At 33.2% G+C, this 72089-nt stretch overlaps 2 protein-coding genes across 3 annotated transcripts; both read right to left on the bottom strand.

Moving 5' to 3' along the window:
• Nucleotides 1-8908: 8908 nt before the first annotated feature.
• LOC110023082 (subtilisin-like protease SBT5.3) lies at nt 8909-22915 on the bottom strand. 2 transcript variants are annotated; one of them, XM_020722303.1, is made up of 11 exons: nt 22809-22915; nt 22637-22731; nt 22449-22546; nt 22198-22356; nt 21567-21678; nt 20445-20997; nt 20263-20357; nt 19621-19863; nt 19401-19515; nt 19138-19324; nt 8909-9695 (listed from the first exon to the last, which is right to left on the bottom strand). In XM_020722303.1, the coding sequence occupies exons 1-11, from the start codon at nt 22887-22889 to the stop codon at nt 9136-9138; spliced, it is 2298 nt and encodes a 765-aa protein (XP_020577962.1). In that variant the 5' UTR covers nt 22890-22915; the 3' UTR covers nt 8909-9135. The 2 variants fall into 2 exon arrangements, with proteins under 2 accessions (XP_020577962.1, XP_020577963.1); XM_020722304.1 differs by lacking the exons at nt 22449-22546; nt 22809-22915 and having other exon boundaries at nt 22198-22418; nt 22637-22710.
• Nucleotides 22916-26483: 3568 nt separating this feature from the next.
• Nucleotides 26484-56818, bottom strand: LOC110023083 (chlorophyll a-b binding protein of LHCII type 1). The gene is made up of 6 exons (XM_020722305.1): nt 56457-56818; nt 56181-56347; nt 52975-53121; nt 52200-52332; nt 29805-29888; nt 26484-26935 (listed from the first exon to the last, which is right to left on the bottom strand). The coding sequence occupies exons 1-6, from the start codon at nt 56595-56597 to the stop codon at nt 26633-26635; spliced, it is 975 nt and encodes a 324-aa protein (XP_020577964.1). The 5' UTR covers nt 56598-56818; the 3' UTR covers nt 26484-26632.
• Nucleotides 56819-72089: the final 15271 nt, after the last annotated feature.

Raw genomic sequence — 72089 nt, forward strand, 5'->3', positions numbered from 1 at the left:
TTAACAAGCAATCAAGAACATATTTACTATCGTTGTGACCTACAATGTAAAGTAAACACTGCTTACAAAGGTGAGAGATGGGGAAGAATGTTCTACAGAAGTCCCAGGAATAAAATAGAAGATGGCTGCAACTATTTTTAAGTGGGTTGATGAAGTGGAGCAAGCATCATCCAATATTATTGGAGTTTGATAATTGTTATACTAGTTGCTACTTTCATACAGTAATAGTAGATTTATTTGTTCATAATGTTTCATGTTCTTTGTTATGATCATGTAACTGGCTAAGAATCTGTTGTAACATAACGCTCATGTCTCAATTATCATTGGTTTTTTCTCATGATATATTTAGTCAATGAATTTTTGAAGTGCAAAGTTGCAGTAATTGGTAAGGGTGAAGGCTAGGGCGAATCTTAGCTTTGATCATATAACTATTGTAACATGCTTCTATGATTTAACTGCAGAATCAAGATGACATATGGCGGGGATTGTTGATTTAACTGCAGAATCAAGTTTAGTTGGTTCGATTTGATTCCAAAGTTGGAATTCAGTTTTCAATTTTTAAAACTTCAATATTTGGTTTTTGTTTTTTATTCAGTTTTAATTTTCATTTAGCCGAACAAACCGAAAAACTGAAATTTTTTTAAATTTTTATTATATTTTAATTTCATGTTGAATAAACTTTAAAAAATTAAAATATTATTACGTGTAATATTTGATTGAAATAAACATAGTATTCATGAAATCAAATCGATATTATGCGAACAAGAAATGTAATCCTTAATGTTTGTTGTAAGCCAAATTTCAATAAACTATGAAATTTAGGTTTTTTCATAATCGAACCCGTTTAAACCAAATTAAATTTCGGTTAGATCGGTTCAGTTTTATCTAAATTTATATTGAGTTGGTTTTGTGGATTATGGATTTCAGTTATAATCGATTTGACCAATTTTAAAATTGATTTATCCGAACGGACCGAATGTTAATAGCATAATGTCGCCTTACATTTCAAAAGAGCTCTTAAGGGTAGTGGGCAGCCCAGGACTTAAATACTGTTTTTCAGCCCTACACCTAGTCGACGTGGGACTTTTTGTCCGTGACAATAAGCTCGTCATTATACAATAATAAAAAAACAATTGGAAATGCGGTTATAGATGCAGCACTAGCAGAATAAAATAAACAGTTTGAGACATTTGTAGAGAACACAGTCATGAAACGCAACTAATATCGCATCATTTCGAAGTCAAGGTGAATGGTTTCTTGATGGAATGATCAGATAATTGGATCAATGAAGCTCCATCCATTGGCGTCCCGATTGAAGATGTGACGCAGGAGGGATTCAAAGGGCTGGATGACAGAGTGATCCATAGGTAATTCTCTCCGGCCGAGGCGTGACGCCGGCTTCGTTAGACTTTACGACGCTTGATGGCGAGGACGATGCCGGCCTCCGAGTTTATCAGGCAGCACATATTATTACTGAGGTATTGTTGCCACAGCAGACGACAGGCCAAGAGACTAGCCAAATTGGAGACCTCCACGTGGAATATATTCTAGCATGGCTCTACTGTAGGAAAAAATATTACATCAGTACAACACGCACGTAGAAGTAACATGCGTAGTCAATGAAATCACGCCACGACACCTCGCGCGACAGGAAAAAAAAACAATATTCCCCCCTGTGTTATGAATATTCCCCCATGTGTTATTCATGTGTTATTGCATATTATTCATGTATTATTGCGTGTTATTCATGTGTTATTGTGTGTTATTCATGTGTTATTGATGTGTTATTGTGTTATTATAACACCAAAAATATTCTCAGGACACAATAACACATGAATAATACGGGGGAGAATATTCCCTGGTGTTATTGCGCCGCTTTTTTCTATGTCGGGATGGGTGTTGTGACGTGATTTCAATGACTACGTACGTTACTCTACGTGTGTAATATTGATTTAATATTTTTTGCTACTGTAGCTATTCATATATTTCCTTCCTAAAAGTCACATCATGTTGGCCTTTGATATTTTAATATTACAATGCAAGAATCAATACGATGTGATTGATATATGTGTGTGTGTGCGCGCGCGCATGCCGGCACATAGTTTCACCATTAAAATTTGAAAAATTAGACTATATATATCCAATAATAAGTTAATATTTCTTATTTTTAATATATATATATATATACATAACAAGTATGTTATTTTTGATTTAGAAAGATGTTTGCACTTTCATATTATCAACTTTTAAGCTTTAATGAAGCTCCCTCCCTCTCCCCCTCCCTCCTTCTCCCTCTCCCTCTCCCCCTTCCCCCTTCCCCCTTCTCCCGCGTGCTCGATATATATCCAATAATAAGTTAATATTTCTTATTTTTTTTAAAAAAATATATATACATAACAAGTATGTTATTCTTGATTTAGAAAGATATTTTGCACTTTCATATTATCAACTTTTAAGCATTAATGAAGCTCTCTCGCTCTCCCTCTCCCCCCTTCTCCCGCATGCTCGGGTGCAAACATTACACGCGTATATGTGATCTAATGGGATAAGGCACTTTTTATGATTTTAATGTGCATATGCCTAAAAAAATTTAATATTTTTACCGTGTCATAAATTATGACTTATTGGTGAAACTCTTGACACAAAGTTAGATATAACATAAAAAAAAGTATATTAGAAACTTGTTAGAATTTTATTCAAATTTATTTGAGCCAAGACAAAGCATGATTAAAAAGAGATTCAATTTTCTTTTCAATCATGATTCAAATAAGATTTAAATATTTATTTGAACAAGCTCCAAACACAATTCAAGGCATAAAACACATCTTATAATAACCATGAGTTTATATGTCTATAATAGCTTTTTAAAGACTAATCAACTATTGCATTCTTGTGCAATATAAAGTTATAAAAAGATAATAGCGAATGATTGATCATGTACAGAAGTATTTCTTGAAACAAAGATTGATAAGAATCAATTAGTTTCAAATTGGATGTGTTGCATTACTACTTTGACAATGAATTGTTCCTAATTTTAAGTCATTTAATCGAGCTAATAATAAATTATTATTTGATTATTTTTTTTTCTTAAATGATAAATCTATATTAATTGAACATTTTTTCTCACATATGTGATCAATTGTTTTCCAAAAAAATAATAATTACAAATTGTTATATACATGAGAATATTACAACGTCGACCAATTTGTTATATTTTACTACTATAGATGATAATACAAACATGTTACATATAAAAGTAAATGTTATAGAGATATATGCTATAAATGATGGTGGCTCTATGATGCTTTAATATTAAAGTATTCATTTTATAATCCCAACTTAGAATTTGCATGAAACTAATAAATGGGTAAGGTATTTTTAATATCCATATAACTTATACCTAAAAGTAATAAATCAATATTAACTCCAATGTATATGAGTCAATTCTAGAAAGTATCTCTAATTTAATGATGGCTAATATAATGGTCTTATGCTCAAATTTAATTTTTATTAATTTGAAAGCCCAATCACTAACTTAGCAAAAAAAAGTTAAATGGGATATTATATTTAACTATGTATGATGTGTCTATTACGCTTTAAGAAAATGCTCATAGAACTTATGAGATAAAAGTCAAAATCAAGTTTAGCCCATATTAGTTGAAATGAATCAAATTAAACTTGCACTTAGGATGTTAGATCTAAGATCACCAACAAGCTTGTTCATGGCTTATTGGATGTATAATCAAGGAGAAACTCATTAAAATTATTCCTAATAGAAAGCCAAATGTGGTCATGTCAGATATAAAGCGAGATAATGATCTTTGTGAATTAAAGCATAAAGATATCATGAGTAAGCGATCACTCATATATGCGGATCTTTTGAAGCGCTATTTTATAAGTTGCAAAACTAGAATAAAAAAAAATAATCTAGGGATAATTTATGGTCTTCAAATTAAGAATATAGATGTGTATTTCCCTTTGGGTGTTTTGTATTTGATATTTTAAAATTGCATGTCTCCTCATGTAAAATATTGATCATACATTTATGAATATGCACTATAAAGATACTTTTTCATGGTTATCACACAAGAAAATAATGAGCTATGATTGTATTTCATTAATATAGAAATTTAATAATCTTCATAGAAAATTTAGTTTTCAATTTAACTAAATATAATAAAATCATCAATATGTTATTATCTATTTTTAGAGGTATATCATAATGCTTGTTTCATCATAATGTAATGTTTTTCTTTATATTATGAATTGGAAGTGAAATAAGGTGGTTTAGTGAGTCTCGGTTGACAAATTTATTTCTTTGATTATTATAATTTCCTAACAATTTTTATCAGTTGTTATCACATTGATGATTTCTTAAATTTTCATTTTTATTCTAGTTAATATTTAAGTTGTTTTTCTAACTATGATTGAAGATGCTTTAATAGGAGTAGTTGGATATGTTTTTAGTGGCATTCATTGAATTCACAATTATAAGACTACTTTTTTTATGTTTATATCATGAGGATTTTCTTATATAAATTTTTCGTTTCTACTCTTTTTGTTTTCTTCCTAGTTGTTGTTCGCTTTCGATCTTATCTTTCTTTCTTTGCTTTTATAAGCGAGTGCGACCTAAAAAGAGACAAATGTTCAAGAAGGCCGTTTTGGCTAGAAAAAAAAAGGGGTGTGAACAAGGGAATCTCAATTAACCATATTATATTGTCAATATGTAATATACTAGTCACATGAGGATATGAATGTCCTAATGTTATTTATGAGTTACAAGCTAACTTGGATTTGTCCAGACACCAACACTTGCGCACTAAATTGTCATGTTTGTCACTTTAAAGCTAAAGAAGGCAAGTTAAAATCTTGCTTACTCAACAAATGAGGTAGACAACTTCTATTTAGTAAAAATGTGATAATTTAGTAAATAATTTTAAATAAATAATTGTAGCATAATCTTTGATGACTATATATAAAGATGACTATATATATATATATATATATTGTGAATTAAGTTTTGAGTGTTAAGAAAATATTGAAATGCACCATTATTCCCATATAACTCCCAATTGTATATGACATCAATGCTACTTTAAAGATTAACTTCTAACTTCGAAAAGGTTAAATTTTCATCTTAGGGTTTATTGGGGAAGCTGCAACTTGTTAAAAAATTGATGTGCAGCGGTTGTGTTAAGAAGATACAACACGGAAGCTGCTGCGAGAAAGTTGTATATCTGTTTGTTTTGTGTATGTGTGTTGCAGTTGTTTATGATAAAAAGACATTTTTGACCCCGTACTATTGCATTATTTATAACAAAATCAATCCTTATTGCACATCTCAAACATGAAAACGGATATTCAGTTTTAATATTACATAATGTATTTTCTATCCGAGAAAGAGGGCAACCCACCCAAACTAAACAAATTGAGAAATGGAGCATACACAAAGGCCACAAACTTGAAAGTGCTTTCCAACCTCCAAAATCAATAGAGATAAGCATATGCTATGTCTATTCATTCCAGAGACCAAAAAATCATAGTCCATTCATTCCGAAGCCCACAAATGTCAAGTCCATCCATTCGACGGGCCACAAACCGAAAAAGAAAATCATAAAACACATTGAACCAAAAATTGAGTAGAGCAAAGAGCACAAACAACAAAAAAAGGTGGTTGAGAATACCAAAATCCGAAATCCCATCCTCATAATAGTAGAATATCGATTTCACAATAGAGCAAAGCCACAAGTCGCAAAAAGAAATCCACACATTCTAAATGAACCTCAAGTCACAAAAAGAAACGACATATGATACCATAGGAGGACGGAGTGCAGAAAAAGGATTGATGCAGCCGACCCCACTTAGTGGGATAAAGGCTTGTTGTTGTGAGTATTATGCTATTGATGTTATTCTTGCTCGGAGGTTTAGTCTCATCATTTTTTTTCAATCCTTATCGTAGCAAACATAGTGCTACTTCCTTGCTACACATTCAATTATCTAGTCAGTTCAAGTGGTGCAGGCCCAAGAAGCCCATTAGTTGTTATCAGTCTACATGTTTTGCTCGTTCTTGTTCATCTCCTGGATCTTTGATGGTTTTAGTTCTCACTAGAACTGTTAAAGTATAATCTCTCCAAGCTGGGGCATGTTGTGAAAATTTTCGTGGTCTTCTACTTTGTATCCGTAGGCACTTGTCATAGTATAAGATACTTCATTTTGACGCAGCTCTCGTAACATGTAACTGAGCGTGTATGACTTAGCAAAAGTTACTATACTGACAAGACAAGTTAACGGTATTTTCATTTTTTTCTTCTGATCGTTTCATGTTCTACTAATATTTTGGATGCTTGGAAGAGAGATTTCCTAATTTGCAATTTTTTTTTTCATTGTCTGTATACACAAATACTCAATTTAATCTCATATATATGAATTTCCTTGTACGATGAAGGTGAAGTTTAATTGATAAAGTTCAACTATCCAAATGATTGGTGGATATGAGCGTAGGTTGGTAACATATTTTTCATTTAGTATATGTTCAAATAATTGAAACTTATGGATCTAAACACCTGTGGGATTTGCATATCTTATAATTATCATTTCTCAAAAAAGCAATCGAACACTTGATTTGTTAGGCTGCAGTGCAGACAAATGGGGGATCAAATTATTAAAAGGTGTGAACGCTTGTGAACGCTTTATGGTGAACGCTTTATGTATCTCGGGTCTATTGTTCAATGTGATGGTGATATAGATGAGAATCTTATTAGTAGAATTCAAGTAGTTTGGTTGAAGTGGAGAAATGCTTCAGGCCTATTGTGTGGCATAAACTGAAAGGAAAATTTTATATGGTGGTGAGAGCTGCAATGCTCTATGGCGTTGAAGGTTGGCCTTTAAAAGAGAAGCATAAAACTAAGTTAAGTGTTGTCGAGATGAGAATGCTTGGGTGGATGAGTGGCTTTACACTTAGAGAAAATGTTAAATAATATATTCGTGGTAGGGTTGGTGTAGCTCCAGTGGCGGACAAAACTAGAGAGAGCGGTCTTAGATGGTTTAGTCACATCAGACGTCGACCATTTGATGATCCGATTAAGAGAGTAGATGTTTTAGATTCGACTTATGTTAAGAATGACAAAGGTAGACTTAGAAAAACTTGGGCATATTGTATAAAAAAATGAACTTAATTTATTAGAATTAAATGAAAATATGACACTCAATGGGACGCAATGGAAAAAAAAAGATTCATGTTGCCGACCCCACTTAGTCGGATAAAGGTTTGTTGTTGTTGTTTTTTTTTATTTTTTTATTTTTTGAATTGAATGATCAATCCCCAATTCATGAAAGAAATCTAAACTAAATTTAAATTCATTCTGTGCAATTCAAACGTTATTTGAACCTTGTTTCAAACGTTTATTTTGAAGCTATTGTGCAAACCATAGTCTTGAAATAGAAACTAAATTTAAATTCATTCTGTGCAATTCAAACGTTTTTACATGAATGAATTTTTAGATTCGTTTTTACAATAAATTTACGCGTCTGACTTGTTGTGCTATTGTGAAACATGAATTTTTACAGAATGAATTTATTTTGAAGCTATTCCAATTCAAACGTTTTTACAATGGAAAATTGTAAGCCATTGTTTCAAACATTTATTTTGAAGCTATTGTGCAAACCATAGCCTTGAAATAGAGGTTTGATCTACGCTTCAACAAAATGAACTTCAAACCTTGTTTGAGCTCAAATTTATAGATCAATGCAGGTTTGGTGTAGGTTAGAATAATGTTTAAACCTCACATTATATGTTAGAACTGCCATTTTCTACGTGTGATTTTTATGTACTCATTCAAAGTTTACTTCAAAATTATTTTTCAAATCAAATCTCCTTTTATCTAGGGGGTTGGAAGAAGCCAAGAACTTAATTTGAAGTGACATACTCGAAATATATTCGATGAACTATCCCGTAGGTGCCGAATGGGATTGCAAGAGATGATACACTAAGAAAAGAAGCAATCCAATAAATCTAATTTTCCAACCTGGCTGCTAATAAGTGCTGCATCTGACGATACCTAGTTAGGGTCCGTTTGGGGCAACTTGTGCGTTTCAGGATAAGTTGCTTATCCTAAAACGCGGCCCGCGGGGCAAGGCGCAAGGGTCGACCCGCAGCTTGCGTTTAGTGTAAAAACCCAAACGCAGTTTCGGATAAACTGACGAAACGCGCGAACCAAACGATACGTCTGCACAATGGAATTGCGATCTAACTGTTCCCTGAAAATCAATAAAAATAACAATAAATGATATATATTTCATAAAATGATAGGAAAAAAAAAAGTGAAAATCAGTGCTATCCAAATAAACAATACCACACAATTCTCAAGAAGTGAATCTATGCAAGTAAAAAGTGAATTTATGCAAGTAAAACAAACATCACTGAAACTCTCGTCAATATGTAACACTTCGTGTTAGAAATATAAACATTAAACTTTAGGTGTTACATATGTAAATGCTTAAAATTTCTGCGGCATCTATTTAAAATTTCCTAAGAATTCTTACCGTGTGAAAAATTGGCCTATGTTATAAAATAAAAACCGGACAACAATCCTCAATTTATTAAAAGAAAAGGATTTGACAATGGCTTACAATTTTCATGCTGTAAATTAAGGGTTTGTCTGGCGTAGCTGCAGCTTATTGAATAATTTGATGATAAGCTGATTAAAAATAATTTGCTGATAAGTTAGGTGCGGTGACTATTATAAATTTTTATTTTTTTGGAAAAGTCAGACCGTTGCTAGAAAGCTGTCATTGTACCTAGACTGATGCGGTGTGAAAACGTTGTTTTTTAGTATTTTGAAAATGCATAAGCTGCCAAAACGCAGTTTACACAAACAAGTCAGACGCGTTTTCAAAACACCGTCGCACCAAATAAGCTGCCTCAAACAGACCCTAAATATCCACAATCTATTAAAAGAAAAGGATTTGACAGCAGCGTACAATTTTCATGCTGTCAAAATAAAAGAAATTATTAAATTTTACAACAATTAAATATTACAAATTCCTCACCAATTTCAAACAAATCATTATGTATTCCAATCTCCTGTTGCTTCTAAACCGATATCTGACCTTTCCTGTTTACCGAACTATTTATTTTCAAATCATGCCTACACTGGAAGAAGCAATTCCAACTACCAGTGGACTGGTGACCCTAACATCTTTTGATTGCCATGCTAAAGAACCAAAAACATAATCCTTCGAAGGTTTATCCACTCTGAAGTTTACTTTAAAGCTCATCTTCTGCCCATAGCTTGTAAAAACAAGAAACTTTGGGATCACTTCTACATTAATTCCTTTAGGAGGATAAACCGCTGCTCGATAAACACTGTTTGATTTTCCCACATTTGTTACAGTTCTGATGATTGACATGTTATCTTTGAGGTTTGACACTGTGATCGAGGGGTAATTCAGATTTGAAGCAGGAGGAGCAGGCTTCAAGCACAGACTGCTGTCTCCAGTTATTTGCTGTAGTGATTCGGTATCATAGCCAATGGAGCATAGGAAGTTCTTGTAATCTGAAGGTTGAGTATCATATATGAGGCCTGGATTTAGCATTCTTGTTGGTTCTGGGAAGCCAGCACCATAGTCGAAGGGGTTTGCCTTTTTTCCATTCGGGTCTGCAGTAATGGCTTTGCGATTCTTGTTCAGTATGGTTGCTGCATTATGGTCCTCTTGGTTAGTCTCATGTGGGTAAGATGAGAATGCTAAAATAAAATTAGGAATTGCTGTCAAATTGACATTTATATGTTGGTATAGTCATAATAGTTAAATGTGTATTATTTAATTGAAATTAAAACAAACAATACATACCATTCAAAATCATTTTTTGACATTTCAAAATAAGATACAAAAATGAATATTCGTTATAATTATGGGATTATAATATGTTTAATGTGTATTATACTCTAAATGAGCGTGTATATATGTTATAAATATTATATGTGAATCTACATAAAAGAGAATATTTATTAAACCTTTTTGATATAACAGTTGACAGGCTCATTAAATGTTGCTATTAATTTTATGACTTATCATCCAAAAAAAATAGAACTGTTGCATGCCAGAAAAATCATGGTGAGAGTGATTATATTTCAACTCATATAAATATCTCGTATCAACAAAGAAAAGGGGAGCTCACACTTAAGGCATATAATTATCATGTTTCAAAAACAAATAAAAGAAACCATAAGGCCTAGCATAGTTGAAAACTATTCTATTGGTATGAGTCTTTCATTTGAATGATGTGTTCTCTTTCTAATTAGAAATGGATTCTCATGTAAAAGTGGAGACCTTTTGAGTATCTCTAATGACGGTGGTCATAGGCACCATCCAAGAATGATTGCGGGAGACTGGCATCAATGGACAAAGACAAACATGAGTTGGTACCAAGTAGCTACAGGCGTCTAAGGTTGGCTGCAATAGATGCCAACTGCTGTTGTTGCTCCATAACATGCATTGTATCATAGGCGATGCAAACATCAAATGTTAGCATTAGTTGGGACGATTCAGATGATGTTAAATTTTGAGCATTTGCGTCAGTTAACAAAGGTCAAAGATGATCCTGGTTCATTAAGTGTAAGATGGTAGTTGGTGTGGTCCTCTTTATGAAATAGATGATAGGATGACCCAAGTAGCTACAGGCGTCTAAGGTTGGCTGCAATAGATGCCAACTGCTGTTGTTGCTCCATAACATGCATTGTATCATAGGCGATGCAAACATCAAATGTTAGCATTAGTTGGGAGGATTCAAATGATGTTAAGTTTTGAGCATTTGCGTCAGTTAACAAAGGTCAACGACGATCCTAGTTCATTAAGTGTAAGATGGTAGTTGGTATGGTCCTCTTTATGAAATAGATGATAGGATGACTAGGAAAATAAGAGTAGTCTTGGCTGATAAAACACCTAAGATTTGCAATTGGAAGGTCTATAAAGCCTTAAAATTCTCCTGCATATCCAAGATTTATGTTTGTTAAAAATTTTTCATGAGTATACATAAATATGACCAATTTCTAAAACTAATGGCGTTTTTTGGCCCTTTATTCCATATATTGAATTGTTTCCTACTCATTCCAAGAAGTGACCAGAAATTTTGATCCTTGGGACAATTCAGTAGGTCGAATTGGGCAAAAATAGACAGCCTTGAAGGATTAGAAATCCCATGGTAAGTTCAATAGAAAGATCTGGGTAGGTGTAAGACTTGATTTAAACATCAATAAAAAAGTTGATGATAGGGGACGTAGATTTTTTCATCTTGGTGAGAAGTCCAGCGGCATGGATTGTTTGCAAAACAATGGCTTGTGATAGTTTTAATTTTGGGAAGGCTTAGATTTAAATTATGGGATATCAAAACCGGCGAAGGAATTAATCCACCTTTTTTTCAAGAGATTTTTTTTTTGTTGTTGTTGGTATAGTGATCTATCTAACCATATAAATGGGCAGTGTTTTCCAACATGTGGAGTAGACAATGAAATTTGGAATTTTGGAGTCCATTTGTCATCATTTTTGTTTTATATTTTTATTTTCATTTCACTTTTGTTTTTTAAAATATATTTGGTTAGTATAATTTTTATATGTTTTTATTTTTTGTTTTAAAGAGCGATTTTAGCTGCCCCTACTACGTGAAAGAGACCACCTGGATTTGCAAACTAACTATTGACAAGTTCTTCAATTGCTACAACACCAATCACAAGATTAATGATTGCCCTTTAAGACCCAAACTTCGCCTACAACAAACCAAGAGAATAATTTCAACCAACATTCGAATAGGTGGCATAAATTTAATAAAGGTGGACACTGGAAGTAAAATGACAGATGACAAGCAGGTCAATACTACTTTCAGCCACAGTAGCTACTGCATCTAGTGATGGTGTCTCAGCGATATCAACATCCTCCTGGATTATAGTACTAGCATCCGCCATCGAAGCAGCAACACCCATCAATGGTACATTACCAATCTCAGTGACCTCAGGCTTTGGAGCAGCTTAAGCAGACGATTCCATCTCGAGCATTTGTTATGATGCTGTGAGAAGCTCATGAAGATCTTGAAGTGGTGATATACATTATTTATATTTATTTAAGCAATTGATAATAATATTATTTAACTTTGGGGCATCACATTCATTCATATCAGACAAATTTACATTTAATATATCGATCTACTCATTACATTGCATTTATCAATTATTATGTCATCTGACTCATGTTTCGCTCTTAGTGTGTTCATGATTTTAACATTATTATTAACAAAATACATGTGTGCTTCACTTATAATATTGTCTCTAATTGAGTCTGATGTGATATTGGGTATGACTTTGGAGACGAAATTATTTTAAAGGGGAAGTATGTAAGATATGAAACTTCCATTTTCTTCCTTCCAGAGAGTGTCACCTATTTTCTTCCAAATTTGCAGGATTTTCGAAATCTTCCCCTCCTTGTTTCTTCCCGCAATCACCTTCGCTGTTAGCCCTCCTAATCGTGTAAGTTGGGTGATATCATTATTATTTTTTTCTCTGCTTGTTGCCGCATTGCCCTTTCTTTCCTGCTATGCTTATTGTTGTAATGCCAGATAAAGTGCCTTCTCTTTTGCTGTTTACATCGTTTTCTTTTTTATTTAAGGAGGGCAAAGCTAGGGCATGACAAGACAGCTGCCAAAAGCCCTCGAGGAAGCCACTTCTCTTTACCTCTTCTCTGCCTCGTTTTTACCCTCACCCTCTTGTTCTCGTGGTTGCTATCTCCGACCCCCTTTGCTTCTTGCTTGAGTGATTAAGATTCCAATTATGTATATATATATATATATATCGAAAGGGTGGTATTTGAAAATACCGCTTTCCATATATGTTATCCATCCTCGTAAGAATCAAACTTGGGTCAAAGGGGAATTACGTCTGACAGCACAACTGTGTACCAGCTTGCCACCCAAGGGCGCAAGTATATATGTGTGTGTGTGTGTCTCTCTCTCTATATATGTATGTATATATATCTTTCTTTTTGTTAAATCTTATTTTTTGTATTTGATTTTTGTGTTAACTCTTTTGGAGTTAAAATTAGTTAGGTCCCTATCTTCTTTCAAAATTATAATAATAGCAATTTGACTAATAATAATAATAAATAATTATTTTAATGCCAATATTTGTATAGTTGTTAACATTTGTAAGTCTAAATTGTGTAGGACCTACTAGCTGAGCCGGTTGAGTTGCTAAAACTTTTTAGACTTTTATTGCCCATGAGATAAGTAACTGTTATTTATTTGGGGATAAATGTACTCTTCATTGTTAGGGGCATTATCTTTTCTATTTGTATTAGATTCCTAGTTAATTGTTGGTTTGCCCGTCATGCCCATCAAATTCTATTAATATATTTGCAGTAGATTTTACTTTTTGTTTATAATTAATATCATGAGTAATTAATCACTTTTACTGATAAACTCTTGTTTTAATACATTTTTCTTGTATTTTCAATATTAATTATTCTACTTGTAGCTTGATGTATTAAATCCCATTGTTGCAAATTCATAATTGTATATAAATATTGGTGGATATGTATATGTATAAATATGTGTGTGTCTATATATATATATATATAATATAACGTCGGTGGCGATTTGCTCTGCTAGGGTTTCGCCCGAACCCTGATTTGATTCATTCAACCTTCAATCCATCCTATGGTGCCCGAAAACGAAGTTCCCGCACTTGACGACGACGACGAAGGACTTCAATCTCCTTTGTGATCGTCGTCTTCTCTTTCGTGCCCAACGAAGAAGGGCTTCGACATCTGCTTCTGCGGTTTCATTGTCTCCTCCTTCGCGTCATCCAGCTTCTACGGTTCTTTTCTGCGCGGATTCCCTCGTCAAACTGAGGTTTCTTGTCCGTCTTCTGCGCATTTCATCTGTGATTCCTTTCTTCTGCGCAGCTTGCCCCGACCTCTTCGACTTGTCTTTTTTGCCATTTGCTCTTTTTGGCCATTTGCTCGACTTGCATGGCTTTTCTTTGCTGAGATGGAGCTTTCTTTTTCGGTTGAACCTGACAAAACCTCCTTTGCCCACGTGTTAGGTAATCCTCAGGGGGAGACGACGGTTGTCTTCCCTTCAAGTTATAAGAAATATCATGATGATATAAGTGACTTCTCTTTTATTAAGAATGCAAGCAGGAAAAATGGAAAAGAAGTCTTTTTTTTCTCTGCGTCAGAAATTTCAACGCTGACTGACAAATTCAAATTTGTTCTTATTGGGAAATTTCAGTGGGGACACCCAGCTATGGAAGTTAGGAAAAGTTTTGATGACTTCAAATTGACAGGAAAGTGAAAAGTGGTGCTCATGGATGAGAGATATGTATTAATTCAGTTAATCGTGTCCGAGGACTACACTTAGAATTTTCTCCAAAAAATATCTTAACATCGCTGGTAAGTCAATGAAGCTACTCAAGTGGTGAGATAAGTAACTGTTATTTATTTGGGGATAAATGTACTCTTCATTGTTAGGGGCATTATCTTTTCTATTTGTATTAGATTCCTAGTTAATTGTTGGTTTGCCCGTCATGCCCATCAAATTCTATTAATATATTTGCAGTAGATTTTACTTTTTGTTTATAATTAATATCATGAGTAATTAATCACTTTTACTGATAAACTCTTGTTTTAATACATTTTTCTTGTATTTTCAATATTAATTATTCTACTTGTAGCTTGATGTATTAAATCCCATTGTTGCAAATTCATAATTGTATATAAATATTGGTGGATATGTATATGTATAAATATGTGTGTGTCTATATATATATATATATAATATAACGTCGGTGGCGATTTGCTCTGCTAGGGTTTCGCCCGAACCCTGATTTGATTCATTCAACCTTCAATCCATCCTATGGTGCCCGAAAACGAAGTTCCCGCACTTGACGACGACGACGAAGGACTTCAATCTCCTTTGTGATCGTCGTCTTCTCTTTCGTGCCCAACGAAGAAGGGCTTCGACATCTGCTTCTGCGGTTTCATTGTCTCCTCCTTCGCGTCATCCAGCTTCTACGGTTCTTTTCTGCGCGGATTCCCTCGTCAAACTGAGGTTTCTTGTCCGTCTTCTGCGCATTTCATTTCATCTGTGATTCCTTTCTTCTGCGCAGCTTGCCCCGACCTCTTCGACTTGTCTTTTTTGCCATTTGCTCAACTTGCATGGCTTCTCTTTGCTGAGATGGAGCTTTCTTTTTCGGTTGAATCTGACAAAACCTCCTTTGCCCACGTGTTAGGTAATCCTCAGGGGGAGACGACGGTTGTCTTCCCTTCAAGTTATAAGAAATGTCATGATGGTATAGGTGACTTCTCTTTTATTAAGAATGCAAGCAGGAAAAATGAGAAAAGAACGCTCTTTTTCTTTGCGTCAGAAATTTCAACGCTGACTGACAAATTCAAGTTTGTTCTTATTGGAAAATTTCAGTGGGGACACCCACCTATGGAAGTTGTTAGGAAAAGTTTTGATGACCTCAAATTGACAGGAAAGTGAAAAGTGGTGCTCATGGATGAGAGATATGTATTAATTCAGTTAATCGTGCCCAAGGACTACACTTAGATTTTCTCCAAAAAATATCTTAACATCGCTGGTAAGTCAATGAAGCTACTCAAGTGGTCTCCTTATTTTGACCCCAATCATGAACATCCTACTGTACCGGTATGGTTTAGTCTACTTGGTCTCAAGCTGCAATTTTTCCATCATTAGGTTGTTTACTCTATTGGTGTCATACTTGGGGACTCTATGAAGCTAGATCTATCTACTTTCAACCTTACTAGGCCTTCTGTGGCCAAAATACTTGTGGAAAGTGATATTACTTTGTCTGATGTTACTGAAGTCTGGTTGGGCACAACGCATAATGGATATTGGCAACAAATCGTCATGAAGCATAGACCTCCTTATTGTTTTCATTGTAAGATATTTGGGCATACCATTAATAAATGTCATTAGATTCATCCTAATTTGAAATCTAAAAATCAAGTGAATAAGGATGCCACCCCCACCTGAAGAAAACCCCACCACAGGACAGGATTTGGTGTCTGATTCTATTGCCTATGTGGACCCTCCCCTTGAAAATACTGTTTCTGCGATCGATGACAAGCTGGATGGCCTTGTTGAGCAACCCACACTTTCAAACCCTACTGAAAATAAGAATGGACCCCCTACGTACACGAACTTATAATCAAGAGAACCTTGCAGCTCCCATCTTCAGGAAGTATCAGGAGTAGAGACGACAACTCATATCTCACATACACTTGTGGCACAACTGTTGGCAATCTTTCTACTGTAGCACTACCACCTCATCCGAATGAGCAACAATCTTCGGATGAGGAATGACAGGTCTACACTTCCAGGAGGAAGAAGAAGAATGGTGATCTACTTGAGCTAAGGAATCTAATGGAAGATACTCTGATTACTTCGGGCAGTGGTACACAACTCACCAATCTGTTAGTTGGTTCCTTTTCGAGAACTAGAAGCAGAGACAAAACTAAAATGGGTCGACCTGGTTGATCTTTTATGTACCATCTACTTTTGGGTTTTTAATTTTCTTCTTTTTTTTATGTGTTGTACTATATAGGTTGGGTGCCTATTTGGGTCCTATAGATTGGGTGTCTATTTGGGCCCACTCATACAACCTATCTGTACTCTTTCTACTTAATATAGTTGCCCTTGGGCAATTATATTAAAGAGAAATGTGTACAAATAGGTTGTTTGAGTGGGCCCAAATAGACACCCAACCCACACGGTACAACACACACACACAAAATTCGGAAAAGAAATGATATATATAAGATCAATCGGGACAACCCAATTTAGTTCTGCCTGTGTCTAATTCTCGGAATGGAATCTGCTAACAAATTGGTGAGGTGTGTACCATTACCCGAAGTAACCAAAGTATCATCCATTAGATTCCTTAGCTCAAGTAGATCTCCATTCTTTTTCTTCCTCATGGAAGTGTAAACCTATCATTCCTCATCCGAAGATTGTTGCTTATTCGGAGTAGGAGGTAGAGCTGTAGTAGAAGGATTGCCAACAATTGTACCCACAATAGGTTCTACTTACTGAAGATGGGGAGCTGCAATATTCTCCTGATTATCAATCCGAACACTATCCTTTGTAAGTAAGGATCCTTCAGTACTGTTTTCAATAGGGTTTGAAAGTATAGGTTTCCCAACAGAGCCATCCAACATTACATCAATCGCAGAAACAACATATAGGTTGCCCAACAGAGCCATCCAACATTACATCAATCACAAAAACAACACATATCAATCGCAGAAACAATATTGTTAGGGGGGTCACAGGGGCAATTAAATCAGACATCAAATCTTGTCCTATGGTAGTGTCCAGGACAATGAGATTAAACCCATCCTTATTCACATGATCTCTAGATTTCAAATTAGAATGAAGCTTATGACATTTATCAAGGGTGTGCCCAAATATCTTACAATGAGAACAATAAGGAGGTTTATGTTCCATGATGATTTGTTGCCAATATCCATTATGAGTTGTGCCCAACCAGACTTCAGTAACATTAAGTAATATCTCTTTTCACAAGTATTCTAGCCACAAAATGTCTGGTTAGGTTGAAAGTGGGTATATATAGTAATATCTCTTTTCACAAGTATTCTGGCCACAAAATGTCTGGCTATGTTGAAAGTGGGTATATATATATACATTGCAGTTATATATTATCAGGTTGTGTTAAAATATTGTTAAGTTATATATGTATAAACATATATAATATTGTTGACTATAAATATCTATTTAGAAGTGCATGATTTAAGTCACTCTTATTTATGGTTATAAGTATTTGATACTCTTGTTGCAAATTTTGTTCTGTATAAAATAAATCATCTTTCTTTATTGTTCATACAACATGTCTCATTTCTTATATTGTTTATGATTTAATAAATATTAAAAACTTACTGAGTTTGATTTGTCAAACTCATTTTATTGTTCATACAACATGTCTCATTTCTTATATTATTTATGCTTTAATAAATATTAAAAACTTATGAATTTTTATATAGCTTGTTGCACTCATTACTCGGAGGACAGTCTCCATCAGAACAAACTTTCCAACTTTAGATTTATTTTTAGGTGTTTTTAGTTTCACAATAGTTTTTGTATTTTTATCTTTTATTTTTGAGTTTGGATAGCTATCTTCCTATTGTTAGTTTAGTTTTATTTTCAGTCACTTTTTTGTTGTCCCTTCACTTGTATTTTTTTGTATTTTTATCTTTTATTTTTGAGTTTGGATGGCTATCTTCCTATTTTTAGTTTAGTTTTATTTTCAGTCACTTTTTTGTCGTCCCTTCACTTATATCAGTTATTAAACTTATTTATGTAATGAAATAAAATTTATATTTGTTTGATTGTTTCATTACTGCTTGCATACATTATCTTCTTATGAGAATACGAAATATGTTCAAATTCTTTCATCATATCTTATGTTGTCAGGGTGTACTGTCTTTCAATCCTGTAGTGTGATACATATCTAGACATGTAACCTTCGATGAAAATAACTTCCCTCACTCAAGCTATCTCCTCAACATCTAGGCAAGAAATTGAGTTAAGATCATCAACTTGTTAAATCTATTTTAAACTCTTACCCAAACAAATATGGGTGTATATGCTATAATAGGTTTAATGACTCATATTTCATTAAACAATAATCAAAATAGAACAAAAATACATAAAGCGGACTATAAATTGTTGGGTTAGGGCAATGATGATGATATTGATGTTGATGTTGATATATATTTTTTTCATGCAACATGAACAAGTCTGCTTAGTTACATTTGCCAAGCCAAGTTTAATTTTTTATTGCGAGACTATTTTGAAAATCCGGTTATTTTTGACCCTCAACCTATGAGCTTAAACTTGTAGCACTGTATGTTGCAGAGTTATGACTCATCGTTCTTCTAAACTTGTGAATAAAGCTAAATAAATCCTAATTTTGTAAGTTCTTTGAAGTTCCTGAGATTATATATATGCCTTAAATTGAACTTAAATTGAATTAAATTGAACTTCCAAAACGGCATCAAGTCACATTATATAAAAAAGATCATTTAATAAAAAATGAATATAGCACTCACCTGTTGTCATAACTGCAGACTTAATTGCAGCTGGAGACCAATTCGGATACACAGACTTGATCAAAGCAACCAATCCGGTTACATGGGGACATGACATGGAAGTTCCAGAAATGATATTAAACATCATGTTTTTGGCTGCAGGAGACCAGGCTGCTAGGATATTGAGTCCAGGAGCCATGATATCAGGCTACAGAATACTCAATATTATAAGATAAATTGAATCTTTTAAGAAAAGAAGGCACATAATTTCATGATTCGCTTGCCTTTAAAATCTCTGGTGTAAGAGAGTTGGGACCTTTCGAAGAGAATGCGGCAACTTGAGGTGCCGATTGTGATTTCAGTACTGTCTTTGTTGGAGAAATAAGTGTGGTCGGTCTCCTGAAATGATTTCAGAGCAGATCAGCTTTAAGATTGTTTATATAAGAAATGGAATAGAAAAATGATTCTCATTTGAATTCATTGCTGAAGCTTGATGAAGTCAACCTTGTTTGATTAAGATAAGACAGTACTTTATCACCAGTTTCAATTCCAATACTTGCTGCAGGAACGACGAAGGGAATGGCAACATTATCTTCTCTTTCATCAATCAGAATCATTCCCACACCACCAGCGTTCTTCACCACCAAACTCTTCTCCAGTCTTGATTCAGAATAGCTGCTAGAATGCCGGCAAACCACAACCTTTCCTCTGGTCTTTGTTCTATTCAAGGAGCTCTCCAAGCAGTAACTGTAAGTAATAAGTTTGAGTGGGAGTATTGATTCAAAGAAACCATTAGTTAAGCTTGATACATCAAAATTCAAATTTGCACTTTTTTTTTTATTCAGAAAAAAATAAAGCATTACTTATTTAAGCTTTTAACCTGTTTTTGCTGTAGAATGGTTTGGAGAAAATTTGACATTTTAAACAGAGTTTTGAAAATGTTTCATAAAATAGGATTCCGGTAACAACTCCTAATCTCCTTTATGAAATGGAAGCCCTCTCATATCAAGCTGTCAATGCAAACAACTAATGGTGTTTTTAATCTCTTTAATCTATTCTAGATGGAACTAAACGCAATATTCTTATATATCTTAATAAGAAAAAAAATGAACACCAATATTCATTGAAAACTTCTGAATCTTTCACCTTGATTGATATGGAGTGAAGTATCCATCATTTGCTTCCGAGGCATCAACAGTTAGAACTGAAGAATTCATCTGGTGAGTATTGAGACTGACTCCCTAAAAATTATACGGAAAAGTTTTAGTACAAACTAGGCAATCTAAAACATCTAATAAATTAATTAAACCAAGCCAGTTGCATATTACCATCAAGTTCTCTCCATTCCCAAGTCTGATATTAGATACAAATTCTCTATCAGTCGAGCTCGCAGCCACTGTGAACATCCATGGAGCCAAATTGGTTGCAGAACCTCTAGTGCCAGCATTTCCAACAGAAGAAACTACTATTATTCCTCTTCTCATAGCATGAAATGAACCAATGGAGATGGCATCGTTGAAGTAATCTCCCTGAGGCGACTCAGGACCAAGAGATAATGAAATTATGTTGACGCGGTCCTCAATTGCGTCATCAAATGCTGCTAATAAGTCTGAATCATAGCATCCAGACTCCCAGCAAGCCTTGTAGATTGCAATCCTGGCATTTGGTGCTCCACCTCTTGCTGTTCCTATGCCTAGTCCATCGTAGTTCATATCATAGACGAACCGCCCAGCCGCCGTCGAAGCTGTGTGGCTTCCATGTCCTAAACTATCTCTAGGAGATTTGAATTCCCTAGTTTCAGTTGGTTGCACTTGTGCTTCTTCAGCCATTCTTTTCTCAGCCTCATAGCCACCCATATAGTACCTTGCACCTATCACTTTTCTGTCATATAATTAGAATTCTTATGCAGATAATTCAATGGAGAGTGAGATTAACTAGGTCATGTTTAGTTGGTTTTTTCCTCTTTGCTTTTAAATATTATATATGTTTTGCTGCAACTGTTTATCTTAACTTCTTATATATAATTCCAACCAATTATATGAACAAATACAGCTGAATAAAATGAGTCTTGGACTTTTTCATTTTGTAAGAAAGGGGCGAGAAGCTGCTGCCAGAAAACTAATTTTAGAAAGATTTACATGCATTCCGCTCAACTCTTATCTATTTATATATTTAGCACCCATACTTCAATTCTTACATATATCTTATATCATATATCATACATCATACATCATATTTAACACCCTAAATTTCAAAAAGTGAAATATAACTTTTCATGCGTATATAGGGTGGTCTGTGTGTGTATATATACATATTGACTTAAAAGTTATATTTCACATTTTAAAAGTTAAAATAGTGACAGTTTTGGTGTAATATGAAAGATTTGGAACAAAATGGAACTAAAAAAGGTTGAACAAAATGAATTACAAGTCATCCGTATTTTAACTGACCTGTTACATGAGGAATTTGAGAATGATTCCCCTGCTTGACATTTCCCTCTCCATCTTGAAGGCACTGGTGGCATCCCTTCGTCACTGAAACTTGGAGACTCTGGCCATATTCCTGTAATTTTAAGAATAACCGCTTGTTCAAGTCTGTTGTTTTGTAAATAAAAATTACACGCAATAGATCTATACATGGTTAAAACTAAAGAGGGTGATGAAATATATTTTGTTATTAGCAAAAACTCAAAAAGAATTGATACTTAGTGTGTTTTGCGCAGATGTTTGAAGAAGCGATTGTGAAGCTGTTACTGCAGAAAAATCTGTTTTTCACAAAGCTGCTCTGGTTATTACTAAAAGTTTCATTTTTTTTGGCAAAGTCAGAGCCCAACTTTCTAGCAGTCCTCTTATTTAGCCAGATCCGATAGCAAAACACAGCTTTTACTTGGATTATTTTGAAAAAAAAAAGGTAAAACTAGAAAAAAAGTGTAGTGCGACACCTCACCACCACCCCAAATGCACCTTTCATAATTCATCAAGTATTTCAGAAATTATTCTACAAATTCTGCCTAATCATGCATAGATATATCTCCACCAAATGATATCAATTTTATTAATATTCTTCTAATGATGAGCCTACCTGTATCTATGAAACCAATTATCACATTTTCCTGGTTTTTAGTAGAGAAGCCTGAAATCTCTTTAGCAGAATCCATTTCCAGTCCCATGAAGTCCCACGAATGAGTGGTGTGCAGAATTCTTTTCCGGTTTGGGAACACTGAAACAACTCCAGGCATCTCTAAATGAAGCAGAATGAACTTCTAATTGATTAAAACTGGCCGAAATTGAACAATATAGTTTCTGTAAAAAATGTGAGAAATTATTCAATACCACTCATTTTCAATGCCTGTTCTTCAGTTAACTTTGCAGCGAATCCACTAAAACCATTGTTATAACTGTAAACATGAGAAGACTGCGCTTTGTCGAAGCTGTTGGATTAAAATGCAAATTCCCAGCAGAAAAATCTTAAGAAATTTGTGAAAGAAGCAATCTGGGCAATAATATAGATATGAAATTACCTTCCTTCGTGGATTTCGGTGAGAATTTCATAGTTTTTTGTTAAGAACTCGTCAGAAGTGTAGTTCATTTTGTCTCCCATATATACCACATAGACCTGACAAAAGTTGGACAAATCTCACCTGAAGAAAAGTAAAAGAAGAATCAAAACAAACAATGAAAATTCATACTCACCTGACAAGAAAAACCAATTTTTATTTGTGCAAATGTAAGTGATATGAAGAAGATACTGATTATGATTCCAAAATTAGCCATGTTTGGGAGAGAGAGAGGGAGTGAGAGAGACGTGGAAGGAACTTAAAAAAGAGGGGTAGTTACGATTAGTTTTATAGTTTTTGCTAACTAAAAATGTTAAGGAAAAAGGAAAACGTGAATGTGAAGAGAACTTAAAAAACGGAGAACCGCAATGTTAATTTTTATGTTGGTTTTTAAGCAATCTTGCCACTAAAATGGTGAAAGGGATGAGAAAAACGTGAAGTGGAAGTGTTGAGTGACGATGAATTTTTGCACAAGTTATTAACTCGTCCCATCAAATAATTCCACAAGAGGAGCTTGACAACTCTCTCCGGGTACTTGCTAGTCGTCTAGGACCTCCAAGAAGGAACTCCTCATGGGTATTTGACTTTTTTTACAGAAGTAGTTGTGGGAGATTTTTTTTGTTGTGTGTGCCATGTAGAGTTTGGGAAGACTTCTATCTAAGCGGTTAGGCATGATATTTGAAGGATAATATACTATCCCGAAGGTCAAAAATGTTACCTTTGAATGAGACTAATTGCCCCGATAAGGAAGATCTCTTTGACTCGTTGGTCTACGGAACTAGGGTTTTCCCCTATCTTACTAAGGGTTAGAGTTTTTTTTATTATGGGGTCTGGTTTTCTCTATGAGGGGGGTCCCTCATAGTTAATTACAACTCTTGGCTCCACTCTCCTATGGTGGAGGAGTGCTTCATCTTTACATGAGGAAGGTTCGTCGGAAGTTTGTCAATGCATCACCAGAGCGCCACTGGAGTTTGCCAGAATATGGGCTTCTCTTATACTGTTATGAGAGCTTCATCATACTTGAAGAAACACGTTTGCAACCATCACGGTGGTGTGAATCCCTAAATCCATTAGTTGCCCCTAAGGTTAGTCTGGTCTAGCCGTGTGGGTTCAATCACCCACGCGAGGTGGATGTGTCGGCTGACATGTCAACCGGCCGAGCCGCCTATGTGATGGATCGTTAATTTTTTCTTAAAGGAAGCCCTTTGTTAGGAATCACTTGTGTTAGCCATTCTTATTCGGAGCCAAGTGATTTCCCTATTGTGAGCCTTAGGTCTTAATCCCGTAGGGTCAAAATCCCATTTTCCTACGGCTTTGGCGCTCCCAACTTTCCTTTGAGAAGTTGGTTGAGATCGATCTTAGTGGATGGAAAAAGCTTTATGACTAGTCCATTCTAAAACATAGTGGGTGTTCGTAGAGCGCGAAAAGCTTTGTAGCTAGTCCGCCCTACGAACGGTGGAGAGTTTCCCATATGAAAAATCAGATGGGGAAGTCCTACACGTTTCCACGCCAAAACCGAAGGTGGCGATCTCACAAATCCAAGTACTTGGGTGAAACATTTTAGATTGTGAGTTTTACACAAATTTAGTAACTTGTTATAGGCGTTCCTCTTCGAAATGCCTATGACATTCCGAATGAGTAGATCAAACATGGTTAATAGATCTACTCCTTATTTGACACTTCACACGGGCACAGGTGTAGCAGCCCCTGCACATGTTTAACTGTATTTTTGCCATACAACACATCACTTCCATGGGACGCCGCAGCATTTACACAAGGATCTAAGAAATTTATGTCATGATTTTTAAACAAAATTTACACTGGTTGTCGATTATCTAACACAACCTTCCATTTTTCGCATCCGAGGTTTGAGACTCGACAACAGTGTTTACCAAGGAATTTGCAATCCATAAAAAAATTTATTTACACAATCATTTTACTAGTTTATATAAACATATATTGAATTATAAAACTTGATTAGTTTTTCTAATTGTCGATAAAATTATAAAACTTGATTAGCTTTTCTAATTGTTGATAGAGATTTGAAAATATATTTGTTCTTGATTGGAAAAACTAGTGATTTTAATATAAGAAATTATAGGAAATTAGTATAGGTAAATCATAAATCCATGGTGCTTTCCCCTATCATTAAGTTCAACTATTATAGTACTTATTTTTTACCACCTTCTTTTAATAAATCAATTAAAGTTGTTGACTAAAATTAGGGTATTATTAAATTAGTAATAAACTTATCAAAAAATTTAATTGTGATCTATGTGAAAAAGATAATTTCCCTTGATTGGCAAACTAATGCTTTTAATATAATTCTCCTTGATTGGCATGCTACTTAAAAATTATATTTAGTTAAAATATAATTGCCCTTGATTGGCAAACTAGTGATTTTAATATAAAGAATTATAGGAAATTAGTATAGATAAATCATAAATCCATGGTGCTTTCTCCTATTACTAAGTTTAACTAATAATGAATTTAGTTTTGAGGAGCTTGTTTTAATTAAATCAATTAAAGTTGTTAAGTAAAAAATTAGGATAGTATTAAACTAAATAAAATGATCATATATTTACAAAAAAACATTTAATTATGAGTTTCTTCATATCTTTTTCTAAAATATTAGTGGAAGTTTAAACATTTTAATGCATTTTTTTTGTCATAAATAAAAATCTCTTCTTTGAAAAAAAAGACTTTTTTTTTTGCCCACTCAATTGCGTGCCACACAACCTAAAGCAACCTATAAACATTCATTGTGCTCAAGAACTTCAGCAATGCTTCTAAAAGTGTGGAGTATACGTCTCCTTTCCCATGCTTTCGGCGCCATGTGTGATGTTTTCAGAGTTAAACTTGCAGTATTGCAGGAAAAGGAAATAAGAAAATCCTGCAAGAGCTGCCATTTATCAAGCTATACATGTTGTGGAAAAAATCAAACTGCATGCTTAATTTTAAATTATAATTAAATATAGGATTGGTGTTCATTAGAACATGTTACCAGAATTAAACATAAATTAATTATTATTATTATTATTATTATTATAGTTAATTAAAATAAATAAATAAGTTTGAAATCTTGTCCTTTGTGCAAGTAGAGGAGAATAAGATTTCAAATAATCTTCAATGATGTCACAAAAATGATAAAAAAGAAATTTTTTTTTTAAAATAAAAAATTTTAAAAGTAGATGAGAAGAGGCTAGGGGCAGCCATAGAATCATTCGTCTAATTTTTCTGTGCGGACTCCTGGCGTAGCTCTACGTGTGGCGGAGATTATTCCTGAGTTATTTTCAGATTATTTTTGAGTTATTTTTAAGAATCCCGAAATAACCCAAAAATAACCCACGGTCTTTATTTTTGAGTTACTTTCAGGAAATAACCTGAAAATAACTCATGAATAATCTTCGCCGCACGCAGAACTACGTCAGGAATTCGGACAGAAAATGCGCTCGAATCATTCACACTTATTTGGTTCACCCCGTCTTTCCGAGTTGTGTCAACCGCACAAATATTTCTCCGCCAATTTAAAACGTGAGATCTTCGCGGCTTCGGCCCTACCACCTAGCATTCCATTGTTCCGGAAAAATGAACATATTGGGAGTTGCTTTTAAGCTGACTTTTCTCAAACATAAAGCATTGTCAAACAAACCACAAATCACACAATTAGCTAGCCATTTATTATATTACAAGACATTGAAATTATTATATTTCATGACTACTTGGTAAAAACCTTCTCTTAATCACTTTATGATTTGTTTCCCAATAAATGATTAAGACTTCGTTAAGAAAGAAAAAAATCATCATAACTATCAAAAAAGTGTGTGTGTATATATATATATATAGTCTAAAAGTGATTTAATAATCACATATTTTACATACAATAGAGATATACAACTGATTTAAGACTGCTTTCCAAATATAGAAAGTCTGCATAACAATCCTTGAGAATTGTTGAGCTTAAAATCGCTTTAAGAGAGATATAGCATTGTTGTGAAGAGGGTCTGATATGAAATCAAGTAAATTCTGGAGAGGGCCTTTTCCGGTCAGAGCTGCTTGAAGAAAGAAACCTAACCAAGCAACCATTGCCAAGCGGCCATTTTTAATCTCCTTCACCTTAAGCTCTTCAAAAGCCGATGGATCGTTCGAAAGGCCGAGTGGATCGAAGAGTAAACCTCCAGGATAGTTTTTGTTCCCTGGGAGATAGATGCCCAGTGGTTCCAATGCTTCTATCCCACAATATCTAGCATACTCTGGCCCAACCTAGTAAATATACAAAGAAAACATTTCATGAAAGTTTATCAGTAATTAGTGAAAAGAAAATCATTATCATCATCTTTAGCCTTATTCCAACTATTTGTGAGCAACTTATGAATCCTCGTTGCGTAATCATTCTTGTTAAGTGTTGAATGAGATGTTAAACTTATTCCATGTAAATCTTTTTGAACAACTTTTTATATTGTGTTATCTGGTATCTATCATCTTTTTCTTCCTAATATTTCAACACAGATTGAATATACCCTTTAGATGAGTAATTTTCTATCCTTCATTGGATATGTACAAACCATTTGTCTAATTTTCAAAATAGCTCATCTTCAATAATGCTATTCAAATTATCAATCTAATATAATCCTCAGTTTAGCCTCTTTTTTTTTTTTTTTTGCAAAATAACGATAAAATTGTCACTTTCACAGGCGCTACGCAACTATCAATGATTTCTTAACATCCCAATACACAATTTATACATTTTAGCAGGCCAAATTATAATGTCACAATCTTTGATGTTATAATCTCCATGTTATCCTTTCATCATGCAATACTTGCAAATCGCTTAAAACTTTTTAAACTACCAACCATTTTCTCTAAAAATAGAATCTCATTTATATCATTATTTAAAATAATAGATCAAATAACATATCTTCTAATAATTGATCATTACTTATTAATATCACGCCCACTAAACATCCGTATATGAAATACCCAGTCTTTTTTATTAATATTATGTCCTGTTCAGTCATTGCTCTACTAATTATAAATTATTCTAAAAATCTTCTTCATTTTTCTAAATTTGTTATAGATATTCTAACTTTAGCTTTGATAAATTTGTTATAGAAGTTTTAGATTTTAGAAAAGAATTGTACATTCATTAGAATATTTGGTGGAATGAGAAGGTATGAATGATTGTTAGGAAAAGAATATGGCATTAATTGGTGTAGGAAATTATTGGAAAATGGCAATTTACATTTATAATCTTCAGCATATAAATTTTTTTATCATTCTAGAGTGATTAAGTGAATAAAGAATTTGTGTAACCTTGCTATAATTATACTAGAAGGATATGTCTCTTCATGCTTATGATTAATTGAAATTTTGTTTGTCGATTTGCCCTTATTTCATTCATTGTTAGACTGTTGGTTAATTTATTTTATGTGAATATCAATGTATTTAAATGTTAGTTTATCCCAAATACTATTATATTCGACCTTTTGACGACACAGTTGTGTTGCTTCTGCCTCTCGTTCGGAACAATTGTGCAACTAGGTCAAAATTTTTTTATTGTGAACAATGATGGTTTTGTTGTTGACTTGGTGACCTTTGGATGACATTTATCATTGTTTACTCTTCTTTGTTGTGAATGCAACCAGGTCAACTATTTCTGCCTTATATAAAGCATATATAATTTTCTATAATTCCTTAGTGATTCAGTGATTGAGGAATTTGTATAGGATTATTATAATCATAGTGAAAGAATGTCTCTTCATGCTTATGCTTATGGTTAATTGTGTTTTTTTTTTTTTTTGTTGGGTTCTCCTTTTTTAATTCACTGTTGAACTGTTCATTAATTTATTTTATGTAAACTCTATGTAACTGAATGTAACTCCTACCGGAATACCAAAGTTTAAAACCTAAACTACTAATCCCCTTAGTCTTTTTTCCAACCCATTTAGTTTCTTGAATACATAAGATATTTATCTTTCTATGGACCATAATATCAACTAATTCTATTAATTTATTTATGAGAATACATATACTCAATCATATCCTAATATTAATTTCATAGACTAACTTCTTTACCAGCATTCGTCCATAATGTGGGAACTATTGCTTATTTGACACTACACTCGAGTGTCAGTGTAGCGGCCCTTGCACACTTTTCAATGTATACAAGCCATACAACGCCACTTCCAGGATACGCCCTAGCATTTACACAATGATTTAAGAGATTCATAACATGCTTTTTTGACAAATTTTATGTTGGTTGTCAGCTATCTAATGCAACCCTCCACTTTTCACATCCGGGACTTGGGAACCGAAAATGACAGTGTTGAAAGAAAAAATTTGAACACTTTGTAACAAAAAAAAAAAATAAAACAACAAATTATCAAGACAATCTATAATCCAACAAAATCCCAAACTTTTGATATTCTTCCTAAGGCCCTTCGTCAAATTAAAAGAACGTGTGTGCAAATCATGTAGCAAATTTCTAGGAATCATCACCCCAATTATTAAGGAAACAAAGATAGCAGAATGGTGCCCATATTTCCAGGATCCATTCCAGAAAATGGCCCACAGTCCTGGGATTCTTCTCGCATGTGGTGGCAAGGCAATGCTCTCCTAGCTGGAGATTTGAACAACAAATGCAACACGCATATGTCCAACCACCCGTAAGCACTCCACAGTTGTCCAGAAAACTTTCAACCTATTTTTGCTCCCTTCCACGACGGAAAACCATATGACTGTTGCTGTGGCTACACCAAAATTTCCAGTTTAAGATATTCCAATTCCAATTAAAATTGGGATTCTTCTATTAGCCATTACACAATTCATATTAAGAATAAATACAGGATTCGTATCTTTGATTGCAAAAAATTGAGTCTTGTATTCCATGTAAATTTTGTGCTATTCATTTCAAAGCACAAAAAAATAAAGTATTTATTTCCTCTTTTTTATTGCTTCAATCAATTATTTATTTGTCATGTTATGAAAAATATTGATGACGATTTGAAAAATAATGAAAGTACATGAAAATTAGTACCTAAATCCACAAAAGTTTGACAATGGTCTAAATTAAAATTTATGCCCCCAACTGACTACATCAGAACTTCAATACAGAAAAAAGATGTGATCTTACCATTAAAAGAGCTTGACAGATAGCTATGACGATTACTCCTTGACTACCAGCAATATGAAATCCCAGATAATCAAGAGTGTCACCCTGTAAAAAACAATGAGCAATTAATATACATATTACTGCATGAAATACCCGAAATTGCATTTGAGCAAGTTATTAGGATACTGACCAAGAATATATTACAACTAGATGCAACACAACCGGATTGTGATGGTAGATTAATTAAAAAAGTTGCAAAAAGAGGAGAACAAATAATGCATCTTCCCACATCCCTATTGAAAGGTAGCGGATAAAAAAAACCAGAACAGCAATACTTGGAAGCTGTGAGACAGAAATTAATTAAAGTGGTATAACGCATATATAAAAAAAATAAGAAGGGAGAGAGGGAGTCAAATGGGAGCCAGACTGCGCCAACAGAGAATTAGAAAAAAAAGTAAGATAGGGAATCAGTGAGGGAAAAAAAAGAGATGGCAGCAAGGCACGCGAAGGAGGGGCTCGTATCACTTGCAAGCAGCCATCAACAATGATGTGAAAACCAAAGAGCGCACAACTGCCCAAGCTAAGTGGCAGAATAGAAGGACAATAAACATTTGTAGGAGCAGCTTGTGCTGACGATGAGTGAGTCCATGTGCAAGAGCATTCCTTACTGCTCGAGCAAGCAATGTACCGGGCAAGAAGGAGATGGATGAGCTTAGGGTTAGTAGGATTTAGTAAATATGGATTTATTAAATCCACCCCATCATTGGATTTATTAAATATGAACATAGGCTACGTTTGGGGCAGCATTTTAGCTGCGGCGAGGCAGGAAAACGCAGAAGCTGGCGTTTGAAAAAAAAGTTGCGGTGGTTTCTTGACTAATTTGAGTAAACCGCGGGCTGCAAGTTCAACCCCGCGGCCCGCGTCTCGTAGGTGTGATAATACCTCGGTTGTCCCACACCGCATTTCGTTCACATGATATCTTCGCTGTTTAATCCTCCACCCTAACCTTTCCTCCTCTCCTCCCTATTGCACTTTGACCACGAGCTTGATTCATCCCTAGCCCCTCTTCCTCTCCCCCCCAACTGTGTTCGGCGGTTTCCAATGGCATTTCTCTTTTCTTGCCTTCCTACCTTCTCTCTGAATACTCGGTTCCAGTGACAATCTCCCATTGGTAATCTCTACCCTACACTATTGGCATTGAAATTAGCTTCTAGTTTGAAGATTTGTCATTTGTGTATTGCTCCTTGCGATCCATTTTTTGCGGTTTATTTTTTTTTTTTTTGTTGTGGCTCGTGCAGCCTTCTTGCGATTTCTTGACCTTCGCTCGGAAGAATTTTTGTTGGGATAATTACATATAGTTGTGTGTGTTTACAAATCAATTTCATACATTTGAGTTGGACTCTCCCTTCTATTTCTTTTTTGGGAATAATTACATACAAAGCATAAGAAACATTGTTATTTACAGATCAATTCCAATATGTAATATTTTGAACTATGAATTCGATGCATTTACGTGTGCCACAATCATTAGGCGTGAATTTGATAAAAATAAAAAATATGGGTTAGGGTGAAGGGATTTGTTGGAGGACAGATTATCTCCTGATATAAACCAACTGTATTTTAAAAATAATATTATCATAATATTAATTGTTATTTTAATAATTATATTTTTAATTTTGATTATCGTGTTACTCACTGTTTTGTGAGGTGTCTTTTTTTATTTTGTAGCATTCCAACTGGATATTTACTTTCAAGTATGAAATGTGCTAACAAGATTAGTTTTAAGATAGCAGCCACAGTAATTATTTTTCATTTTTGTTTAAATGATTTTTAATTTTATTAAATCAAAAGCAAGAAATAAAAATATAAAAAATTAATAATAATATAATTAAGATTATATTAAATGAATAAAATATGTTAGGAATTAACTTGAACAAATAAAAGCTAATGTTAATTTATACATATAAATAAAATAGTAATTAGGATTAAGTTTATGAATAGGTTAAAAAATAATGGATCATATAAAATTTTAAAAGTACAATATCAAATGTCGGAAGTTAATAACAATACTATGTTAAGAAATAGATTAGGTGATTTAAAAAAATAATAATACATATAATTAAATAAGAGAATGTTAATGCAAATTATAGAGGAATCAAAACAATTATCATATCTTATATATTAGTCAAGGTCTAAGAAGTAAAAAGGCTGAAAATCAAATCATTGGGCAGCATTGAAGTGTGTACTCTGACTTCTAAATTATAGTAAGTCTTTTAAATTTTTAAATCAATTACATGTAAAATTAATGAAAATTGTTTAAATTATAAGATTTTACCCTAACTCATCTGTTCTTTTATAAGCATTGGTCATATCAATATAAATATCATAAAATTTTTGCCGTCGTTAACTTCTATAAAGTATGCATTATTCATAATATATATTAAGTGATATGAATTATGTAAAATGATTGTATGTGCATACTAACTGATAAAGTTTGCCCCTTATGATAAAAACTGGAGATGCTAATATATCATTGCACGTAAACAAAAAAAGGCACATTGAAGTATTTCAAATATATATTTTAGACGGCACTTCAGTGACAGATATTCACATAAAATAATGCTAAAAGGATAAAGCATTGTACAATATAATAGAACATTTTAAAAACCTCTTGAATGTCATATTCTTATACATAAATTATTATACTGATGTACCATATTTGATAAGCTTGTATGTTGTTTTTATTTTCATGTTATTAAAATTTTGGATGTATCGAGTATTCAGTGAGTTGTTGATCACAAACATTGAAAATTAACATTTTTCATGAAAAAGTCAAATGATAGAAAGCAAGAGATAGAAGAAAAGCTATTTATAAAAGGCATGACCAAGTTTAAAGGAATATAAACTTTTAAACTTATTTATATTTTAATCGTTAATAAATTTTTCAATTATTTGGATAATTAATTATGTCACAGTCTAGCCAAGGCTTGTAATTAATCAAGACGGGATTTTTCAATTATTTGGATAATTAATTATGTCACAGCCTAGCCAAACAAACGATCGGATTGTGATAATCATGTGTTTCTATTTTTATTTTTTATAACTAACCATTTATATTTAAAATGAAATGAAAGATCCACTAAATAAAGAAATAAAGTAATACAATTAAATTTATCTTATTTCTGGTTATTTGCATCTTCTATAAACATTTGATTTATTATTCAACTTTTAATAAAATGATTAACCTTGAAATATTAATTTAAAACAATAATGAGCTACAAAAACCAGTGAGTACATCTATTTCTAAACTACAGTAACGTAACGAAAGAGGAATGATATGCATAATAGTCAGAAATACTATACATTAATATAAATATATTAGACAATTTAATTTTTCAGATACGATAGTTCACAATAATTGATAACATTCAGTATGTTTTGCTATATCAGTAACATGTCTATATCATTTTATATATGTACAACTGTCACTGTCTTAAATTTTATCAATTAAGACATATCAAAATCAATATCCTTCTTCAATCACATATACGACTACCTTAACTTTCCTTCACTAGAATTATAAAAGGGTGGATTCCATCATTGCCAAGTATACACATGCAACCAATCAGAATAATCAATCTCTTTCTTATTTTTATATCATCCAATGCATAATATAAGACAAATTATGTAATAGATGGACATATACAGATATTAGTAACATACAAATCGATATGATCAAATGAACTTTAAAAGTAGATAAATCACTTTGATTTTAATCATATAGTATAAAATTTATCTAAATAATTAACAGAACGTATCAAATTTAGAAGAAACCAAATGCAGCTATAATTTGAAAGTACAAGTACTCACTTCGATTTCAACAGATTTATTCTTCAATTTTTCTTTGACATCGACTCTTCTAAATTGATGCTAGCAAGAAACATATGCATTCATTTTACTAAAATTTAATGATATTATCAAAGCATTAAAGTTTCAATCATTTTACTTTTCAAATCAATTTCTAATTAACTATATTATGATATTCCATATATATAAAAAAGGGCAATTACATAGAGATCACTCGAAACTTGTTATTTACAAATCAACCACCCCCCTTTCATCCAATTTACAAATTCTAACTAAAATATCAAAATTCATGGTAAAACCCTAACTCATAATTTTCACTTTTATCAAATTCTCAATAGTTTGATCGTGGCACATGGCACGTGTAAGTACATCGGTTCAATAGTTTAAGAAAAATATCTGGGTGGTTAATTTGTAAATATCAATGTTTAAGGTGATTTGTGTGTAATTATCCCAATAAAAACTACTTAAAACTTACCTTAACATGAGCTTGAATTTTCTTCTGTTCTACCCAAGGCTTTGATTTGCCTAAACCACAAAAATGCTTGTTCGAGATATCACTCGTCTTTTTCATCGAATGCACAAAGCTTACTCTCCTCGATTCAAACCAAATATCACCTCTTATCTTCTTTTTATTTAATAAAGGTTAATGTTAACACTTAATATATTTTCAATTAATTAATTAATCTATAAAAAATAAAACTCTTAACCTTTTCTTTACATACACTCGATTTAGACTCCTACCCGCTACAGCCACCTCTATCAGATATCTACCTCTTTTGTTCGAACCCACATAGAACTTACGCTAGACTTGCTCTCCTTTCTTTTCTTCCTTCGACCGCAAGTAACATCAAACACACTCGAGCCACTCACGATGTCACGACCCGGGTCGGGGTTTGGAATTAGCCAATACGGCAACGGCCGGTCGGATTGTGGAAATCAATTATCTGCTATTCTATTTCTATCGGTAATAATTTAATATTAAAATATTCATGAAAGAGTCACTAATGAAAACAATTTAATTAACAAGTAAAAATTTGTACATTTCCGATTGTTGTTTTCGTCTCTTATACACATTTGCTCATCTTCTCATTCCGCTAAGTGGGATCGACTACATGAGCCTTTTTTCTCCATTGTGTCCTATTTAGTGTCATATTTTCATTTAATCCAAATAAATTAAGATCATTTTAATACAATAAGCCCAAGTCTTCCGAGGTCTACCTTTCTTTCTTAACACAAGTCGAATCTAAAACATCTACTCTCCTAATTGGATCATCAAATGGTCGACGTTTAATGTGACCAAACCATCTAACACGACTCTCTCTAATTTTGTCTGTCACTGGAGCAACACCAACCTTATCACAGATATATTCATTTCTCATTTTGTCTCTAAGTGTAAAGCCACTCATCCACCTAATCGTTCTCATCTAGAAAACACTTAACTTAGTATTATGATTCTCTTTTAAAGGCAAACATTCCACGCCACGGAGCATTGCAAGTCTCACAATCTTATAAAATTTTCCTTTAAGTCTAAGCAGAACTTTTTTTTTCACACAATTAGGGCTGTAAACGAGCTCAGGCTCAGCTCGTGTTCGGCTCGTTCGAATTTGGCTCATATTCGAAATCGACTCGTGTTCGAAATGGCTCGTGAACAGTGTGTTCGTGTTTGACTCGAATAACATTTTCATGTTCGTGTTCGGCTCGTGTTCGGCTCGAAATTGACTCGTTAGAATATAAAATTATTTTAATAAATATTTTTTAAAAAAAAATAATGTTGTCTAAAAATTTTTCAAGAATAAATTTCATACAAAAATTCACAGATTTATTAACTAAATAATATAACCAATTATTATAATTTGGTATTAATTATTATAACATTTTCATGTTACCATTAATTTTTAATTTGGTATTTTAACTGAATAATAGAACCAATTATTATAACATTAAATTTTCATTCATTTTCTTAAAACTTAAAAATCAACATTATGCATCACATTTCTCAATAACTTAAAAGAAAAAAATCAAAAACAATAATTATTTTTGGTTAAATAATAGAACCAATTGTTATAACATTAAATTTTGCTCCATTTTCTTAAAACTTAAAAATCAACATTATGCATCTCAATAACAACTTAAAGAAAAAAATCAAAAACAATAATTATTTTTGGTTAAATAATAGAACCAATTGTTATAACATTAAATTTTGCTTCATTCTCTTAAAACTTAAAAATCAACATTATGCATCTCATTTCTCAATAACAACTTAAAAGAAAAAAATCAAAAACAATAATCATTAAATTTTTTTCCAATACTGTTTATTAAAAAAAAATCAAAAACAATAATTATTTTTGGGTAAAACTGTAAACTCTATATCCTCTTTATTGTCCCCTATTTACATGACAAGATCTCCATATTTTTCTCTCGAAAGAGATGATGATGATCGAGACATCGTCGTGATAACTTCTAACACCAAGCGGTATCTCCAGCAGCTCATAAAAATCCATACCTGCAACCAAAAATGCATAAAAGCTCATAAAGCTTATATTTTTTTTCTGTATATGAAACAATTAAAATCTTACCAGCAATATTTCAGATACTGGAGATTTGAAAACCCTTTAAGTAGAATTTAACTGAACTCGAATATTGACTTCCTGAGAAGTTATACCACTTGGGTAAAAATGTAAGTCATTTCAAATTCTTAAAGGAGAACATTTCTTTTACAAGACAAAATGAATTTATGCAATAAACAACACTATAGCTCTGAAATATATACCTGAAATATTCACTTAGGCAAAGCGGAGAAAACAACACTATAGCTCTGAAAATATATACCTGAAATGAATTTATGCAATAAACAGTACTATAGCTCTGAAATATATACCTGAAATATTCACTTAGGCAAAGCGGAGGAAACAACACTATAGTTCTAAAAATATATACATGAAATGAATTTATGCAATAAACAGCACTATAGCAATAAACAGTATTATAGTTCTGAAATATATACCATTAGGAATCATATGCATATGTTACATCATTACAAAGCCCTCCACCATTTTTCTAAAGAATGAAATATACCACTGATGCAAAAATTGATATTTATATTTATGTACAAGAGCTGTACTTCATTAACAATGGCTCTAACACACGAAAGACTTCAGAGAACCAGTAGACTTCAGAGAACCAGTTTAAAGCTAGGCTTGTTCTGCTTGCAGATCAAAGGTGCAAACTTTATTAAGCGATACATACAAAAATATATGAAATCAATTCCCTTACATGATACAGATGGAAACATAGTGTTTTGGATATGAAGCAATTATAATTTTACCAACATTAATCTTCAGACTCACAAACAATTAATGCCAGAAAAAACTTCAAATTTCTATGAGTTTAAACAAAATAATTAATGTCAGGAAAAACGTAAAAAATTTCAATTCTCAAGTATTCAATTACCTAGCAGACACAATACCTCAGATCATAAAGTGTGAAAATATCCATTAAGAGCATTCTTGAACGCTGAGTATATAGTCTGCCTCAGTGCAGGGCACTTACCTGCAGCACTACTCATCTGAAAAATAATATTCAATTAAAAATTGAGAAGATGTTTAAGCAAGAATCATAAATCAATTCATAATCATCTTCTCTTCAACACACCACATAAACCAATATAATCAATTCTGAACATCTCCAGAATTAGAAAAGAATGATTTTTGAGAAAACAATAGTAGCAAAAAAGATCTATGATTCACTGCAGATTTCCATGATTTTTTAAAAAACAATATCAGACATTTAATTACATAGCAAACTTCAGATTTTCATGAGTTTAAACAAAACAATTTTGCTTCTGTATATGAAGCAATTATAATCTTACCAGCATTTTTGAACATCTCCAGAATTACATGACAGAAAGAAACATTTTTTAACATCTCCAGAATTACATGACAGACTTGCAAACCCATTTGTGAATTATACTCCAGAATTGCACGACAAACATCTCCAGAAAAAAATATTTTTGAACATCTCTAGAATTGAATGACAGAAATAAGCATTTTTGAAATAGACTTGCAAACCATTTGTGAATTAATCTTCAGAATTGCATGATAGACATCTCCAGAAAAAAGCATTTTTAAACAGCTCCAGAATTGTATGACAAAAAAAAACATTTTTGAACATCTCCAGAATTGCATAAATGGTTGCAAACTTGTGGTCTTCCAAAATTAAGAGTATGAATAATCATCTAAGGCATCATTTCATATTCTTATCTTAAAATGGTTGCAAACTTGTGTTGTCTTCCAAAATTAAGAGTAAGAATAATTATCTAAGGCATCATTTTATATTCTTATCCTAAAATGGTTGCAAACTTGTGTTGTCTTCCAAAATTAAGAGTAAGAATAATCATCTTAGGTAACTTTGAAATGAAAAAAACATATACATGAATAAATATCTTCCATTGTATCTTTTCCATGTCAGACAAATTTTTGTATGATAAGAAAATATACTTAATTAAAAAAATATTGTAACTTGCATAAATTGTTGTCTCATCACAAAACACAAGCATAATATGGTGCATAAAATGTAACAATTGGATACATTCAGGCCACATCAAAACCCTCTCAAAGCATAAGCATAATATGGGGCAAGTGACATAAATTGTAACAATATGGGGCAGCAGACAGATGATTCCAGACCACATCATTTCCTCCCTCCCCTCAATTTACTCGGGTAAAGCCACTTTAATTTGCTCCTCTTCAATTAATTCTTACTGGTAGGAAAAATATATAAATATTAGTTTTAAGATGAAAAACTACATAAATTATAGAAGCTAATTCTTGAGAGAAATTACCATAAGTGTTTTCAAACGACTCGTGGAAGATTTAATCCAACTAGACAAGCATATTAATGCATTCACTGTCTTTGTCGAGAATGAACTTCTATAATCATTTAGAACTCTACCACCAGTACTAAATGCAGATTTTTGAAGCAACTGTTGTTATTGGAATGGATAATATATCCCTAGCCATTTTCGATAAGCAAGGATACTTGAGAGTGTTCAGCTTCCACCACTCAAGAATATCAAAATGTTCATTATTAGCTAAAAAAAGACCCTCCTCGAGATAAACTTGCAAATCTAATTTTGATGGTTGAATAGAACCAGATGAAACAACAAAATCAGTAAACGCAAGCATGCAACCAAAACTTTGTGAATTAACTAAATTGTTTGGCAACTCCGAAAAACTATTGCCACTTGCAGAACTGGAACTAGTAATATCGTTTGCATATGTATTATAAATTTCCAACATAGCATCTTCAACTTGTTTAATTTTGGAGTCTTAGTATTGTATTACTATAAATTTGGATGAGTCTTAGTCAAGATGTATACATCTATTGAATTAAACTTCAAAATTAAACAAGTTGAAGATGTTATGTTGAAAATTTATAATACATATGCAAACGATATTGCTAGTTTAAGTTCTGCAAGTGGCAATAGTTTTTTGGAGTTGTCAAACGATTTAGTTAATTCACAAAGTTTTGATTGCATGCTTGCGTGTACTGATTTTGTTGTTTCATCTGGTTCTATTCAACCATCAAAATCAGATTTACAAGTTTATCTCGAGGAGGGTCTTTTTTGGTTAATAATGAACATTTTGATATTCTTGAGTGGTGGAAGTTGAACACTCTCAAATATCTTTGTTTATCGAAAATGGCTAGGAATATATTATTCATTCCAATAACAACAACTTCAAAAATCTGCATTTAGTACTGGTGGTAGAGTTCTAAATGATTATAGAAGTTCATTCTCGACAAAGACAGTGAATGCATTAATATGCTTGTCTAGTTGGATTAAATCTTCCACGAGTCGTTTGAAAACACTTATGGTAATTTCTCTCAAGAATTAGCTTCTATAATTTATGTAGTTTTTCATCTTAAAACTAATATTTATATATGTTTCCTATCAGCAAGAATTAATTGAAGAGAAGCAACTTGAAGTGGCTTTACCCGAGTAAATTGAGGGGAGGGAGGAAATGATGTGGTCTGGAATCATCTGCTGCCCCATATTATGTCTATGCTTTGAGAGGGTTTTGATGCGATCTAAAGGTATCCAATTGTTACATTTTATGCACCATATTATGCTTGTGCTTTGTGATAAGACAACAATTTATGCAAGTGACAATGTTTTTTTAATTAAGTATATCTTTTTATCATACAAAAATTTGTCTGGCATGGAAAAGATACAATGGAAGATGTTTATTCATGTAGATTTTTTTTCATTTCAAAGTTACCTAAGATGATTATTTTTATTCTTAATTTTGGAAGGCAACACAAGTTTGCAATCATTTTAAGATAAGAATATGACATGATGCCTTAGATGATTATTCATACTCTTAATTTTAGAAGGCAACACAAGTTTGCAACCATTTATGCAATTCTGAAGATGTTCAAAAATATTTTTTTCTGTCATGCAGTTCTGGAGATATTCAAAAATGTTTTTTTCTAGAGATGTTTATCATGCAATTCTGGAGATTAATTCACAAATGGGTTTGCAAGTCTATTTCAAAAATGCTTATTTCTGTAATTCAATTCTGGAGAAGTTCAAAAATATTTTTTTTTCTGGAGATGTCTGTCATGCAATTCTAGAGATTAATTCACAAATGGGTTTGCAAGTTTGTCATGCAATTCTGAAGATGTTCAAAAATGCTAGTAAGATTATAATTGCTTCATATACAGAAGCAAAATTGTTTTGTTTAAACTCATGAAAATCTGAAGTTTGTTACGTATTTTAAATGTCTGATATTGTTTTCTAAAAAATCATGGAAATCTACAGTGCATCATAGATCTTTTTTACTGGTATTAATTTCTCAAAAATCATTACTTTCTAATTCTAGAGATGTTCAGAATTGATTAAATTGGTTTATGTGGTATGTTGAAGAGAAGATGATTATGAATTGATTTATGATTCTTGCTTAAACTTCTTCTCAATTTGTAATTGAATATTATTTTCAGATGAGTAGTGCTGCAGGTAAGTGCCCTGCACCGGGGCAGGCTATATACTCAGCGTTAAAGAATGCTCTAAAATGGATATTTTCACACTTTGCGATCTGAGGTATTGTGTCTGCTAGGTAATTGAATGCTTGAGAATGGAAATTTGTTACGTTTTTCCTGGCATTAATTGTTTTATTTAAACTCATGGAAATCTAAAGTTTTACTTGACATTAATTGTTTGTGAGTCTGAAGATTAATGTTGGTAAGATTATAATTGTTTCATATACAAAACACTATATTTCTTTCTGTATCATGTGAGGGAATTGATTTCATATATTTTTGTATGTATCGCTTAATAAAGTTTGCACCTTTGATCTGCAAGCAGAACAAGCCTAGCTTTAAATTGATTCTCTGAAGTCTTTCGAGTGCTAGAGCCATTATTAATGAAATACAGTTGTTGTACATAAATATAAATATTAGTTTTTGCATCAGTGGTATATTTCATACTTTAGAAAAATGGTGGAGGGCTTTGTAATGATGTAATAGATGCATATGATTCCTAATGGTATATATTTCAAGTATATATTTCAGAGCTATAGTGTTGTTTATTGCATAAATTCATTTCAGGCATATATTTTCAGAGCTATAGTGTTGTTTCCTCCGCTTTGCCTAAGTGAATATTTCAGGTATATATTTCAGAGTTATAGTGTTGTTTATTGCATAAATTCATTTCAGGTATATATTTTCAGAGTTATAGTATTGTTTCATCTGCTTTGCCTAAGTGAATATTTCAGGTATATATTTCAGAGCTATAGTGTTGTTTATTGCATAAATTCATTTTGTCTTGTAAAAGAAATGTTCTCTTTTAAGAATTTGAAATGACCTACACTTTTACCCAATTGGTATAACTTCTCAGGAAGTCAATATTTGAGTTCAGATACATTTTACTTAAAGGGTTTTAAAATCTCCAGTATCTGAAATATTGCTGGTAAGATTATAATTGCTTCATATACAGAAAAAAAATATAAGCTGAAAGAAAAAATATAAGCTTTCTGAGTTTTTATGCATTTCTGGTTGCAGGTATGGATTTTTATGAGCTGTTGGAGATACCGCTTGGTGTTAGAAGATATCACGACGATGTTTCGATCATCATCATCTCCTTTGAGAGAAAAATATGAAGATCTTGTCATGTAAATAGGGGACAATGTAGAGGATATAGAATTTACAGTTTAACCCAAAAATAATTATTGTTTTTTATTTTTTTTTAAAGTTGTTATTCAGATGCATAATGTTGATTTTTAAGTTTTAAGAAAATGGAGCAAAATTTAATGTTATAACAATTGGTTCTATTATTTAACCAAAAATAATTATTGTTTTTGATTTTTTTCTTTCAAGTTTTATTGAGATGCATAATGTTGATTTTTACGTTTTAAGAAAATGGAGCAAAATTTAATGTTATAATAATTGGTTTTATTATTCAGTAAAAAATAATTATTGTATTTTATTTTTTTCTTTTAAATTGTTATTGAGAATTGAGATGCATAATGTTGATTTTTAAGTTTTAAGAAAATGAATGAAAATTTAATGTTATAATAATTGGTTCTATTATTCAGTTAAAATATCAAATTAAAAATTAATGGTAACATGAAAATGTTATAATAATTAATACCGAATTATAATAATTGGTTTTATTATTCAGTTAATAAATCTCTGAATTTTTGTATGAAATTTGTTCTTGAAAATTTTTTAGACAAAATTATTATTTTTTAAAAAAATAATATTTATAAAAATAATTTTATATTCTAACGAGCCAATTTCGAGCCGAACACGAACATGAAAATATTATTCGAGTTTATTCGAGTTGAACACGAACACACTGTTCACGAGCCGATTTCGAACACGAGCCAAATTCAAACGAGTCGAGCCCGAGAGCAAAGCGGGAGGGAGAGGCAGCCGAACCCGAGAGTCGCAAAAGTTCGAGAGAGGAAATAAGAATGGGGAGGAGCTTAGGGTTTTCTTTAGAATTTAGGTAGTAGTTATTTCGTTATATATAATTATTAATTGAACTTAATTTTATAAAATATGATAATATATCTTTTTAAAAAATTTAATTAATTAAAAATTTTACTATTTAAGTTTATGAATATTATATATATATATATATATATATATATATATACACTTAATTATTTTCGAGTCAATTCGAGCTGAACACGAGCGAACAAACTTTTGTTCGTGTTCGGCTCGTTAGGCTTAACGAACGAGTCAAACACGAGCTGTTCGCGAACAACGAGCCAAATTGACAGCCCTACACACAATAGGCCTGAAGCATTCCTCTCACTTCAACCAATTCAACCAGCCAGCTATAATTCTATTAATAACATCCCCATCTATATCACCATCGTTTTGAATAATAGACCTGAAATATCTAAATCGTTTACATATTTTAATAATTTGATCGCCCAAAGTTACACTTTTGTCACTAGAGCTAATACTACTAAAATTACATTCCATGTATTCAGTTTTGGCTCTACTAAACGGAGGCCTTTAGTCTCCAATGTAGACCTCTATAATTCAAGTTTTTCCTAGGTTTTTTCTCTCGTCTTATCCGTCAGAAGGATATCATCAGCAAAAAGCATACACAAAGGTATATCCTCCTGTACGAAGGTACATCTCCCTGTAAATGCACAATAAGCCCATCCATAACTAAAGCAAATCAATAGGGGCGGCTTAAAGCCCATCCCTGATGTAATCCAGCATAAATAAGAAAATATTTGGTCAATCCTTCTTTTGTTCGAACACAAGTAACATCTCTAGCATACATATCTTTAATGACTTGAATATAAGCCATATCAACACCTTTCTTTTCAAGAACTCTCCAAAGGATATCTCTTCAAATCTTATCGCAAGCTTTTTCAAAATCAATAAAAATCAAATGTAGATCCTCATTAACTCTGAACTTCTCCATCAAACCTCTCAATAAATGTATAGCTTCCATAGTAGACCGGCCCGACATAAATCCAAATTGATTATGAGAAATCTTAGTAATACGTCTTAGCCTATGTTCAATTATATCTCTCATAATTTTAAAGCATGACACATTAACTTAATTCCTCTATAATTTGCACATTCTTGTGCATCCCTTTTATTCTTAAAAATGGGGACCAAAATACTCTTCATCCACTCCTCAGGTATCTTTTTAGTTTTTAAAATAATATTAAAGAGTTTAATAAGCCAAGAAACTCTCAAATCTCCTAAATATTTCCACACTTCAATTCGGATATCATCAGTTCCTACAAACTTCCCTCTTAGCTTTCTTTAAAGTTTCCTCAACTTTTTTTTACTAATGCGATCATAAAAATGAAACGTTTTATTATTATTAATAATATTAAGATCACTAAGATCGATCATATTTTCAGATACTTCATTAAAAAAATTATTAAAATAACTCAACCACCTATGTTGAATACCTTTTTCTAAAAAAATAATTTTTTATTATCATTTTTAATACGCTTTACTTGAGTTAAATATTTACTTTTTTCTCTTTGTTTGGATAGTTTATACATATATTTTTCACTCTCCTTAGTGTCTAATCTATTATAAAAGTCACTAAAAGCAGAATTTTTAGTATCACAGATTGTTCTTTTAAACTCCCTACGGGTCGTTTAATATTTTTCTCAGTTCTCTAAGCTTTTACATTTAAATCAATTTTTATAACCAAATTTCTTATATTTTATCTTCTCATGCATATTATTACTCCATCACCAACTATTTTTATTTATAATTTTTTTTTTCTTTTGATTCTCCAAGTACAACTTTTGTCACTTGTTTAATAGTGTTTGTTATTTTATCCCACATAATATTTGTTTCTTCATAAACATTCCAAATTTTGAAGTTTAGAATTTTACTCATAACACTCATCTAATTCTACGATGATGAATCCTAGTATTCTTTATTTTACAACTCTTCATCTTAAAATGTAGAACTAATAATAGAGGTTGGGTACTTAAATCCTCACTTAGAATGACCTTACAATCTTTACAATCTCAACGATCTCTTTTTCTCATAAGAAAATAATCAATTTACGTTTTATTAGATCCATATTTATAAGTAAGAAGATGTTCATCTCCTTTCTTGAATAAAGTATTAGTAAAAAGAAAGTTATATGTTTAAGCAAAATCTAATATGGCTCTACCTTCTTCATTAATCACTCCAAAACCTTAGCCATCATGAATATTTCTAAAATCTTCTACCACTCTACCGACATGTCCATTTAAATCTCCTCCAATAAAAATTCTTTCTTCAATAAGAATCATTTGTATTAAGTCTTCTAAGTCATTCCAGAATTTCTCTTTAGAACCTAAATCTAAACCTACTTCAGAAACATAAGCACTTGTAATATTAAAAATCTTAGTAAAAACAATAATTTTAAGGGTTATAATTTTATCTTAAAGTCTTATCTATGATTACACCTACACCATTTCTAGTACGACTCTTACCAGAATACCAAAGTTTAAAACCTAAGTTAGCAATCTCCTCAGCATTTTCTCCAACAATTTATTTTCTTGAATACATAAGATATTTATCTTTCAATAAATCAAAATATCAACTAAATTCATTAATTTACCATTGAAAGTACATATATTCCAAGATTTTATCTAAATATTAATTTCATAGACTAACTTTTTACCTGCATCTGTCTGTAATGTGAGTACTCTTATTTATTTGACACTACACTCAAACGTCGGTGTAGCGGCCCTTACACACTTTTCTACTGTATTCAGGTTATATAGTGTGTCACTTTCAGGGATGCCCTAGCACTTACACAATGATCAAAATGATTCATGTCATGATTTTTTTTGACAATTTTTACGTTGTTGTCAACTACCTAACGCAATCCTCCACTTTGCACACCCGAACTTGGGACCGGCAAAGGCAGTGTTATCTTGATTAAAAGTTTAAAACCTAAAAAAAATATTTAAACAATATAATGAGTTATATAAAGATAACCCAAGAGTAATCACACTTTTAAACTATAGTAACTCAAGGAAAATAAATCAATGTGCATGTTGGTCTTTCATATCTCTAAGAGAAATCTTGAAATATATAGGTATTTCATATTTCTATAGGAAATCTTTGAATATACTAATGCATATATCAATGACTTTTACTCAATGAAAATACTTTAATCTTATATATGCATTTACTTTAAATTTAATTTTACATTATACTTTTTGCATACATATATGTATGTCAAAGGATCGCCGTAAGAAATAACCTAACACACTCTGATCGATATTATCCCATCAACACAATGATTAATGATCCAAACAATACAATCGTCTGATATTGAAAGGCTTTACTTGCCCTTGACTGATATTCTTCCGTCGGCACGACAATTAGCTATCTAAACATCACAATTATTTCTGAAAAAGTGCATTTTGCATTAATAAAAAAACAATTAGCTATCTAAACATCACAATTATTTCTGAAATTAATCAAAAAACATTAATAAAAAAAAAATGATGTTAAAAAGGCAACACAAAAAGTTCAGTGCAGTTAGTGTCATCTGCCACCACACTCAAAAAAAATGGGATTGCAAGAGTGAGCATACCAAACAAAAGACCTATTCAAAGCAAGTTGTGAACAAAAATGAGCTACTTTGTTATATTCTCTATAAAAAACGGAAAAGAACCTGTTTAAAGTGAGTGAAGAATGATATATTTGCCTCCCCGATCATTTGTTCTTGTCACTTCTTCTTATGCATGTTATCTTGAAATAAGTTGATGATTGTTGCATTGTACCCCTTGATGATTATCCCCTTGTTTCAAACATTCTAGGATTCCAATAGGTTAAGAGGAGATAAAGTCCCTTCCAATTCCACCTGAGAACTATCCCAATGAACTAGTTTTCGCCCCGCTGCACAAATAAGCTTTTGAACCTCATCACGAATCACAATCCCAAGGCTCGCTTGCCATCGAATTTGACTTTTAGCCAACCGGAGGGGTGTACCACTAAGAAGCAGAGAGCATCCTGCTTGGTCGAATGGTACCCCATTACTCTTGAATGGGAAAAAAAGCAACATAATGGGTAAGCGAGGAGAGAATGGTAGAAGCCGAACATCACAATTGTCTGAGGAGGTAAGCTCTATCTACTAAGCCCATGTTGATATTCTCCTGTCGGCAAAGTGGTTACTGATATAAACATCGCAATTGTCTGATGTGCTAAAAAACTATGCGTGCGGGTACACTAGTGTCCAGTGCATATACCATTATGAGGTGAACTCTTCTTAACATGTACATACAGTCATTCATATATAAACTATTCATTCTTCAAAACAAATATTCTTTTGAGAAATCTCCATTCATCTACTAACATGTATATTTACTCTAATGTGCAACTGTTTATCATATATCTTCTCTATCATGTTTATTTTTCATATCATGTGTATCATACATATCATGCATCTTACACATATTTTTAATGCATTTTTTTTATATCTTTTCTATTATGCATATCTTTTTTTTTCTAATAATATAAAAAATCTATTGAATTTTAAATCTAACTGAGCTAGAACATATCTACAGTCAAACATAAATTTTAAAATAAAGAATATTACTAAAATTTAGAAATATAATTATTCACCTCAATTGCCATGTTAGATTCTCGATCTTCAATAACTATTTGGACGTTACGATAACCTTTATGTTGATTTTAATAACCTATAGAACAAAATATCAAACTTTAAAATTCAAGCAAGTTTTCGTTAATTAAATTATTTTTCTTAAATTAGCACATAATTATTTTACTCGAAATTGACATAACCGCAGTGCGACTAGTTTCCACAAGCTCGCCTGGAGCTCACTGCATCGAGTAAAAAACCTGAAATTTGTAAATATCTTAGCTCAAAATATAATTTAACCAAAAGCATAATTGATTAGCCTTAACATACCTCAATTGAATTTCACAGCATAACTCAACCTTTCTGATACTGTTGAATCTTCTTCATTCTTCTTCTCATCACCTTATTCCTCTCCTATATTCGCTCATTTCTCGCTAAAGAACCTTATGGAGGTTCACAAGTCAATTTCGTTGTTTTCGACGCAACCTCATTTCTACTATGGTGATCGAAAACGAAAAAGATATACGATTCGTGACAAACATCAAAATGAAAACGTGGGGAAGGAGAGAAATGTTTCAAATAGCATAAATGAGGGATGCAGATCACGTGACCTACGCTTTGTGCTACAGTGATCGAGCGGAGAGCCACCCCAGGTTAGCGAAACCATGCGTACACGAAGAGGAAGCGGAAGAGGGGAGGGAAAATGTGAAGGTACTGGATTGAGGATCTCGCCCTTCGACGCCATCAAGAGATAAATATGGCATTGGTATGTCAATGGAAACAGGAAAGCGAGATTAAGGAGGAATTAAGATTTAATTAAAAGCATAATTAATTTAATTAACTCCATATCTTATAAATTTTATATTTCCATTCCATTCATAATTTATATATAGTGCTATATATTGAATTGATCCATTTGATGTATAAAATTTTATAAAATTACCATCGTTAAAATCTGAGTGATGCTAAAATTTGGAGTATATTTTAAAACTATCAAAATTTTTACCTGGTTTCTTAAAACCAATTATTACACACGAGACTTTCACCCGCAAGCGACTATTTTTCCATTCGAATCCCTCTCGTGTGGGATGTAAATTCTATCGATCAAGCTGCAAGTTCGACGCTCTAACTAGCGTCACTACACTCTTATGCACACTTTGCTCGAAATCGTGGCACAAACGACGCGCAAGCTTGAGATCTAAGTCGTCGTTATTCTAGTTTCTGGCTTAGCTCCTTGGGCACCCTTACGTTCATTTTTTGCTTTGTCGCTTCTCTTCTCCTTCACACGGGAAGCCCTCGGAGGCGACTTCTGTAAATGACAATGAAAATCTAGTACGAAAAACATGTGATCTCTTCTTCTTCTTCAGTTGTATCTCTGCCTCTTGCCCGCTCTTCTATTTCTTCCCTCCGATTTAAGTGATACTTAAGAAGAGATCGCTGAGACGACAGTTGATTCGAAACAACACAAAACCTGTTAAATTTTGTTTTTGTTTTATTATTATTATTATTATTATTATTATTATTATTATTATTATTATTATTATTATACTTTTTCAGTTATTACAAATTGTTAGTGATAGTAATTGAAATCACTGTCTAATCTTCTGTTCCCACCTACGTAATTCCAATCCCACGGGACGAGCCATGACAAGTGGGACTAACATTAAAGCCTCAAGATAATTCAGTGGAAAGCTAAAGAAAAGGAGGAATTCATAATGTGTTACATAAATTTTCATGTCGAAAATGTATGTGCATAAAACCAGAATGCCATGTTTCAAAACCAAATAATGTTATGAAAACAAACTTATGATCTAACCTAGCAATATTGTAGTGTTGTGAAAAAACGACGACAATAAAGCAAAAAATAGAACAAGAAAAATTACTTGCAAAAAAACACCAGAGCGACACAGATTTATGTGGTTCGGCAAATTTGTCTACGTGCACAAAGCTACGTGCACAAAACTGCAAAGGATTTTATTTTTTTTAGGAATTACACCGTCGAGCACCTCGACGTTTACAAAAAAATCTTTATTTTTTTCTCCCTTCTCTTAGAGGACTTGGCTTGGTCTGGCTTGGCTTTATGACAAGCCATAAGAGGCTATTTATAGAAACTAGAAGTGCGGTAGATGGGAGGTAGGTGAGCGATAGGTGGGATGTGATAGGTGAGTGGTAGGTGGAAAAGTAGGTGAGCGGTACGTGAGATTTTTAATTAGGAAGCTAATTAAATTGCGGTGAAACGAGTCTCCTCATTAACCAACAATTCTCTCACTAGGAGAATGGGACACTGACTGCATCACCAACTGGCTGCATCATCTACTAGCTGTACCGATCTTTTTCTCAAACATGTTATCATCCACCTCTGCAACTCAAAGCCCCTATCTTCATGCCAGAAGACAAGCTAAAGTCGATCACAACTTCAACTTCTCACGAGTAACACTCTCAGTTGACATATCACTGTCAACGTAGTCTTGTACCACCAAACTCTTTCCTGGGTTACTCCTGTACCTGCTTACAACTCTCACTGCATGAGTAATATTATGCCCCTACTAAAGCCCTTTTTAACAAGTCCAGTCTTGTATCTCTGCCACCAAGCGCAGTCTTCACCCGATACACTCACTTGTTGTGCAATTTTCTTCCTTAGTAAAAGTTCTGTCAGCTCCCAAGTCTGATTCCCTAACAAGAAGTACGTCTCCTCCTTCTTGGTTAACTCTCACTTGCTCGAATTCTCATCTTACATGATTTCTTCATAGCTCTGTGGTTCTCTATCATTTGTCTGTACAAGGTCCGGTTTTCCTGCCTTTGGCGCTCTACTACTTTTCAGGGAACAGATCTTTTTCTGCTTCCCCATAATGCACCTCTGACTCATGTGTCATCGTCTGAGTAAACTTGTAGTCATATATAATGTGTCAGTTTTTTTACTCAGAGCCAGCACTAATGCTCTTTTGGTAACCTTCCAGGTGCTATCTGAGAACACTAATAAATGATCACCCTTATTAAGCTGCCCAACAGAGATGAGGTATTTCTTCAACTCAGGAATGTGTATGACCTATTGCAAAGTCCATTTGTTCTTGTTAGAGAGTGCAATATCAACGTCTCTCATTCCCACCACGTTCAGAGTTTTTCCATCAGTCAGATGTATCTTCTCAAAGTCACCTACAACATAGTTTCGCATCAACTCCCGGTGGGAAGATGTATGGAAGGAAGCCCTTGAATCCAGTATTCAGTCATCAACAGAACTGTGAGCTGCCAGCAATAGCGCATCAAATATTTATTCAGTTACAACATTAACGTCATCATTTTTCTTCTTCTTATGACTCCTGCAATTCATTTTTATGTGGTCAGTCTTGTCACAGCAGATTGTTTGTTGACCAAACTTTGATTTTAATCTTCCTCTGTTTGAGTTTTTGTCATGTGATCTGTCTCTGGAATCAACATTCAAAGTTGAACTTGAACACAATATCTCGCCAGAATCCTTCCTGCGCACCTCCCGCACCTCCTCAGCCAAAATCAAATATCATCATATTTCAACTTAGATTTATCTGCAGAACTGCTAACTGTCATCATCATGGCTTCCCAGCTATTTGGCAATGAAGTCAACAATATCAGCGCACGTAACTCATCATCAAAATCAATTTCAACAGACGACAACTGATTTGTGATAGTGTTGAAATCATTCAGGTGTTGAGCAACAGACACACCTTTCGTCATCTTGAAGTTGAATAACCTTCTCATCAGGTGCACTTTGTTATTCGTCAATAACTTTTTCAAACATACCGGATAAAACCGCTATGAGATCTGCAGTAGTCCTCTCTTTGATGACGTTGTGGGCAACCGATCTCGACAGGGTTAATCGAATAACCCCCAGAACCTGTAGATTCAACAAATTTGATTCCGCCTCGTCCATCTTTTCCGGTCGTTTTCCCAATAACGGAAGATGAAGCTTCTTTCCATAGAGGTAGTCATCTATTTGCATCCTCCAGTAAGAAAAATCTGTGTCAATGAACTTCTCGATCCCCGATGTCATCACTTCGTCTCCGCTTATCGTTCTACCTTAGATTCGAACCCAAGGTTCGGCAAGGTTCGAATACCAGTTGTTGTGAAAAAAACGACGACAATAAAGCGAAACATATAATGAGAAAAATTAAATGCAGAAAAAACACCAGAGCAGCACATAGATTTATGTGATTCAGCAAATTTTCCTACGTCCAGAAAGCTGCAGAGGATTTTATTTCTTGAGGAATTACGCCGTCGAGTGCCTCGTCGTTTATAAGAAAATCTCTATTTTCTACTCTCTCCCTTCCTCTCTCTCTCTTCTTCTCTTTCTCTCTTAGAGAACTTGGCTTGGCCTAGCTTGGCTTTATGACAAGTCATAAGAGGCTATTTATAGAAACCAGGAGAGCTGTAGGTGGGAAGTGATGGGAAAATAGGCGAGCAGTAAGTGGGATTCTTAATTAAGAAGCTATTTAAATTGCGGTGGACCGGGTCTCTACATTACCCAACATGTAGGGCCGCAAAAAAATGGACTCACTGAAAAAGATAATATGGCACAAGAAAGGTACAGGAGATGATGGAGGTAGCAAATGGACTACAATTATATACAGAAGATAGATTGAAAAGCACATAAAAGAATATCCGGGTCTTAAATCAATCAGAACCCAAGATACAAACGCTTTACGGAATAACTTCTAAGAAATATAGGAAAGAAAAAAATAAAACCTGCGGATCAAAACAATGAAGGTATATTTTAAGCTAATGAAAAGAAGCAAACTGTTACGAGGGAGACAAGTAGAACTAAAAATCATGCTGGACCTAAACATGAAAACATTAGCATCTAAATTTATGTAGAAAAGAATAAATATTTTTTTACTAACGAGATTTTAATCAGCTGACCTTCTTTGGAAAGAAATCATTATGATTTCACTAGAATGCAAATTGGATGAAAAACTCACCTGAAGCTTAGCATACCCTACTCTCCACCACACTGGCTCAACAAAATGCACGATGCCAAGAAGGTCTAATAGTTCAGGAACAAAAACTCCAAGAGATCCGAGCATGGCCCAACGAGCATGAAGAATTTCAAAGCTGCAAGGCAATATTAGAAAGCACTGACAATGTAATGAACAAATTATAGGAGGATATTAAAAAAAATAAAAATAAAAAAGGGAATCAATAGTTGGTCCGGTGGGCACCAAATAACGCTTCCTCAATTTGCGTTGAAACCCAAGTGTGTTTTAATTGATCCGAAGAGTCTGCGCGACGGGATTCGAACCCCCGACCTACGGGACTTATGCCAGAGGCCACACCAATGAGCCGGGATGTGGAGCACAACAAATTATAGGTGGATATATATAGTTATACCTATTTTCAAGAACTGAAAAAAGCCTCACACATAAAGCTACTGCTAAAACATAAAACTGACAATAATGATTTTGAAATAAATGAGAACCAAATAAGTTTTTTTTTTTTTTAATGTGCCCTAGACATAGAATTGGCATTGTATGTCAATGTTTATTCTGCGTATTTCATACAAATTGGAACAAGTTGGTGGAGATTATTTGTGAAACAGCAAATTCATAATCAAGAATTCTTGGATTAACCAAGCCAACAATAAATATACAAGAAACTATCTAAAGGTACTTTTATGACAAATTATCAAGCACGTTAATACCTTAAATGCAATATTACTGGTTAATGAAAAGACAGAGAGAGCTAAGAATTACATACTTAAAATATTTTTGTAGCGTCACAGGATCCTTGCCCAAGCTTGCCACATCGAATCCATAATCACCAGGGTACTCCCCAGTAAGATATTGTGGGTAGTTAAATTGGATGGGACCAAGCCATTTAGGGCGGCTTCTTCCATACCATGGACTGCCACAGAAATCAAAATTGCAATTATGAAACAGCACAGATAAAGCAATTAAACACCATAAGGTGCAGGACAATTTGTGCACGATATTAATAAGATGAGGCACCATGATTGACTTCTGAAATATAATCTAAATGTAGAAGACCTAATCTTATCCAATTCAAGTTGACAAAAAGAAAGATGCTTGAAAAAAAGATGCAAAGTGAATAAAAAATTATATATTTGGAGGGAGTAATAAAATTCAATTAGGAAGAAGTACAGAAAAAAAATTGAAGCCTCAAGCAACTAAAATCACAGTTGAGAAAAGAAGAAAAAGTAGTCATACTAACCATAATAGCCCTGATAAACTTAAACTCTACATAAGCCGTCTCAAAGAAAAGCCATGTTGAGGTAGTGGAAAATGTTAAAGTTTTGTTTTTTACAGGAAAAAAAATAACAATTTATAATGATTTAGCTATGTTGGTTTCCAACTTGGTCGAAATTCAATTGAATACTCCACTTCATACAAATAAAATTTCAGTACGACCTTCTTGGCATGCATGGTAGGCCAATGATTGGTTAAAGACAGGTAACATTATTTGCACTGCCCTTTGTTAACCCAAGAGAACACCAATATACAAAATTCCTTGAGAAAATGAAGCGAATTTCTTTGGGTAGATGGTGAAAACAGTATGAGTTGACTTTTCAAATACACCAGTCCGCATTTTTCTACTTCACGCAAAAACAATTTACTTTTGGCATTTCTTCCTTTTTGAGGCTTTGAGGAACATAAGGTCCAATGGCAACTCTTTCTCTTTGTGCATAAGCTAGGGTCGTATCTTAAAAACAGTGACAACGACACTTCACTCAACAGAGCGTTGCATTCAGCTCCCAGCAGGCTTGCCCTTATATTTCATTCAACATTGTTATGGAAAGCATTAAATTTAAATCTTGTAAATTAGGAAGTTTTATATTACGTAACCTAATTAGAGAAATCTAAGCACTGAATCTTTTCTACATTAAAAATTTTTCATCCACTTCATCTGGAGTTTGTCTTTCCCTTCATCTCATTCGTTTTTAATCTCATATTTGGTGATAAGCTATGGAACAGAAACATGGTGTGATAAGTTTGGTTTCATCGGTGACTAAAATTACGGATAAAAAATTAAATGACATCAGTTATTTTTATTGGAATAAATCTGTGAGACTCTAAATAAGAAGTATTTCTCAAGAATCATCTCATTGACAACCCCCAGCCGAGAATGATTTGAATTATTCTGAGTAGATGAAAGTTGATATCTAGTTTTTAATACAAATACAGAACTTTATTTTAAATTAATATTTTTAAGTTAACATTGCAAAGTAAATATGAACAATAAATGAGAAATTTTTTATAGAAGATATAGACAACTATAAATAAGGTAAATATTAACTCTTTTAAATTATATTTATTTCTATAGCAGCACTTTTATTTATTTTTGGTTAATAAAATTTTAATGATAGAAAATGAAAATAGAAAAACATGATTATCATCGTTCGACCGTTTATTCAAGCCTTATTTAAGTTAAAGCTCAAAATCAGGTTGTGACAAAAATAAAAGCTAAGGTACTTGTACACCTAATAGATCGAACACACCAACCACGCACTTAATGGTCCAGTGCTGACCAGGCCAATTGTACTAATTAGACTTACATTTGGAGATGACAAGCTACAGAGTATCTATGAAGTTCGTCAGCATTCACGAGAGTTCCTCATAAAAAATTGGCTAACCTTAAGTCTTCAGGCAAGCTCCTCCAGCTGAGCTCGCTCACATTTCCCGGATTCTTCCAAACTCGCCTGTACTAATTGTATCCTCCTAGCAAGCTCATGGATAGCTACCTAACTGGATCACCGAGCTCGATGAACAGTTCTTTGAGGAAGAAGGAAGAGAACTCTAGTCCATTATTATATATGTAACTATTTATTAGTTGTATGTCTCCCACACCAAGGATCTTGTCAACGACAGTCTACTCAAGCTCCGCATAGTACATCCTATAACGTAGCTTTTTATTTTATTCAACCCCAATGCGGACACATAGGATCTATGGTGTATAAATCAGAAGTAAAAAAGGGATAAAATGAGGAGAATCTAACGTTATTCTCTTCTCTCTCTAACTTTCTCTCTCTCTAAAATCCTCAACTTCCTCTCTTTCTCTCTCTATCTCTCTCTCTCTCTAAAATCCTCAACTTCCTCCCACCTCTTTCACAAGATCTCTCCCGTATTGTATGGGTTCATGGATTATATGAGATCATACATCCTAAAGAGATTCAACAGCCCATCCATAAACAGACCATCAAGCTACAATCAAATTAAAAAGGAATCAAAGGATGAGAAGAATATATCTTTGAATTGACACTTTTTGTTACCCATTCATGACCCTCAATCTGAAGAACACAAGAGTTAACTGCCAAAGAACAATGACCCCAATCTGCAAAAGACCTAATACGTAAGAATTTTGAATACAATTCAATGATATGGTCATCAAAAGTTAGAGCCACTCATTGCATCTTGATGAACTAATGATTATTTTTGAGAGGCTTAAGAAATATAACTTGACGATGTATCTCCTCAACCACAGATTGGCTGCAACTCTTCTGTCTAATATGCCTCAAAGGTCAACAGATGCGATCATCTAAACACCAGTGAAAATATCTTGAAAAGGAGGCCAAATCTATAGCCTAGAGATATCAGCCACAAAATAACAATCCCACTCATTTTTTTCTTCACTGTGTTGGTTCTGCATTGTTTTTTTTTCCTTGTTGAGCTCTGAGAAGCATAGATTTCAATAGGTGCACGAACGTAGCCCTCTGTTCCAAGACAAAGTGCTGCACTCGGCTCCAAGGCTTGTCTTTATTAGCTTATTTTTTCGTTCATTTCTTTTAGTTTTAGCAATAAATTAGTATAAAATGAATGACTTAACTTCACAGAAAGAATGATCAACTCATCATGCAAAGCAGAACTAAAGCCATTTAACCACTGCTTTCACAAAAACGAGCCTTCAGGCCAGCTAACTCGATAGCTTTCCAATAATTAAGAACTCACCTTGCTTCTTTAGCCTTTCGAGCGAGTGCCTCGAACCTGGAAGACCTCTCCGCAGCCTCCTTCTTCGTATCCTCAAGCCTCCGACGAAGCATTTCCCCGACCGAACTGTTCGCGACGGCTTTCACCGCCGCAAAAGGAATTGCCGAGAAGATCAAGACCCCCGCGAGCTTTAAACAAGAAATTCACGAGACAGAAACAAGTCCCAGATATATCGCAATACAACCATACAAAAAAAGAAGAAGGAACACGAGAAAAAGAAGGATGAGAAGTAACCACCTCCCATGAGGCTCTGAAGGCGGTGACAGTTTGATTTCGCCGGCGGTGGACTTGCCTCCGATAGGAGAAAGAGATGAGGAATGGTTCCTGATGAGAGACAGAAAAGGGCAGGGAGAAGAGATGCGGCGAGAGCAGCGCCATTGGTGCGGAGAGCTGCAACCCTAGAAGAAGGCCGGGCTCTGTTATTTCACCACAACTCCCATCCGCAGATTGTTCCTAGATTTTGAGCTTGCAATTCTACATCCGATTAAACCTGGTTTTTCACATTCAAAAAATGCCCAAAATTATATATTCAAGTATACGACTGTTGGAACCGAATTGTTCCAGAGCGCGCTCTAGTTGAATAGGAGAGAAGAGGGTCAGAATGTGGTGGGTGATGAAACAGATGCATCAATAAGACCCCCCACCTATAAGGAGAAAATATTACTAATGTCACAAGTTGCATTCGAACAACGGCTACAATGCAACAGATGTCTTTTTTTTTTCTCCTCCGTGTATCGCAATCCTTGTCCGAATACATTCGGACGGAAGACGTAATGTTTTTTCAGCTATAAGACACCCAAACCCTTTCTATAGAGAAACTAGAGAGAGAATGAAAGGACTTCAAATTCACCATTGGGCCCTCCATTTACATGAGATGGAAAGCGAGAAAACAAGCCCCTCATTCCCATTTGAAAAGATACTTTTCATTTTATTACCCATATTTTGAGGTATCTCTTTTAGTGTGAAAGTTGCAAATACTTTTTTTAGTACCTACTTTGCTTCCCTCTACTCCTTGTCTTTAAGCATGCACTTCATAAGAACTAGCATCCAAGGTAAAGGGTTGCCAGCATCTTGGTATGATTAAGAAGGAAGTATGATCACTTTCATGACCCACAATGTGTCTTCCTTAGTATTTGATCCAATTCGCCCTGCCGATGTGAGGGCTAAAGAATGTTTTACTCTCTTTGGGCACCATGGCTCAAAAGTCAAGTTAATTGGGTCAAATTTGATCAAGTCGAACATCCAGAGCTCATCACTCGTGAAGGAACCTAAAGTTTCAAAAGCTACAAATATAATAGCTTGGCTGACATATTACATAGGTGTGTATATTTGATCCTTCGGTTCTCCGATTTTCCTATTTCTTTTGGAGGTTTATTATGAAAATTAAGAGAATTATCTTGCAAAAGTTTATGTTTGTGCACAATCATTACATTCCTTTAAGGATGGAGGTCTTGAGAAAAATAGTTTGGGTTAACAATAATCACCTGATCACGATATTGTATGACAAAAGAAAGAAGTTTGAAGGCTCTTCAAGAAATCAAATGAAGAGAATGCGCATCTAAGAATCTTTGATGTGTGTTTGCTTGGTTGATTTGGTATCCGCTGCTTCCTTTTCACTTCCTGTGTGTTTCTTTTATTTAATTATTTCTATGAGTTCCTTTTCTGAAATCTAGTAGGGTTCTATGTGAGTGTGTTTGATACTTTTCTGTTTCTTCAAATTTTGTGCATGCATTCTGTGTTGTCACTCCTTTCATTGCTAATCGGTTCATTACTCCTTATATGCAATGAAACATTTTTTAATGCTAAGATCAATGATCTTAGTAGGATGTCCCAGAGCAAACATGATCTAATCTAGCTAAAGTGCATTTTGTATAATTTCTATAAGTTAAGAGTTTTTAAGGATTGTGAGCTCCCTAATACCCTCACATATGATTCTCTTTGTTATTTTCATGACCATTTTTATCTTAGGTTGCATTTCCCTCTCTATCTAGAGCTTGTCAACATACTTAATCATTATGGGTTGTTGTTGACATAAAATCTCACTAAGTCCTACACCATCATGTTCTTGGACATGTTTGTGCAGAAGAAGCAGATCATGTAGTCTCTCAAGTTATTCCAACACATTTTCACTGTGAAGGTTATAAGGATAGATTTGTGTTACTCTCATCCTAATGTTTGAAAATTGTGGGTTTGTAGAGCAAGATTCACTTGCAGAAGGAGTGCTACTATTTTGAGACTTTTTCTAGAGGGTGTTTGACTTCACTCGTGCTTAATAGGTTCACTAGATAAAGACTTTAGATGCCTCCTTTATTCATAATTAAGGAAGATTGTTTTCATAAACTAAAGAACTTCAAGCTTGAAGGAAAGAGGTTTATCAATTTTAACATACTTGTTGACCTCACTTTTGGTTGAGGTCTAGTTTCCTCTTTAATACCCTAAGGTCTAGCCATAGGATTTTTCTATTGACTATTCCTAGAAGACTAGAAAAGGAACCATCACCATTATAAATTCTAAATTTCTCTTTACTCAACTTGAAGTTCCACATATTGGTCATATTCGCTATCACTTAGCAGGTGGGGTCAATATGAGGGAGCTCAAGGAGAGACATCATAAGATGGTCAAGCCTTAGGACTAACCCTGGGTGGTCTGGTCTTGGTTAGGCTAGCTTGCACACACTACACTTTCTTACACACCCCAACCCCTAGGACCCCTTGATTTAGTCTCCTGACTCCTTTTGAAGAGCTCATATGGATGGACCCAAACCCCTAGGCATTGGCTAAGAGGGTTAGGATCATCATATTGAGCATCCAAAATGAGTCCATGAGTCATCATATGGCTCCTATTGGTTTGACATGGCTTCAAGGCTTACTTGTCTATCCTAGCCCAAGATCACCAAATTACCAAAATACCCCTACAACCCTAATTTTTGCCAAAATTCCCAAAATTTCCCAAAACACTCAAATTTGTCCAAAAGTCATTTCAAATCATTCTCCACTATCCAAATTCACCAAAATTCTAAAATCCCCAAAATACTCCCAAAATTGTCAAAATTACCAAAATGCCCCTCATGACCCAAAATGTTCAAAAATTCCCAAATATTCCCAATTTCAATTTTGAACCATCACATTGACCCAATTTGACCAAATGGATCCATTCTGATCAAAAGCCCCAAATTTTCCTTAAAGGCCCAATTTCCTCAAATTAGCCCCAATGTAAAGCCAGTTGACCCCAATCTTGCCCAATTTAAATTCCAAATCAAAATTCAATATCCCTAATCCTAATTTAAACAAAATACAAGCCCAAATTGACCAAATTGTAAGCTCAATTCCAACTCAAATAAAAAAAACCCCCAATTTTGACTATATGCCCAAATTCTACCAAAATGACTTTTTAATTCAATTCAAAGTCACTTTAAATCCTTTCAAAACTCTCGGGATTTCAATTCCAATGACCGACAGCTTCTTACGGGCAAACCCCACACCAAAAATAGTGCCGACACACCTCAATTTCAAAAGCCCAAGCCCAACACACTTAACTCCAAAAGCCCAAACTCAAAGCCCACTTGGCATGAAATTCCTTCAGAGCATCCATTTAATCAAAATCATTCCCTAAGTTTTAAATCCATGATCAAATTATTCCATATTAAGCCTCATGACAAACTCCACAAAAATACCCGATAAAATAAAAAAAAATCCTTTATCATGCAAATGACCAAGCCAAGGACAAGTCATGAAGCCATCCCCAAGCCACATGCAAGCCATGTGAGTCATGCTCATATCACCATGCTAGTTCTGGCAAAAGGAGGAGCCTCTTTAGTGGTCCCCTTACACATGATTAACCACTCCCATGACTCACTTAAGCACACCATTAGCCCTAATCCACTTGGATGGGGACTTCACCATGCTAACCCAGTTGAACCACATGATTTTCTTCAGCACCCAAACCTTCCTTGATGGGTGAGCCCAACCCCAAATCATGTATTGACCCAAATTGACCCAAAATGACCCTTCCCTCATTCCTCTTTAATACAAAACCTTTATACATAGCCAACCCCAATTGACTTCACCAAAACTAAGCTCTATTCCCCTTGACCAAATGGTGACCTGACCCTGGCCGGCCAGCCACCTTGGCTGTCAGAAAACACCATGGCCAAGAGAGCCCATATGGTCAAAACCAAAAATTGAACCCATCCAAGTGGCACAAATCCAATTGGCCATTAGAGCCTTTCTGCCCTCCACCTAGGCAACACCCTAGCCACCTCAGCTTGGCCTGAGAGCCACCATGGCCCCTTCTATTTAAACTCACCCCCCACGGCCAAGGGCAGGAGTTGTTGAAATTCCTTAGGGAGACCCTGACAAATTGTTCCCAGAGCTTCTTCAAGACCTCATGAGTTCAATAAAACCTTCTTCTAGCCCTCAAACCAGGACATAATTCCCCATAGCTCCACAGTGCACCAAAGTCAAATTAATTGCACCCACACCATCCCCTGAGTGAAAGAAGAAGATCCCCCATAAAAGCCCCATCACCAGACCACCATAGCATAGACTTTCTACAGCACCCCAAATCAGCCTTGGTCAAAATCATACCTATGCATCGCCACACCTCTTGGGCAAAGAGCAAAGATATTGAACTCTCCCCTTAAACTGAGCCTATTTTAATTCTCCATGTTCATAGACTTGATTAACCGTATGGATATGTTCTTCTAGTCTAGACGTGTCCATAAAACAAACCGTACTTGATTTGATTGAGTATCAAACGAGATATTATGGTTGGAAGGTGGACGGTTCTCGGGTTGAACCACTTGGGGACGATGACGGAGAGTCGTCCGATCGCGCGTGTATCGAACGGACAGCTGAGATCACCTTGGATGACGTCTCGGTGCGTGAATAGCAGGCTGACTCAACTAGCGACACCCAACCAGAAGCAGACACGTAGACGGTTCGGAGAGGATGAGGATGAGATGGAGCTGACTAGTTCAAGTTGAAAAATTAGGATTTTCTAATTTATTTAAATGACTAGATCCTTAAAAATCCATAACTTTAAATTAAAAATCATAAAAATAAAATAAAAATACTCTCACGCTCCGTGAACAGAGGAGAACAATGTGGAAATGGTTTCATGTCTGTTTGATGCATGTATGACTTTTAATTAATTAAATAGTGTATTTCTTATTTGGATTCTCCATTTGCATGGACATTTCACCATAACTTGATTTTTGGGGCTTTGGTTCTCTCTATCATGAGGGATCTTCCCTAATTTTTTTAAGGTCAGGGGAGGTCTCTAGGCAGAGATCTCTACTTTTCAAATGTATCATATCTGTTTTGGTAAACTAATTATAATAATTAAAATATTAATCATAAAAATATAAAACTTGTTTTGGTTGGTTTATTGTGGTCAGAGGACCTTAGGAAAAATATAGGAAAAATATAAACTTGGTTTAACCCATTAAAAATAATCTTAATTGTCACCAACCCCTAAAAATAAAATAAAATTAAATTGGAATAATTATAAATGTAAATGGCATAAAAATTATTCTTCACTATAGGGAAAAATAAAAACTTGGTTTAACTCATTAAGAATAACCCTAATTGTCACCAACTCCAAAAATAAAATATACTTAAATTCAAATAATTATAAATGTAAATGGCATAAAAATTATTCTTCACTATAGTTTAATGTCAGAGGAGCTCCTCATAAAAATTTCAAGTCAATTGGAATTAATTTGTCACTAAAATGAATTAATCAAGTACAATTACATTTTTTGGCATTAAAATAATTATAATAATTAAAATACAACTTAAATTATAATAATTAAAATACAACTTAAAAAATCACCAAATTGGTTTTGGGAGCTCCTTATGACCAAAGGGTAAAAGTGTAATTAAAATACATACTTCATTTTTAAGTTATTTTTAAGTATTTAAATAATTGAAATTTAATTAAAAATCATAAAAATTGCAAAATTATGAAAATATATTAAAATGTTACATTTGACTTTCTGATTACTTGAGACCAATTAAAAAAATTTTCCTAATTTTCTAAGTCAAGATATTAATTTTTAAGGCTTAAATGAATTTTTTTTTATTTTTCATCAAAATAATTCTAATAATTAAAATATAAATAAAAAAATATGAAATTTATTTTTATAGGTTCCCTGGACTTAGAAAGATTTAAGAAAAATGTAAAATTTAATTTTCCATTTAAATAATATTTTATATTTAATTATTACTCAAAATATACGAATAATTCTAATAATTAAATCAAACCTCTAAAAATCATGAAAATTGATCCAAGTGGCTCTCTAAACTAGGTGAACATTCGGTAATTTTCTTAAGGACAGAGGTCTTGTTTTGGCTGAGTTATTAAATTTTCATTAAAAATCCCTATTTTTGCAATAAAAATAATTATAAAATAAAATAAATTCAGAAAAATCACATTTTCTTACCTGATATTTTAGTTATCCCATGAGTAGAGTAACATAAAAATCTTAGAGTCATGTGAGTTTGATTTAATGAATTATGAGGTGTTGAGGCCTTAAGGGCAAAAGGGTAATTTTGAGATTTAAGCCCTAAATAATATTTAGGCTAATATTTAGGCTTAACCAAAGGGCTAAATGGGCAACAAATGATCTTAATTGACATGTCTTGATGATTAAAATATGAAAGGGATAAATGGTACCAACCAATCTCACTTTGGTCTTACTAAGGATAAAATTTGTAATTTTTTAAATTAATGAATTTGAAAGAACAATTAAATAAGAAGATATTGAGGTTGGGGGTTTGACTTTAGAAGATCATAACTCACTGATTTAAGACTCTGATTAATAGTTATAAAATGATTATGATTCTTGATAAGGGTTAAAAGTATAAATATTCAAATTTTCCTAAAAAAATTACAAATCTACCAATGAAGTTTTACGGGCTTAGTGATGAATCAAGCTTAATCAAAATTTTGTCTAATGAGATTTAGTTAAATCTTTAAAAAACAAAACCCCCAACTTAAAAAAAAAAAAAAATCGGCTAAGTCCCTTACTTAAGCCAAATTGCCCTTAAGGGTCTTTACCTGTATAATTCGTAAGTGAAACATCACGTGATAATTACCCCACTTAAGGGGATAATCCAAACATTAAGGTTCATTAAGCATAAGGGTATAAATTGGGTGAACCACATAACAAACATAATAAGGCCAAAATGAACTCGAGACGACTCGAGGGAGGGTATTACCCAAGACCTTTTCATAATCCTTTAGGAATCTCGGAGGACACTTGGACATATTATGATTTTCTAATGGAATCATCCCCAGAGATGAACAAATTGAGCCCATTAGGGTATAACATAGGATCTGGTAGACACACCTCAAACCCTTCTGCTTTTCCTGCAAGCATGTTTTAATTCCTGCAAAATTATACATATGCTTTGCAAATACTGACCTTTCAGGTGAAGGAACAAGAAAAATAGACAGGTACGCTTTTAAGTTATTGCATTTCAATTTACTTTTATTTATTTTCACCTCTTGTTCCCTGCTTATAAATGTGCATGTTAAACAACAAAGTCACTATGTGTGTCAAAACTGAAACTTTTAGGATAACCACAAAATTGAAACTGAAACCAAAATTTTAAAAATTAAAACAAGATAAAATTCACCGCCACAATAGTCAAAATATAAGATAAATCAAAATTTAATCACAAACAAAACAAAACAAAAATTGCAACTAAATTAAAATGTCTTTATCGGATGATCGAGAATCCCTCGGAGGAGGTAACCTATGGTTGCTAACGAGATTTCTCACGGTCTAAATAAAAGTATGGAACTCATTGAGTTAAGTTTAGTAAATTCATTTGGACTAAGTGAATATGAAGAAAACAGTGGTGTCGGAACGAAGGAACCGTGGGATCCTAACCGGTGTCGCTCTAATCAACTTTAACATCCCCCATGATATTTAAATAACCAAAACCTTATGAAACATTTGATTTGACATTAAGACTTGACACATTAGAAAACTTAAACTTGCTATGACGAGGAGCTTGGAGCAAGCATTGTGAGCAGCAAGATCATCTTTAACAGCAAAACATGTCTACACCAGCTAAACCATTCCTTAGAATTAACAACAAGCAATAGGATTTCAAGGTTATCCGCCTAGTGCGACATAAGTCCTCAACTTTTCTTCAGGCATTTGTGTAACCCTACTATATAATTTAAGCCCTAACTCATCTTAGGATTCTGAGGTTGTCGTTCCTAAACTCTGAAACTCTGACATCTTTCAGGCTATTTGTGTGATCGTTTCACACGAATGTAAGCCCTAATTAATAAAATTAGCAGGATGAAACATTTAAATATTTCTCGTTTAAATTGAAGCCAAACAGTAGGATAGCTTAGGAAGTCACTAAGGTTCTCCTCAGGATCCGTGACATCCTCTAGTTTTTCTTCCTTTGGATTCCAAAAATAAAATGTTCTAAATTTGAGTCATTCCCCTTTCACACTTATTTGTCCGATCTCTTTGAAAAGTCCTATCCTTTGAATTGAAGACAATATCCTCTAATTTTTATCGAGAGTTTTCTTAGGTGACTTCAGTTATCTAAGATATAATTAACTATAAGGGCTTGCCTTTATAGAAAAATTTCAAGAACCCAGTTTAATATAAACACTATTTAATTTTTTTATATTAAAAAGAGAAACTTGTTGGCAAATTAACTATAAGGGCTTGCCTTTATAGAAAAATTTCAAGAACCCAGTTTAGCATGTCCGAACCCAGCTTATATAAACACTATTTAATTTTTTTATATTAAAAAGGGAAACTTGTTGGCATATAATAGTGTTGGCATATAATAAAATGGTTTCACAGACCAAACGAATGTCATATATTTCTTAGTTTATTTGATTGAGCCTCATTATCAAGTCATGTGTTTATCTTTCGAGTTAGATACATAGCTTGAGATGTAGTGCTCTTTCATCTAGGGTCTGTTTGATTTCATATTTTTCTAAGTTAAATATATATATAAATTAAATGTCCTTCCGAAGCAGGCATCGAGATTTCCATTTTGGCGATCGACAGCTTCCACATGACTCCTAAAATTGTGCGGACAATACTCTAAAGAGCCTTTATTTGTAAGTTCACCTTTATGTGGATATATAATGATCCATAATGTAGTGATGCACAAATCAACCAGGCAAATTTAAATGTTGATCAAGTAATATTCAAATTATTGAGTATGAGTTATCGATCCCACGATAAATATGTTACTTCACAATAATAGATTAATTAATAATCTGTTAATTTTGACTTCAATTCAAAGGCTTTTAATTTTTGAAAAGATTTCTAAAGTTCCAGGATTATACATTAAAAAATAAAAGGTAATTGTGTTGCTAATATTAAAAACTTTTCTCTTAATTGATTTATATAATTTTTTAAGTTCATCAACTATATTATCCTATTGCAGTTGAAAATAAGGGACAAGGACTTCTTTTCTCTTCTAAGATATAATAAGCATTGGAATCTCATATTATGATTATATTCCCTTAACCCTACAAAAAAATTCCACAATCTATATTCACCCAAATGGTTAAAAACAACTACTGATAATATTTCTATTCCACTAAATATTTATATTTTAGCTTGTTTGTGCTTCTAATCCTCTTTCGATAGTCCTACGTTACAACATGTGTTAAAAAAATCAAATTGCTAGCTTGACATGTAAATAATGAATGAAAAGTTAAAACATCAATTTATACATTCAAATGCTTAAGAATCAAATATGAGTTCACTTAGTAATTTATAACCAATCCAAAGAAGAAATTGTTTAGTTCTTGCTCATAAGCAAAAAAGAAAATATGAAATCCATTAAATCAAAGGCAAACTTACAAGTAAAGAAAAATAGAAAAATTAGAAAGATTTTTCTTGATCCCAAGTGAATCATTCTTCCAAAGTATTTCATACATTTTCTTCCTTCTCAATTGTCTCTCAAAATAAGTTCTCACATTCATCATACACTTAGAAGTGAAAACCCTAAGACTAAAGAGACTAATATATAACACTAGGATTCCTCATATTTTCCACAGCCTTACCTCATATAGAATTTCAGGCTAAATCATCACTAGAATTGCAAAAACTAAAGTAAGTCGGTGTTAAATGTCAGGCACTCTAATGTGGGCTGCAGTACTACAGCATGGCGCAGTGGAGTTGGATTTCATTCTCTCAAATTTTGAACCAGGTCATGGGTGTACATCCCTGTCTTCTAAAAGTTGGGTCGATATTGGTGTGGGTGCTCGGGCGCTTGCTAAGGCATCGTGTTGTCATGCTCCTAAATTTTTGACTTATAAAATTACACTTCGAGTCTCAAGACACTGCCCCACCAATGTTGCAATATTGTGTACATTCACCACAATATTGCATTTTTAGCATTGGAGTTCTATGTCACAATTTGCAATTATCCTTCAAAAGGTATATTCTATATGCATATTGCACACGTAGACAATATACACCACCGAAAAGCATAAAGAAGATACAAATATGTAGGAAAAAATACCACTGAACTATAACGCTTTGAACATTTATCGGATTCCCATAAACATATACATCATTTGTCCTCAAGTAATCTTTTATGCAAATGTATACCATGGAGTATTCTGGTAGCTATAATCATATGATTAAATGCTCTTTAAATAACATAAGGAGTGTATGTAATAAAGTGCACAAATATTATTATAGAATTGAATTAATACTCACCAATAATCCCAACATTACTCATATTATTCTTCTTCTAATATAATCATTCTTAAAACACCAAATGCGGCATTCACTAAAATAAATTTGATTAACAAGTATCTATAAATTTTAACTTTTATGAATCAAATAATCGTAATTCAGATTCTCATTCTAAATATAATATTACTAATTTTAATCGAAGGGGCTTTTGATTATTTAATTTTGAGAAGAATATTGATACAAATTTTTCATTTTTTTTTAATTTAACCTCAAACTTCACCTCATATGCTTACATATTTCAATCTTTTAATCTTTGAGTCTTCTCAATTTTTTTTTTTATTTTTCTTCATTTTTATTCGAGGATTGCAATATCTAGTTAAGCCTATTTTATATTTTTGAATAACAATTCTTTACTACTCAAGAGAATAAAACAATTTCCAATCGTTATTACAACTATCATAGATTAAATGATAAATAACATTTCATTAAGTTATTTAAAATGATAATTATTCAAGTTCTTATACACTTATTTAATTAAATTTATTTTTAGTTAATTATGTATGAGTGTTTAAGAATCCTTATGTTAAAAGAGTTATTAATTTTAGTAAGTGGTTACTTATTACTAAGTTAATATTGAATTCATTGATTAAAAATCTTTTGTCTCACTTTTAATTAGTTTACTCATACAACTTTAATTAACATATGAATGTAAGTTAATACTAGCTTTATTTTCAAGTCTTAAAGTTAGATAAAAATAATTACTCAACACAAATTTCACCCCCCCCCAACCCCGACTTATTTCATAATATACTACGTCACAAGTATAAACACAAATATAGAAATATAGACAACAAATGCAATAAATAAATAGGTATAAAATCATGATACAAACCAAAAAATATTAAAAAAAAAATGCAGGTAATGGAAATACAGAACATTCACTACACAAACATAAAAAATGAATATAAGAACTGAAATCCACCATAAAATATAAAAGCACAATAACACTAATAAAATGCAAAAAATGTAATAAAATAAAGACAAAACAAAAAATCACTTCTCATCCTCCACCTCCTCATTGTCCTTATCATCACATTCTTCTTCATTGATAGGTTGTGTTGGGGAAGTATAGTTATGACACATTAGAGTAGTCGGGAACTGAATAACATCTAGACCAATCTTCAGCTAGCAATGTTGAAACATGTTGACTAAAGCTGAGTTAAAGTTAGCTTGATTTGAAAATTGTTGTTGATTCGATCCATATAATGGTTAAACTTGCGAGCTATATCTTTGTGAAAACTTCTCATATCAGATACAAAACTGCTAACCCCAGATAGTTTGTCAGCCATGGAACCAGTCAATGACTTAGCTACGGAAGAGAGGGATAGGCAGAGTTATGAGTTGAATTCTTGAAAATCTCAGTAAATGAATACCTGAAAGAAAAAATAGTCATGGATTGACTAGCGAGTAATTACTCATCATAATATCCACATTAGCACTCTCTTTTACACACAAAACATAAATAATGGATCAATGGCCTAAACCAAAGGTGGGAAACCCCCCCTTTGGATAATATACTACGTCAAAAGTATTGAGATATAGACAACAAATGCAAGAAATAAATATGTATAAAATCATGATATAACATGAAAATATTAAAAATAAATGCATGTAATGGAAATACAGAACACTCACTACGCAAACATAAAAAGTGAATATAAGAACTGAAATCCACCATAAAATATAAAAGCACAATAACACTAATAAAATGCAAAAACGTAATAAAATAAAGACAAAACAAAAAGTCACTTCTCATCCTCCACCTCCTCATTGTCTTTATCATCACATTCTTCTTCCTTCATAAGCTGTGTTGGGGAAGTATAGTTATGACACATTGGAGTAGTCGGGAACTGAATAGCATCTAGACCAATGTTCAGCTAGTAATGTTGAAACATGTTGACTAAAGCTGAATTAAAATTAGTTTGATTTACAAATTATTGTTGATCTGATCCATATAATGGTTAAACTTGCGAGCTATATCTTTGTGAAAACTTCTCATATCAGATACAAAACTGCTAACCTTAGATCGTCTGTCAGCCATGGAACCAGTCAATGATCTAGCTACGGAAGAGAGGGATAGACAAAGGTATGAGTTGAATTCTTGATAATCTCAGTAAATGAATACCTGTAAGAAACAATAGTCATGGATCGAGTAGCAAGTAAGTGCACATCATAATATCCACAAACATAAATAATGGATCAAAGGACTAAACCAAAGGTGGGAAAGCCCCCCATTCCCCCCCACCCCTCCCCCCAACAATAATGTTTAAAATAGATAAATGGATGATATAACCAATGTCAATCAACTTTCCTTCTTAAATACCAAAAATTAAGGATGACACTGTTGTTACTGACCTCATTAATTTTCATGGAAGGCAAAAGTTTAACATATATATCAAGTGATGGCACACCTTTGATTCTTTATTCATAATAAAGGTGAAGAAATTTATGATTTTGCAGTTCATTATTCTCTACTGAGCTCGATATTCAGTTAAAAAGTTGATCATCTGAATAAAACAAGTTCAACAACTAGGAAATGAGAATACTCATCCATGAGTACATTGAGGGGTCTCATAATAGGATTAATGGTGGAGAGCTCAAAAAGGGTGTGCTTACTTATAGCAAAGACTTTGTTGTCTTGTTTTTCTTTTGCATTCATGAAGAATTCTAGGATAATAAGAATAACATTGGATCCAGTCTCACAACAAACTTTTTCCCAACCTCTTTGAATGATTAAAATCTCAACCCTCACCCTCGGGATTAAGGAAACCACCCTCTGGAATGAACTACATTGACACTAAAAAAAATTTCTAGAATCAAAGATAGTGAGATGTTTGGTACATGGAAATAGAAAGGAGGAAGGGAGATATGAATGAAAGAAATAAAACAAGAGAGGAAATGGAGAACCTGGAAAGCATAACAACAAGATTCTTAACCCTTAAAACATCAAATGGTGTAAAAAATGAAAAGAATATGAACCTATTTATAGAAAATTGATGAGCAATGTGGCATGATCCCGACTGTTTATATGCAACAGTATAACAATAGCTCTGATTATATTTTCCACTTATATTTCCTTATTTTGCAACAAAACCAAAAACTTGATCCTAAAGAAAAATAAAAATTTAACTTTTTAATTTATATATATTGGGATACTACACAACTATACGTATCGTTATCAAGTAATATAGGATTTTTCTGATTAATACTTGAATATCATTATGCAATATGCACTTTTAAAAACTTTCTATTTTTAAAAAGACAATTATTTAAACTATAGATGTTTTTGCAGTAATGAAAGTTTAAATAGTTTTTTAATCTTTTGGTATTTTTGATATTTTGATAAAACAGTAACAATTTAAAAAGATAACTTGAATTTTTGTAGAAGAAAAACACTTAATTTAAAATTATCTTTCTCCTTATCATGAATCAGTAATAAGCATAGGAATTATGTTGTGGTAGTATGCAAATTGTGTTGTGCCAAATATGAGCAATTATATTCTTTACCTTTACTAGAGATGCTATAAAGAACATTGGCTAATTTAAAGATTGAATAGTTTTGAAGACTGGCTAGGCGGGGAAGATACTAGCTCTCACTTTAGAGTTCCCTCAATTCCGTCCACCTCGGGCCTAACATCTCATATCAGAATCTAAAATAATAAACCAAGTTGGGGGCTTTAACCTGTCACTTTAAAGTCCTCTAACTCTACACCCTTCAATGAATATTTCCATATTTATTTACACTCAATTATATGAACTACATTCTGATTCATACAACCTCATGTGATTCTTTTCAATTATTGACTGAGACAATACCAGCCTGGTTCTTACATGTTCTCACAACAAATTTTAACATCTGGATTGGCCAAATCAAGAAGTAAATGAAGTACATGGATTTAAATCATCACAATTTCTTCCAACATTAAAGATTAATACTTTCCACAACTTCCATCCAACACTTAATTACTTATTATTTTAAGAAGAAAGATAAAGAAAACTACTCAGAATCCATGGAGAAAATAAAACTACACTTTAGTTTAAAATATAGAAATCATTGTCAAACCAACAATAAGTCTCAATTAAAATCAAAAGTAGTCTAAAACAAAAGATAAAACTTATCTCAAATCCTCCACCAAACTCTTAAGTTTATTTGAATCTCTTCTCTTTTACAACACTCTCAATATAAAATTAAAACAAAAGGATAAAGTAAATATTTGGTGTGGCACCGGTGCTTGAAAATCTCTCCAAACTAACTCCTCAATTTCTTCAAGAACTTTCAAAGCTTTCTCTTTTCAAGCACACACACACACTCAAAGTTTCAATCTTCCTTCTTTTATAATTTTCCAATAGGTTCCTTTGTATCTCTTCAAAATATGTCTTGATTTGATGTATTTCCCCAAGAGATGCCTCCTTTCACAAGTATTTTCGTCTTTGGTGGTTGTAACCACCTATTTATGTCAAAAGGTGTCTCAAATACCTCTTCAAAATTCATAAAATTAAATTTACTCATCAAATAACTTCCTCCGGAACTTAAGCGCGGGGCCACTGGAGCATAGGCGCGGCCTTCTCTGTTTAATCGGCACTTAGGCGCCAAAACACTTTAGCATAATTTTTACCTATTTGCTCCAAATTTGATCATTTTCACTCCTTTAAGCATTTTTCACCTTTTTTACTTGTACCTGAAAGAAAACATAAAAATATCTTCCATTAAAGCGTAATATCTCAAAAATAGGTATAAAAATATGTCTAAAAACACAATATATTATAGATGTATCATGGCACTGTGAAGGGGGCACTATGGTGCTAGCGTCATAAACCATGAGGTGACTAGGCACTATAGGGGAGCGTTATTGCTCTGCAATAAGAAAATTATAGAGTATTTTAGCTTTAGAAATGGACATAACACTATATTTCTCAGAAGAGTAGCATTACATGGCTAGATAAAGATGTCGCAACAATAAAACAATAAAAAAAGTGGTCATTCTGGTTACTATGAATCCTAAAAAAAGTTAAAATCGTTAGCTCTCATTAGATTTTATACTAAATGATCAATTTAACCCTCAAAGAAATCCACGAGACATCGTGGTGCTAGGGACCGACGTTGCCTA

Source organism: Phalaenopsis equestris, unplaced genomic scaffold (assembly GCF_001263595.1).
Source record: "Phalaenopsis equestris unplaced genomic scaffold, ASM126359v1 Scaffold000210, whole genome shotgun sequence".
Classification (NCBI taxonomy): Eukaryota; Viridiplantae; Streptophyta; class Magnoliopsida; order Asparagales; family Orchidaceae; genus Phalaenopsis; species Phalaenopsis equestris.

Bases quoted from the DNA above. Each gene is read 5' to 3' on its own strand.
- LOC110023082 (XM_020722303.1), bottom strand. From the start codon at position 22,889: ATGGCTAATTTTGGAATCATAATCAGTATCTTCTTCATATCACTTACA. The intron at 21,679-22,197 runs GTAGGCTCATCA...TTAAAATTACAG, and splicing joins AATTGGTTTCATAGATACAG to GAATATGGCCAGAGTCTCCA. The intron at 20,358-20,444 runs GTAATATGCAAC...TATAATTTTTAG, and splicing joins GGAATGGAGAGAACTTGATG to GGAGTCAGTCTCAATACTCA.
- LOC110023083 (XM_020722305.1), bottom strand. From the start codon at position 56,597: ATGGCGCTGCTCTCGCCGCATCTCTTCTCCCTGCCCTTTTCTGTCTCT. The intron at 52,333-52,974 runs GTATGTAATTCT...ATTGCCTTGCAG, and splicing joins ACGCTACAAAAATATTTTAA to CTTTGAAATTCTTCATGCTC. The intron at 29,889-52,199 runs GTGAGTTTTTCA...TGTTTTTTACAG, and splicing joins TAGGGTATGCTAAGCTTCAG to GGTGACACTCTTGATTATCT.